This window comes from Anarhichas minor, unplaced genomic scaffold (genome assembly GCF_050575085.1).
Source record: "Anarhichas minor isolate MPS153535 unplaced genomic scaffold, ASM5057508v1 ptg000051l, whole genome shotgun sequence".
NCBI classification, from domain to species: domain Eukaryota; kingdom Metazoa; phylum Chordata; class Actinopteri; order Perciformes; family Anarhichadidae; genus Anarhichas; species Anarhichas minor.
In genome coordinates, this window is record NW_027466497.1 from 2,396,277 (window position 1) to 2,466,544 (window position 70,268).

Below are 70,268 nucleotides of genomic sequence, written 5' to 3' on the forward strand. Positions count from 1 at the left end.
GTTTTCACACGTTTAATCCCAGTTTATCTCCGTGTGCTCACGTCTGAGTGAGTTGAAACGCACAGACACGGCTCTGATTGGGCCAATTTGAGAGCAGATTGACTCTCAATCATGCAGATCACAATCACCTGAGTTCTGAATGTGTTCTATATCGCTTGCTCTGCTCTGTGATGGTGATTTGATAATGCCTGACGAAGGTTTCTGGTAGATTGAAGCGTTGCACAGTTAAATGTGCTGGCCTCTGTTAACACAGTGTGCTGATCTTTTGTTTGATTCTTAGATTAGATTTTTTTAATCCTGCACCTGTTGATACCCTGCACACTGTTTGTCTTCCACATTCCCCATTTTATCTAAATGACCCATCACTACGCTGCATCTTTAGTGTCAGACATGTATTATATCACTTCAGGCTGCTTACACCTCTGAGACTTTTCTTAGTTTTGGTCCTTGGAGCTTCAGTTATTGTGTTGTTTTGTTCAGTAACCCGCTTATGTCATAATTCATAAAAAAGAAAAATGACTGTGTGTGTTTGTACATGTGTGTGTGTGTGTGTGTGTGTGAGTGTTTTTTTCTTCCGAGGGCTGACTCATCCGCCTACTTGTGTTTACTTATTTAGGCCGGCGAAGTCCTCTGGAAAATATGCATCGTTATAACTGTCCCTTTGTGAAGCACCAGACCTCTGCAATATTTCTCACCTAGGTGAGTGTGTGCCGATGCCAGAGCGAGGCCTGCGTCGGTTAACCCTCAGCTCGCCGGGGCGGCAGCGCTGCGCCTCACGGGGAGAAAAGCAGTGGGGAAAACTCAGCTGGTTTATTCAAGTAAACTTCATTTTTCAGAGCAGACATTCGCTCACCGTGCGGGATTGAGATGCTCCTCCTGCACCATCGGCCTGTCAGTCAAACTGCACGGATGTTTTGTGTTGTTTTGCGCTTTAATAATCCTCACCAGGCAACACCTGACAAACACAACGCACAGCTCAGGTTCAGCCGAGAGGGTTTCGTTGCTGCAGATACAGACGACTCATCCCCTGATTTATCAAACAGGCGAATGATGAGTGAATTAAATCTTAACGTGGAGTTATGAGGCGGCTCCCTGCGAGTCTTGACTGTCTGTCGGGGGTCAGCAGAGCCTTCAGGTCTGGTCTGCGGGGGTTTTGTCCTGTATGCAGCCGCTTTTTTAACACTCTCTGTGTCCTTCTCTCAGCCTCCAAAACTAAAACACACACACACACACACAGGGGGAGAAGGAAGAGACTGCTGAATGATACGGGATGGAAAGGTGTGAGAGAACCCCTTTACATTTATGGCCTCTGTAGAACTGGAGGAAGTGGTGTAGTAAAGTGGAGTCGCGCTCCAAAGCCCTCACTCAATTCCAAGTACATCACAGACGGTGGAATCAGAGGCGAGAAAGCAAGAAGGCTCAGATGTGAAACATGGAAACCTTCCTCGGGATCAATGGGGAGCATTATAATGAATACTGTAAGGCAGATGATGGAGGAGGTTTCCCTTAAATAAACGCATCAGTCTATGTAGAAATACTCTATTACAACAATGTACTTACCATCCATGCCCAGTGAAAACTGTGTTAGTCAAAGTTTTGTGATTTTGATCTTTCCAGATAGACAAAAAAATTTTATTTTTTTATTTTGTGTTCAAACAAAACATTTCTGAAACTTATTGGATTTTCTGAAAAACGCATTTTTCTGACAATTTGGAGATACATCATTTCCACAGGATAATTTAATTTAAAGAGTTATAAGCAACTCATATATTTTGATATATAAGCAATATTTTGCTTATACATCAGACCGAGGTGGAGCTCATTTGTCTACTTTATATTAACAATGCACATTTAATCAATTAAATATATAAAAGTAAAAAACAACAACTTTGAAATGCAGTGAAGTTGCATTAAAAAGTAGCCGATCGAGGAGTCAGACCTTTTACTTTGCAAAAAATTGTAACATAATGAAGTAAAAATACTTCATTACACATTTCACATAGTGTAGAAGTATGAGCAACAAAATGTACTTAATGTATTTAAAAATTAAAACATGCTCATGATACAGCAAAAGGCCTTTCAGTGCTATTATTATCATTGTTAGGGATGCATTAATGTGTAGGTAGCATGCTAATGCTGATGCAGGTCGAGGTGAAGCTAATTCTAACTCCTTTGTATACTGTTGGGTAGTAAAATCTGTAAAAATGTATAATAATGTATAAACTCTCCATAAGTGGTTTTCACACTGCTAAATGAAAAAGGTTGGTCTGGTTATTATTTACTGGAATTGTCAATTAAATGTAGTCACATTTTCTTTTTTCAGTTATGTGCATGTTCACTATACGAGCAGGATGCTAACTGTTAAACAGATAAACTCTATTTCATTGTTAAATACAACACTTCCCTCTGACATGTGGTGGAGTAGAAGTAGCATATCATAAAATAAATACTGAAAAAAGGATAACTTTTGTTTGTACTTTTAGGAAAGTACTTGAATAAACAGGACAGGAATCTATTGAAACAAGTCACATTTTATTGCAAAAAGTCTGTGTCAATATTCCGCGACACTACAGTTCCACTTTCTGCCTGAAATGTATCCAGTAAAGAGAAGTTCTGCTGGTGAACGATGTCAGACAGAGAGACTTTTTTCACAGCTTTGGTTTTGGTAGAAATATGTAGAAATAGCTTCGGCCGAGCACTCAGCCTCCAACTGGCTGAAATGTTTAATATCAGAGTCTCAGAGGGAGTCGTGCAGGCCCATTATGCAAATCCAGGCCTCAGTTGTGTGCCGTCCACACTTTGGCACAACAGGAACACAGAGTCTGCCCTAATGGCCCATACTCAGTAAACACATGTGGATTTGAGACAACAAAAGATTAGCACTATTTGCAAATATACAACTGAGTTCAAAGGCATGGCTCTGTGCCCTCGCTTCCCTTCTTTTGTTTGAACGCAAAGCTTTGAATGAGTATGGCATCAGCTGCAAAAGACTGTAATAGATTTGTAGGTATCAGACTATAAATCCCAAAGTTCACGCCAACCGCTACAGGAAATGCATTATTTTAACTTCCATAAAAGCTGTGAAATATAGATTTTTTTAAAATAGAGTTTGGTTTAGGAAAAAAAAAATGCAATATTTGTTTTTATTATAAAGAAAACAGTTATATTGTGGAGAGATGCTCAGCCTGGTGTGGGGGCGGCGTTTGGAGACGTTGAACCCGGTCAAAGACGCGATCTGTGTGCGCACAGACCACGCCCCACATCCCCATGAGGTCCCTGGGGGCCCTTAAATGATGATGCCTCGAGGTTTAGAAAGCAGTATCACTCGGGCCTTCTCTCTGTCAGCGGTGTCTCTGTGAGCCCCTGCACTAAACATCTTGGATTTAGATCTATCTACTCTGCTTGGAAATAATGACTTCTTCCAACACTGACCAGCGCCTGGAGCATCTCCTCAGCGCCGTGGAGAGCGAGTTCCAGAAGGGCAGCGAGAAGGGGGACGCGTCCGAGAGGGATATTAAACTGACGCTGGATGATGCGGATTTGTGGAACAAGTTCAAAGAGTTAACCAACGAGATGATTGTCACCAAAACTGGAAGGTGGGTCCAATGAAGCATGCAGCTGCCTGTGGAGATTTACGCACGGGTCAGGCACATTTACGCGCTTTTTACGCACCGGGCTTTCAGTGTGATAAGTGTAGACGCTTCTTTATAAAATGTTATTGATTTTAAAAGCTGTAAAGTAAATTATATTTTTAATTAAGTCACTTTGGCTCGCGCGTAAGTGCTCTGTCAAAAGTGCTGCCCCCGAGGCCCTGGGACGTTTTAAAAAACTAACGAAACTTGGATCTGCGAGTGAGTTAAAGTAAAATGAGGTGCTTAAAATATTGGCGAAATGCACTCACAAACGCCATGTATCAATACTTACAAATTCCGTCCTTGTTGTTTTCCAGGAGGATGTTTCCGGTGCTGAGGGCGAGCATCAGCGGCCTTGACCCCAACGCCATGTACTCGGTGCTGCTGGATTTCGTGGCCGCGGACAACAACCGGTGGAAATACGTGAACGGGGAGTGGGTCCCCGGTGGCAAACCGGAGCCCCAGAGCCCCAGCTGCGTCTACATCCACCCGGACTCCCCTAACTTCGGAGCGCACTGGATGAAAGCGCCCGTCTCCTTCAGCAAAGTGAAACTCTCCAATAAACTCAACGGGGGCGGGCAGGTGAGGAGGCTGTTAGATATGCAGGATCCATGCGCGAGGAATATCATAAATTATGGTGATATGAAAAGCGTTTCCGACACTTTTTGTAATATTTCAGCTGTGCCATAGGACAAAAAAACAAACACAAGATGCATTCATTTAAAGATGCTGTCTAATATTAAATTATTATTTTAACTTTACCACTGGAATTTAAAATACACACTCCATTTCACGTGTTTAGGAACTATTGGATTTTTTAAATTATTTTGAAACATGACAAAATATTGTGGATCTTTAGTATCAGGTGAAAGTCACTTTAATCAAGGAACCAGTGGATAAATGTAACTGAAGTGCCGTTTCTTCTCTTGATCTGAGAACAGTATCATATTGACTGGGTGTAACATTAGTTCTGCTCTTTATTATAATGATAAATAGTGACAGTGATTGGGATTTCTTTCTGTAGATCATGCTGAATTCTCTGCACAAATATGAGCCGAGGATACACATCGTGAAGGTTGGAGGCATCCAGAAGATGATCAGCAGCCAGTCTTTCCCCGAAACACAGTTCATCGCAGTCACTGCTTACCAGAATGAAGAGGTCAGCTGTGCTACATGAAACCTTATCAACACAGACTTGTTTTAGATATTGATTGAAATTCTCACAGCTGTCATGTCCTCCTCACAGATTACTGCTCTGAAGATAAAGCACAATCCCTTTGCTAAGGCCTTCTTGGATGCTAAAGAAAGGTAAAAGCTTGAACCTCAATATTCCTCAAATAATCAAGTTAATGTATGAAGCATGGTGTCTAATATTGTTGTTACTGATTGCAGGAGCGACCATAAAGACATCCCCGATCACAGTGTAGACAGCCAACAGTCTGGCTACTCTCAGCGTGAGTTTCCTTTATTCAGACTTTACTGAATATGGTAAATATTGCTGACAAATATTGCTGTAAATAATGCTGACATAGTATGCTTTCTGTATTTTCACAAAGAGATCTGTGATGTGTTTTATGACTTAATTCTGTTTAATTCCACAGTTGGAGGCTGGTTCCTCCCAGGCCAGAGTCCCATCTGCCCCAGCAGCAGTCCTCCTCAGTTCAGTGGCACAGGGGGCCACTCCTCGGGCTCCTACTGCGAGCGCTACTCCAGCCTGAGGAGCCACAGAGCGGCCCCATACCCCAGCCACTACCCCCACCGCACCTCCAGCACAAGTAAGACCCCGCTTGGACCATACATACCGGCGACCTCAGTGTCTCTTTCTCACCCTGTATCACGTCCTCCTCATCCTATCCAGTTACACATTTGCCAGATGTACCGCGACCTCGTTCATTTATTAAATTAAGTTGTTGTTTGTACCTGATTTTCAGACAACTACATGGACAACACTTCAGGGACTCTGCCCTCTCATGACAGCTGGTCTGCTCTCCAGATGCCCAACTCCACAGGCATGGGCACTCTGTCCCACACCACCAACTCCACATCTAATTCCAGGTAAGCCTCGCAACCATACGCAGTTTAACCAGTGCCATGCATTTTGCATTTAGAAAGGTGAAGAATGGCTCCAGAATTTCTTGCTCTATTTTTAATAAAATAATGAATATCATCAGCGTAAAAGCACTTTGATTTCTGTAATATTATCTTTGTGTTGATTAGTTAATGTGGTTCAGTTTCTCCTATGCTCCCTGTTCCTGTGCAAACAGTTTTGGGTACATTTTTATGGCCCAATGATCTGCTGTGGCGGCCATCTTTGAACCCTCAGTTTTTGAGTAAACAATATCAAGTGCCATCTCAATAACAGAACCCTCTTGTCCCTCTCGTCCACAGTCAGTACCCCAGCCTATGGTCAGTAGCCGGCACCACCCTCACCCCTTCAGGCTCGGCCTCAGGCTCCATACCTGGAGGTTTGACCTCCCAGTTCCTGAGGGGCTCCTCATACACAGGCCTGACCTCCTCGCTGCCCGTCTCCTCGCCCTCCTCCATGTATGACCCCAGCCTGAGCGAGGTTGGGGTCGGGGAAGCTCAATTCGAGAGCTCCATCGCCAGGCTGACCGCGTCCTGGGCGCCTGTGGCTCAGAGCTACTGAGATAAAAAGTCTGCTGCCTCACGCTCGTCTCTAGAGGCTTTAATAGCAGGACTAAAGACACAAGTAAAAGATCCCGGAGAAGATGAGATGTGACATCTGCAAGGATCTCTTCTGGCTCCTGTTTGTGAAAAAAAAACTTTGATTAGTCATTCCAAAGCCTCTAATTAAAAAAGAAAATGTGTTCAGTTATAGGCTGGAGTCATACTGAGCAGTTGATGTGCAAAGACAGAACTTGAAAGACAATCAACATCTTTCCATGATGGACAATATCATACTAGAATAAAAAGCCTTAGAATAGCTGCGTGATCAGAACTCCCTCTCTGCTCTTAGTAACTCCCAACATGCTTATTACACATTTATAACCTGTTTATTACACCTTTTATGAACTCCCTATAGTGCCACACAACCAAACTCAACTAAGCAATCCTTTGTATTGTTGTTTTTATTCTTGAATATATAAGATGAAAGAATGGTTCTGCTAACATAAATGTGTAAATGTGTGTAAATAGAATAAATTAACGTCCAGTGTTTTCCATATAAATGTGCCTTTTCTGTTTGCAATAAATGTTCCAAGATCGGACCGAGAGACACAAGTGCCTTATGCATCCTGGCAGGGTTTTGTCAAGCCCCCCCCCCCCCCCCCCTGCACAAACACATGTACATAACTATCTATTTGTATTTGAACTCGCTGTGAGTTTTATTTATGTCATTTAATAATAAATTAAAAATGTTTGTTTTCTCAAATGTTGTCTGTTTGTTGCGTACCTTGTAAAATAACTATAACTCAAGGAATGTATTGCTTCTTACCTTTAAGTACTATAATAAGTTGTTATTTTCTTGACACAAAGCATTTAATATAAAACATGTACATTAACACTAAAGTGGTAAAATCTATGAGGTCAAAGGGAAAACAAGGGCCACTGTGGTTTAATCACGAAGAAAACACATCAATAGCATTTCTTATATTCTCATTTGGAGCCCACGGGTTTAGAGTCGAGTTGCAACTCTCACGTTGCCCTCGTGCATCAAACCTAACTCATTAAACTTTTGGCCCTGCAGTACAAACTCACTTTATATAACAGCTTCCGCACAGCTACGCTAAGTGAATATGGCTGCTCTGACATGTAATTGAAATGACGAGGTGATGGGGAAGTGTCCAGTTTAATAAATCTGTCGGGGTACGTTTCCATCACTGGCACCCTTTTGTTACAATCTGCGTTATGGTGCGACATACGGCCAACACATTTAGATCTGCATGTGAGGAAAGTCAAAGGTACTGAAGACAAGTCCGAAATGTCAACACGTGGGATGGAATATAATAAACTGAGATCTCCACATTAACATAGATATTATTCCAAAGTCAGCTTTGCTTTATTAGCAGGAACATCGTGGATTCAAACAAAACTCAACTCAGTGTACCAACCTTTTTATTTGCACAGCACTACTTTAAAACACTTTGTTATTATGTCATAATTTATTCTATTTATTATTATGAGCAGAGTCAAATAATGTGTAAAAGTTAAATGAAGAAAGGTTCTGTCAGGAAACAAATCATACGGTCATGAAATGAGATTTATTTACATTTTGATTCTCACTGACTGAAGGTAGTAGTTTAAACAACTTTGTGTTTAACACTATTCAATTTCCTTAAATGTATACGGACAAATCTTTATAGTATATTGCAAAATTTGAAAAAACATACATGTTATGATAAAAGTACACGCAAGAGGAAGAAAATAAAAATCGAAAAAAGACATCAAATTAATAATATAAATCAGCATTTGCGGTACTGAGCGCAATTGACAAGAGAGAAACACACAGAGGCCTAACACACAGAGGCAAAAACATCCAAAATATACAGTCGAAGTACTTTATGGTCGATTCGGCTTGGCCGTGCACTCATGATGTCAGTGGTGTGATGTGTGTGTCAGGCCCACAGAGGCTCGGCCCCCAAGCAGTGATGGAGTGGTCCTCACCGAGGTGCAAATGAATGCTGGAGGGTCACGGGGCCACGGGCAAACAGTAATGAAGCAGCAATGTGACCTGCAGCTGGCGGGGCCGATCGCAGCGGAGCAAAGGTCCCTTCATGAAACGCCGACATCTCTGAAAACCTCCACTTTACTGCCTTTACAAACGTAGGATTTTATCTCCGTTAGCTTAAACAAAATACCGCAGCTGCCTTGTTTAAATGCTGCACTATGTTCACTAGTTCATCACTGACACAGACTGACCTGAAGCCTGCCGCTTACTCCAGAGGGAGCTACAAGAAGATTGAAAAATCACCTCGAGTAATATTGCTTGAGTCAGCATCGGTTGGGGCTGAAGACTACAAGTTTGACTTTGAAAAAATCTTGGAATGTGCAGTTAGAAAGACGCGAAACTAAGAGACTTCTGTAGCCCGCTTCTCATCTCTGCTTGAGGCTAGCAGCTACATCAGCCGCTACTGTACTAGCATAGCACACCCACATCTCTGGCTTAACCATAGACTGTATATAAGAAATGGACGTAGTGACCGTGACTTCACCCTTTGGTTTGTGGACTAGTTTGTGGACAAACCCAATTTAAGTGAGAAGTAGGGTTGTTTTCTCATAGACTTCTATACAATCGGACTCCATTTTTGCAACCAGAGGAGTCGCCCCCTGCTGGGTTTTAGAAAGAATGCAAGTTTAAGGCACTTTCTGCATTGGAGTTACATTTCAGACCCGTAGATTGCCGCCTATTGACAGTCACGCTGTATTGTGGGTAATGTAGGCCCCCAGGTTTAAAAAAGGAGGACGTGTGTGAAATAAAAAAGAAAACATCTCACCCTCTCCTGAATAAATCTTTAATTTTGACTGACCATCAAGAGTCTGACTACTCACATTGTACTGCTCTTTTCCCACATATGATATAAATAATATTCTCATATTTGATTCACTGGACCAATGAGCAACTGGCATTTTTTTGATATTAGCGAGTATTTGTGATTCATACTGGCCAGTAACACTGGCGTGTCTACAATCTCTACCACATATAGTATAGTGACTAGGCTATTGAGGTACTTTCCATCTTAGCTATTACTCATAGAATTGGAGTTTGAAAGTTGAATGACTTTATTACATTCAGTAAACAATAAAATAAAAGAGAGAGAGTGTGTCTGTGTGTATGTGTGTTGATGCAAACCTGTTTATGAGCAGTTGTCCAGACTTAACGGGGAGGATGTTTGCTGATGGTCTTTGCTCAGTCTGGAGTGATAAACAGGTCCTGCTGGGCCCAAAGCCATCTCTTCCCTCTCACTTACAGAGTGTGTGTGTGTGTGTGTGTGTGTGTGTGTGTGTGTGTGTGTGTGTGTGCGCGCGCATGTTGATCTGAGGACCCTGAGCTCACTGAAGCCTTTGTTGTCCATGATGGCTGATCTGCTCTGTACACCCCAGCCTGCAGCCTGTGTTGGCCTTCACTAATTGACAATTGGAGTTTGACTTTGCACACTGGCCTCCTCTCCACCCCTGGAAGTGTGTTCCAAATACGCTTTACAGAGTGTGCCCAGCACCCAGGTGTGGAGGACAGATGCAGATGTTGGGTTAGTTCACTGTTGCCTTATTGTGACAGTTATTAGTTTTAGTGGAGTTGTAGTGTAGGGTAAAACACACCAAAACTACATTTTCCATCTGTTTTAGTGGCAGAATTGGACTTTATTAATGACATAAATTAAAAGTATATCAATAGAATTGAAGACACCGACAATTAGACCTGCGTTTTCATCCATTGAGGTGAATCTAAATCTAACAGATGAGGAAGATGCCAGTCTCCTGTCTCATCTTTGTCCTGGTGTCCCCTCACGTATCCCTCCTCCACTTCCAGGAATAAGCCACCGAGCAGCCTTATGGAAGAAGACAGAAGGGCGAAGCGGCCTCTGCAAACATCGCGATTATGATGGTGAGTCACATTGTGCAGAGCCTTGCGGCTGATTTACGAGAGGCCGCTGCCAAAAAACAAGTTGTCAAGTCTGGAACAGCGAGTCAGCGCAGCGGCGGGGAGGTGTGTTTGCAGACCGCCCCCTCGTCCGCCCCAAAACCCTAACCCCGTCCCTCTGATGTCTGTGTGTCTTCGTTAATGAAGAAATTCTGGTACCTTGGTGAGACATTGCTCTCAGCTGAGCAGACTCGGCCTCCTCCGTTGCCCTCAACCCCTGCACAGTCACACAGCCGCCCCACCCATCCACTATCCCATCAGGCCTCTGGCTTCACCTCCCTTGCAGTTAAATGGAGTCACTGGAAGTTTGGCTGCTACAATGATCCCCAATTTGTGGCTGATTCTTTGCTTTTCGTATCTTTTTGCCACCAAAATTCCAAAGTTTTCAGTATGCTGATAAAATGTTTGCCAACAATTTGCCAATTTTGAGACTCCATACTGACCTGAATCCGTTAGCTTGCCAGGCTAACGCAACACATCGTTTATCTGTCTCAATCTGTCTCAATCTGTCTCTTTTCCTCTTCCCTCTGGGCTTTGCAAATCTCCTTGAACACACATGGATGCAAACTCTTGGTACAGAGAAACTTCTTCATTAATTACATTTACCGACGACCCAAGCTCGAAAGCTTCAAGTAATAAAATGTCCCTAAGGTAATGTAGTTTGTAGTAAGATGGCTGAAACATGAATAAACAAATGGTGCAGTCCTTTTAAATCACTCCAACCTGGGGTTAAGGACCCTCCAAAATAAATATCAGGGGTCACAAGATGACTGAAGGAATAAGGAAGAAAAAAAAACATACGCGAGATAGACAGAAATATAATTTTTTCTGACTTTTGTTGAAAATTAAAACTGAAAAACTGGATTATTTTACCTTTTCACTCTCAGAAAAATCACAATTTGGTTGAAATGCTCCTTCAGGCCACAACCAGAGATGGTGGGAACACTAACCAGAAAGGTTGGGAGCCACTGACTTAAGTTTAAAGAGCACTTTACATTCACCCTTCATGGCCCTCGAATATATACTGTAAATACAGCTAAAGCCCACAGTGTTTGCTTCTGTCACATCTGCCCCGTGTAATGCCCTGTATGGTAATACACCTCAAATTGTAAGTCGAAAGTGGAGCCCAACACGTCAGCCTTTGCAAAAACACCATTGTCCCGATGACACAGATGTCCGAGGAGTGTTTTTGAACTACACGAGTAATTTCACACATTAGAAAGACTTGCTGGCCATGCATAAGCTAATGTACGTTTTCCTCCGGTCACCACAGTGATGGTGACAGCCTCTCACCATCCTGACAGGCCGGTCCAGTTAGCGGTGGACAGTCGCACAAGCAGAAAGCACTTGTAAGCAAACTGGTCTTCACTGAAGTAACATTTAGCAGAGGTGCATGATATCCAGTGTGGTCTGAGTGAGAAACCGTGTCTTTCAGTCATTGGTGGCGGCATGCTGATTGTCCAGAGGGTTCAGACGACGGGTCAGCCACTGCATCCACACAAAGCACCATTGTGAGAAGAGTTCATTACTTTGTGTAATTGTTAGGACTGTCCTCGACTAAATAAAGTTTTAGTCGATGCATACGATATTATCCACCAACGACCAGGTCTGTAAAACGGAGTTTCTCCACAGAGAATCATGCAAAACCAATTTAAATCTCGTGTTTACGGTTCTTTCTGGTTCGCATGTCAGTTCTGATTAAAGATAACAGTAAAATTCCTGACATTTTACTTCACCTAACACACTTAAAAGGGGGAAAATCCACAAATTGTGTCTACAGGTGTTGGGGAGTACCGCTACATTATGTGGAAAGAGTTGTATAAAGCTTTTTACTGAAAGCTGAGAGACACACTGTAACTCCTTTAATGCCCTCATGAAGTTCATCTACAGTATGAATGTGAAGTACTCACTTTACACAAACACTTGACACACTAATACTTCCACAGCTCTCTTTACACTTTAAGGAAAACACTGCTCCCTTGTGGTTCAAAATGAAAACTCTTTCATGGTGCATTATACCGTATCTGAACATTTCATTGGTAAACAGGAAGCCTAATTTAAGTCAACTGGAAATAGTTTTTATTAGACTTCCAGTACTATGCAATTAATCTGCTCAGTGACGAGCTCTAGGAGAACCTGCTCTCTCTCTCATTGTAGGCCAGCAGCCTTTGGAAGGGATCCAAACAGATCACACGGCTGAGTTCATTGACTCAGAGGGATGGTAACACCACTAGTCCTGGCCTTGACCTCTTTAAGGTTGGGAACGTCCAAATTCATAGCCAGTAAAAAAAGAAATACAAAAGTGAGCCTGGAAAAAGGCAAATCATTTAAATTTTCACTGCTTGCAATCATTTTCTATTACACTCTGCTGCTTTGATGCTAAACGACCAGGTTGTGCTGACAGTGTGGTAAATGATCCTCCTAGTGACCAGAACGAGTTGCAAAAGATGCTCAAACTTCACTCGGTTAACCTCCTTTAGTTCCACATCACAAGCCAGAGTTTCTGATTTCTGCACCTGCTTTTGTAACTTGCCTCTCTGGAACAGTGTACATAGATTTATGTTAGCATATACTGTATGTGTTGTGATGTTTTAAACGTGTATTATGTCTATTGCACTCATATCTATGTTTTAATGTCTTGTAATGACCTGCCTTCTCTCGGCCAGGTCGTCACTGTAAATGAGAACTGGTTCTAAAAAGGTAAAAATATAAACACTCATGCGTGACACTTTGATTTTAAATTCATTTATTTAAAAAAAAAACCAATCCAGATATATCTTTAAATATTGAGAAGACATGCAAAGGGGAGAACAAGTGCATTTCAGTCATCAACCTTATTATGACGACAACAACGCACTTCAGACACGTTAAGTCAACAAAACCACGTCCAGTACGGAGAGATGGACGGAGCCCGACGGCGGCTCTGATACGATGCACATGAATCAGGAAGTGGATTCCACAGCAAGTCTCAGCTGAACTTGGCTTTAGAGAAATCCATCTCTGGGTGCTGGGCCATGAACCTGCAGAGAGACACAAGACAAAACGAGAGGTTTCCAGTCAGTCTATTATTTGAACTTTGTGTCGATAAAACAACTCTGACAGCAGCTACAATCTCAGTATTATTGTTTAACCCTTATGAAACTATAAACGATCTTTAGAGGTAGTTTTAACAGACATGTCTCCTCTGGTCTGAGAGCAGCAGGAGGAGGAAGAGAAGGTCATTTACTGCATTGAAGAGAGCATCACCAGGTCTTATCTGAGTTAACTACTGCTCTGTTTAATATTTGACATGATACGTCATGGTTGGACTACTGACTCAGTGGAGAGAGGACACTGTCACGATCTGAACCGTCATGACATATCGTAGTACGTTCTTTAGGTTAAAGAAAGGCAGAAATCCCCATGCAGACACTAAAGAGAACTGAAAACAATCTAGAAATTTGAAGCATAGCATACAAATGGTAGGCGAGTGTTATACACACAGTTTGTAGTTAACGGACTACAACATGCAAAACCCACAGCAATACTTTTAAAGTGCACCAAAGCCCACTTGGATCATCTTAAACCTGGAGTCTGAGGGGTTTCTGTTTAGTAACCAGGTACCACCGTCATAGAAGGGAATTCTATTGTGAGGAGTCAACACAAAGGGTGTAGAGTGAAAGTTTACAGCTAGTTTCTGGTCCCGTCTGTGCATGCGGTGGGTACAAACGCCACACTATCTTTTATCACCTGCAGTTACGGCAGGTGAGCCTGGCCCTGAGCAACAAAAGGTAACACTAGAAAGGCAGCTTTCAAAGTCACTCTTCTTATAAAACCTTTTGTAGATCATAAAGTCTCTGCAGAACTGACCCTGAATACAACGTCTGCTTGGAAAGTTAGCCAATAAAAATAAAAAAACACCAAAAAGATGTCCGAAACACCCGTTATTATTTCGAGGCAAAACACTGGAAACTCACTTTTTGAGAATGTCTTGTTTCTTCTGCTCTTCAGACGTAGGCAGGCCCATTGACTTCTGCCTCTGGTCGTACATCATCTTCTCCACCATACCACGCGTCTCTCCGTCCAGGTCTGACAGCTGCTCAGCAGGAAGAACACACAGTGAGGACGAGGCAGGAAGTGGTTACTGCAGATGCTTAGGAGGTAGGAAACATCCTTTTTACCTTTGAGTTCTCTGGACACACTTTCTTGGTGTTAATTTCTGGATCCGTGGTAACGATCTTGCTCCACCACTCCATTTTATTAATCTGAAAGGAAATGATAGGATCAGGCTTTCATTCACTTTGTCACTGCTGGAGAGAAGCAGATCAATGGTAATAAACAACAGTAGTGGTTTGAGGTTTCTTTCATAATGTTAGCGTTTAAACCAGCATAAACTCGGTCCTTACCTTTTCCAAGTGGACTGTAACAACCTTGCCGTCGTCGATGAGCCAGGAGCTTTCTTCTACCTTCACCTCGTTGTAGAGCTCGCCTTCGATGACGGGGGGTTGTCCCTTCAGGCCCACCTTGATGGAGCGCCGCTGGATGTCCACCACGACGTCTCGCCCCTTAATGCGGAACTTCACGTCGAAAGGCACGGCCAGCTGAAGGACGTTGTTAAAGTGTATGTTGTTAAGAGACAGACAGGCGACGTGTCGAGGTACAATAGACAGGATGTGGATCTGTCTCGTGAAATCACCGTCATGGTTGTTTTTGGGTAAAAATCGGTCTGCTTGATCACCGAGATGAACACGTACTGTGAGAGGCTTGGGAAACACAAGCTGGGGATGCGGAAATGAGTCAAAGCGGTATTCTGAAAAAGGCACTCACGTCAACTTCAGACAGGGATTGTGTCCACCTGTAGTTCGGCAGGTCAGCTCCGTTTTCTGCGTTGGGCTTCAGTTTGTCTTTGTCCTTCTCGTCCTCTTCTCCTTCAGACTCAGACTGGGGGAAGAGAAATTAAGATGAGCACGCCAGCAGAAACAGAATTAAATGTCAAACTCTTTAATCAACATTTCAGTCTATAAACCGTTAACTCACCCCCTTCTCTTTTTCTACTTTCTCAGGTGGCTTTTCTGCATTTGTTGTCGCAGTCTTCTTTTTCTCCTCTTCTTTCTTTTTCTACAATATATATATATATATATATATACAGTATATATAACACGAATACATTAATAATCTTTGTAAAAGAACGACAGTGATTCTCAAGGCTCCCAGATTTCACCTGGTCCAGTTCGGTCTGAAGTTTCTCCGCTTCTTCGTCGGTCAGTTCCTGAATTCTGGGACCTTCTTCGTTCGTCTTCTTCTTCTTTTCCTCCGCTAGCTTGGCGGCTCTCTCAACTTTCTCTTTCTTTTCCTTCTCCTGTTTCATCTGCTTCTCTTTGTGGGACTTCACCGCCAGCTGACTGTGGTGGGCGAGAGCATCTTTGACCAGCTGTAGAAGAGAGATGATCAGAAATTAGTATATGGAAATATGTCTCGGTCATGACACAGAGCATGCACGTAGTATCAAGTGTCACATTAGCTTCAGATACAGAAACATCGCTCACCATCTCTGCAGCACCTGTTTCACCACCGGTGAAGAAATCTGTTTTGCGTCGGAGGAAGCTGAAAAATGTGTTTACTAACTGTTGAGAGAAAAATAGGCCGTCACAGATATATCAAATATAACTGATTATTATGAATTATGTGCTTGAGGATTGTTGGCATGACTGGATTATATGACAGTCCCTCTATATTTATCAGCTTCATGGCTGTTTTATCAACATTAAATTATTCTTCCCATCCTCCATAACTCCATGTTATTATTTCAAATATTGCATTTATTATTGTGAATTAATTACATTATTATTCATAAATAAATAATAATTAATTAATTAATTTATATTATTATACATTATTAATTACAGGGCCCAGCATCACAGTGCTACATATAAAAAAAAAGTAACTGTGTAGCAAAGGACGCTGGAAAATAAATCCTCTAGAAAAACAGTTATATAAAAACCAAAAAATGTAATTTGACTGAAATCTCGTGCTGCTTTGTTAGTCACGTGCACGCCAAATTCAACATAACACCCCATTGATTAAAGACATATAGTTAGTTACAGTATGTGCTATTAATAATTATGAAAACATTAGATAAACCCTGTATACAGCTGAAAACATCTGCTTTTCTGAACGCCACTGCTTAACGTTACATGCGAGGTGTGCCTACTAGCCTACAGGCTAACTAGCTTTAGCATTAGCACGGTAGCTTTAACATGTGAGCGCTAACACTACGTTACCTCTTGTATCCCTCCTTCGTGTTGTTGCGCCATAACAAGCAACATGCCGTCATACTTTTCTTCATCATCGCCCATGTTTGTAGATTGAGAAACGGTTTGAATACAATAATGTTAGCTGTACGAATGACGAGCGAAAAGTTGAGTTGGGCCCGTAGTCACACACAACTCACTTCCTGGAAACAAACCCCGCCCACGCAGAATTTGACCAATTGGAAGGTTAGATTTTTGAACGACAATCAGAATATCCAATAAAGTGAGAGTATTGGTTCAGGGAGCGATTGAGGCGCCCGGGAGAATATTCTAGAAAAGAAAGAATACGATTTTATTGTAAATATACTTTTAAACCACTTCATTATAATTTAAAAACGCAACTGTATTAATTTACTTTTGCCCTCGTGAGTTCATGGCCCCAATGTAGCAGAAAATAATATTACATTAGCAGAAAAACAATATTCAGAATAACAGTTTAAAAAGAAAAAAGATGCTGCTCTTTTATATCAGAATTACGTTTTGTAAGGTTAAAGGTGGCTTGATTAGTGGAATAAAACTCTGAAATTAAAATTGTATTTTATTAGAATGTATAGCTTCAAATAGGCTTTTGTTTTATTAATTTATTTGTTCAACTTTTGACACCGGACAGTTTATCTTACCATACTAGGAAAATAATTTATATTGTTATTATTAACACCTGTAGGCCTCAGACAATGTTGGGTGTTTTGGCCTGATAGGGCTTCTTCAAAGGCTTCAAGTAGGCTACTTTCCAAATTATATTCATATCTTGTAGCCTAAATTATAATCATGGATGCTATCAACAAAGGCAGCTGGATGGTTTGTACCAATTTAACGGTTATGTCAAAGAATAAGCCAGTTTGCTTTTAAGATGTTACAAGTATTATTAACATCTTATGTTATGAATCCAAAGTATTTTCACTGACAATTAGTGTTACTAGATCACACATAGTATTAGAAAGTGATATCCATACTGGGCGAGAGTTCACAGCTCTGTCTGCGGCTCAGATTACAGGATCTATAGAGGAATTTAACGAAATGATTTCACCTTAATTAAATCATGCTTATGAGGAGTTTCCACATAGTTAGTTGCCTATATCATGTGCAAGATGTTCATAATAGAAAATCGTATGTCATAACAGTCAGGTAAACATCATAAAGGCAGATTTCATGCCAGTTAATTAAATGAACTACAAATCAGCCCATTTCTGAAACTGGCAGCACAGTTGTAATCCTCAAAACCTGTTAAAATAGAAACATTGCGACCTGTCATGCAGTTCCAGGATGTAACTGGGACACATGGCAGATGGCATCCTGTACGTTGACCCCATCAGACCTTGGTAGACTGGTACAGGCTGAGTTAATGACTAAAGTAAACATGATAAATGTCATTCACCCCACCGGCTTCTGTATTTCCCTTCCCTTGTTCAGCTGCAGAGGTTAGCCTTATTGCCGCCACGTGGAGAGAACCTAGATCCGTCATCATGGGAAGTCCAGGGTCACATTTCCCCCCTCAAATGCAGGGTCTTAAAAAGGAGGGTCAAGGCTGATTATGCCACATCCTAGATAAATACAGTCAGGGCCTGAGCTGGAGCTCACTGGAGTCATTCTGCGGATACTTTTTTTCCTTCGTAATGTTTCCTCTGGAAGAGATTACAAACCACTCTTGCTCTGGTTACCGGGATCAGCCTGCTCACACGATCCTTTACAACATCTTGAGCGGGAGCGAGAGTCGCTATCTCAATGACAAACTGAACCGTGACGCCACAGCACACAACTGCCCCTGTGAGCAGAGGCGGGCGGTTTGCCTCAAGGACCCAAAGGCCACCTGCCAAGTGGCCTCCAGCGTGCTGGTCAAAACCGTCTGCTTCGTGAGAAGTTTGCCATCCTTCAGTCAGCTTCCATCAGGAGATCAGTCATCTTTGTTAAGACACTGCTGGGTTCCTCTATTTGTTCTGGGGCTGGCCCAAGAAAAGATAGTCTTTGAGGTGACGGATGCACCAAATACGAGTATCCTTAGAAAGATTCTGCTCGGACCAGGACTCGCGGGAAACGAGGCTGACCGACCAACTCCTGCTGGAGTCCACAACTTGAGAGCTTGCTTGCATAAGCTGTGGAATCTGGATCTCAGTCCAAAGGAGTCTGCTTATCTAAAAGGGGCTTTGCTGTTCAACTCAGGTAAAAACTCATTTTTATCAGTTTTGCCATGCTAATTTAATTGGTTGGATATGTGTTTAAACACAGTGTTCTCTTTATCCGCTACAGCTGTTCAGGGATTGAGCGCCTCGTCGTTCATCGAAGGCCTCCAACAGGAAGCTCAGAGAGCTCTTCGAGAAGTCATCCACCTCCTGCACCCAGAGGACGCCGCTCGCTTCAGTCACGTCCTTCGAGCAGCCTCCACCATTCAGACCGTCAGCCACAGCCTGGTCACAGAGCTCTTCTTCAAGCCAGTAATTGGCAACGCAAATATGTTGCATTTATTAACAGAGATGTTGTTTGTGCAATGAGATCCCAGTGAGAAAGCCTTGTGCGAGTTGAAGTGTTGTATGGAATTTTATAGTGAACCTCGGTCGAGAAGCTCATTAATAAACATTTTAATATTTGCTTCAGTTTTCATAAAGCTTGAGAACTACATGACAGTGTCCTACTGGAGGGGGGATTTAAACGCAGCATGACCTGACCTTAAAAAAAAGATGAGTACTTTGACTCCCTCGTGTGGCCATGTGTGGCAAATGACGAGCAAACAATTTCTTCTTTTTGTTTCACTTCATTTGCTTTATTGTTTTTACAACAAGAAATCAGTTAAAAGACGAGTTAGTGTCAATATAAGAACCTGCCAACACATCAATGGCAGAAAACACAAAGTGCAACACCTTGGTGAGAGGAAACCTTCTGAGAAAATCTAGTGTGCGAATGAAAACAAAATGCCCATGTGTGATAACTGAAGGTATTACAAAAGGAGTCCATAAGCTTAATGCTGATAAGAAGCATTCCACTGAGTCAGCTGGCCAAATTCCCATCAGAACCCAGGAGCAAACACAGCAGGCATGGCTGCGGTAGTAAAAGCAGACAGGCGCTCCTTGAGTCAGAACGATGTCATTATAGGTCAACATTGATATTAGACTAGCTGCAGTTAACACCGAGTTCATGTTATTACACTAATAATAATCTGCGTTGAAGAAAGACAAACAGGCTCCACACTCGATGAACGTCATAAACCTCACAACAGAAAGAAACATTTTCACAATCTATATTCTGGGGAAAAAAACTAATATTATTTGCTTGGCAAGAGGATACCACTTTCATATCTCTACGGTGAATATGAAGCCACCGCCTAGCCGGTTAGCTTAGCTTAGCATTAAGACTGAAACCGTGGAAAACAGCTAGCCCGGCTCAGTCCAAAGATGACAAAATACTCCTATCAGCGCCTTTGAAGGCAATTCATTAACGTGTTGTGTATAATCTCTAATATATACAGAACACAAAACTGTAATAATGTCAAATTGTATCCAAGGAATAGTCTGCTGCATAAGAAAAAAACACATCTTGACGGTTTTATACTTCTATTTCTGTTACCTTCAGGCTAGCTGTTTCCCCTTGTTTCAAGCTAAGCTGTAGCTTGTAACTCTCTCTTAGCAAAGAAGCTAATTTTCCCCCCAAAAAAGTGTTCCTTTTCCATTCTTATTACTACTGTACAACGAGGCGCACTACAAAAACTCCACCCAATATTAGAATGAGAAGATTTAAGCCACAATGTTAAACATTGTCTTCATGCACACTGTTTGCCACACAATACCTTCTTACATCAATATGAAATATGGCAAATTATGAAAACTCCCAGAACATAATTTCTGATCATTCATCTGGAATCACTGTAAATATGAGATACATAACCACTGGATTAAAAGCATTGAATAGTTTAAAAATCACACAAATTAGTTTTAAAATTAAGATAATTACAAGATGATGAAATGTGCAAATAATAATATATATATACAACGTACAGAACTAAATCCTTTGCTTAACAACAGCAGAATAATCTGAACAGCCAAAATGCGTCAGCGTTCCTGATCACAGCTCTCCTTCAAGGACAAACGGGATACAACAAGAGCCACAAAGAGCTGCTGCAGGACACGCTCTCAATCAAGCAATCCTTCAAACATGCACATGATATTCATCCAACATAGATATCGACACACAGACAGCCCTGAGTTCACTGAAGTCCTTCAGACAATGTGAATATTCACATTTTCTCCTCCCCACAGCAAAGCCCCTACAAGAGAGCTTGGCTCAGCCAGAGACTCCCGTGCAGGTATAGCGTCGCCTTTCAACGTCCCACGTGAGACCCTGTGGACACAGCGGGACAGAATAATTCAAGCATAGACGGCTCATTGTTGAGCAGGAATCATGTTCTCACAGAGGTGCGAATGAGTGGCACACCGGAAGAATTAGTCCCTGTGTGAGAAGGCGAGTAGGCTGATGGAGATCTGGAAGTATGACCTATAAAAAATTTAAAAAAGACACGATCATATTTCATTATAACGATTTGGATTTATTTGTCTTAATCGGCAAAGACGGCCAAAAGGTTGGCGTTCGTCCATTGAGGGTGAGGATGCTGAGTTGGGGGTTTAATGTGAATATAATATTAGGAGTGTTTAGCAGCTCACGTAAAGGGAAGATGTAACTTATATTATCTGTTATAGTTACTATGTTCTAATAAGCAGACCCGATCAATATTTTGAAATGAGTTACAGGGTCCATTGCAAATGTTTTATGAGGAAGTGCATGCGTTCGTCACATTGTTAGACTTCAACAATACACGACGTGCAATTAAATGATTAACACAGAAGACAAACAGAAACCTTGTTTGTTTGCAAGAAAACTCCACGAGGCATCTTTAAGAATCTTAATACCAATGAAATGAAGTCCCATCTTTCTGCAGACTGCGGTCCAGGTGATCGTCTTACATTGCACCTAACAGTGTAACAAAAATCACTTTGCTTTGGTATCCAACGTCCCATCAAACTCTTCCCTCTTTATTTTCACAGTACATTGCAACTCTGATAAAATGTCGCACGAGCAAGTTGAAAACAAGCCGTTACCAACAAGCTTGTGCAGTTAAGAGAGTTCAGTGAATTCCCCGAGTAAAATGATTTACGTTTTTAGTTTGCCATTGGTTTGTTGTTTGGGTTGTTTTCTGTACTCGATATGGCGGACGTCCCAAACATTAACAAATCTCAAAACGGTCTACACGGTAGAAGATCAAGACCTAAAATCATTTTTCGGGCATTTTTGTGGAGGTAATTGGTGTTGACTCACTGTCCTCAACAGATTAAAGGAAGAAAATCTCCAAAATCAAAGAGTTGAACTGCACCATACACACTTTTAAATGAATAGTAAACATCACTTTTATAGGCCATATTTCTATTTTCTACAATGGCGCATTAAAACTTGTTGTGTAGTTGGAAATGTGATTGAGTAGTCAGATGTAATCGCACAAAAGCCAACTGTAAAATGACACCAGAAGTCAAACACCTGCAGGGCCGACAATAAGGACACAGAGGTCAAGTCAACCTGAGGAGGGGGGGGGGGGGGGGGGGGGGGTTGTTTGATTATTTAATTTTGATTCATGACGGAAAAAGTTTGAGAACCAATGATTTAAACCGTCATTTTAGGTCAGAAAGTTTACAAAAAACTGAAATGAATGTATTAAAGATGAGAAATCTAAATCTAAATCCAATCTAGAGATCAGGATGCATCCAAATACTTAGCACCCTTTAAATTCAGACTCGTCTCATCTGAAACAGAAAGTGGATGCTAAAAGTCGGAACAGAATTTATCAGGAAGTCAAACAGGTGTCGAGCTACTTCTGATTAAAAAACAAACTCAGGCTCGTGCTGCTGGGTAAGTACTGTGAGAGCAGCCACTGTTGGCATACATGCGTGACTGACTTCCCTTGTTATAACAGCCAAGTTATGCAAAACAAAAACATGCACATTATTCAAAGCCACTAATCAAACGACTGTAAACAAAATAAGTGAATGACACACTATTCATCCAATTTTCATTAAAAACTGTATGTGAATGTAACAGTATACTGTGTGAGTAATAACATAATAATCACCTCCATTGGTCCTCCACATCTCTCTGGCACACTTGTCAGAGGAAGTCAGTTCAGATATTTGGATGTTTGGATTTGATTTGTAATCATCTTGAGCACACAAGAGTAAAAGAGAGGGATGGTTACTTGATGGCAGAAAAGCATATATATGGCGTTTTTAGAAGCTGATATTTGTGGACGTATGACGTGAAAAACTAGAACTCACTGTTGTTGCTGAAGGAGAAGGAATCGCTCTCCCTCATCGTCTCGTTCCCGCTGTCCGACAGCGTCCTCTCCACCCGGGAGACGTGTGGCCTCCTCTTGCTGCTCTTTCGAGTGCTGATGCGAATGATGCCGCGCACCAGCCGACACTCCGCCTCCTGCTCGCCCATTTTGTGCTCCTCGGCCAGCGAGTTGATGAGCTGGTTGATGGCCTTGCTCTTCTTCAGGAACACAGAGTCCGACGTGCACCTGGCCAACTCTTCGATCTGATACTCAGAGTAGAGCTCCAGCAGCTTCTTCGCAATCAGGGAGTCCACGTCCTCCTCGCCATCTTCCCAGCCGTCGAACCTCATGGACTCATGCAGAGACGGGTGGCTGGGCTGTGTTTGACCACCGGGCGGAGGCACATACGATGGAGATTTAGTTACAACATCCAAGTACTCTCTCGTAGTGTCGACTTTGACTCCAGCGATGCGGACGTCGCCTAGCCAGTCTGTGCTGTCCTCCTCTTTGTCGCCTTCCGGGTTCACAGATCGGAGGCTCACCTTCTCCGGTTCGTCTGGGGAGCTCTCGTTCGGCGCCAGGCACGGAGCGAGGACGGAGCGCTGGCAGACCCGGTACAGGCCGCAGGTGAGCACGCTGCACACAAAGCTCCTACAGCTCCTCTGAGGAGAGCAGGGATTGCACGTTTGTGTCGCAGAGGACGGGTCAGCTGAGCCAGGAATGAAGCCAATGGTCTCAGACTCCTTTCTGTTAGCATCCTTCAGGTGAGCTTTGTGGGCTAACTTTGGCTCCGGGTTGGGGAGCCTGTCTTCCACTGGGTCGACACAGCGCTCCTCGTAGGACGACCTCTGGCTGCTGCTCCGGCTGGTTCCATGCCTGTAGCTGCCGGGCCCCGAGCTGTGCCTCAAACTGCCAACGGACATGACTTACTGCCCCCAGAATCTGTACGAGCATGAGAGAAAAGGAGGTCAATATAGGTGTAACTTCATGCTGCGACGGGGGGGGGGGGGGGGGGGGGATTGCATCATCAAACAAGTTAGGGCATCTCTCTTTTAAACAAATGTGAAACTACTATCCCCAGGTGGCAAATAAAGTGACCCAACTGGTTCTCTGGGTGATGTGTGAGCACACGGTCACAGTAAACTACCTAGTCACTGCATGATGTCAGGGGGATTTCTAAAAATTTAACTAAGCTGTTACATTGCAACTGTTAAATGAAGACAAAATATAAAATATTATGTGAAAAAGGTTCAAAATCACTCCATATATCCACTGCTTAGTGCAAACCCATCTCCCGTGTTTACACAGTGACACTGAATCAACACAATTACACCAAATTCAATTTGAAAATGTTGGAAGCTAATGCCACCCTTGCTTGCTTGAAGACAGCCACGATTGCAGCAAACCTATGTTAAAACACTTATTAGAGTAACCATGCATCTGTTGAGCGAATGTTTACAGCAGCGATACCATGTAGTTATTAGCCGAAAGCTAATAAACAAACAACTAAAATGAAAATAATATGTAGCGGCTTTTTCCCACGTTAGTTTTACACTCATTTACCATTAATTACACGTCACAGACTGAACACACGTTTAGCCACTTTCATGTAACATTATACATTGTTTTCACTTTCATGGCGACTTGTCATCTGGACTCTTTCCTCCATTAGAGGACTTACTCACTAAACATGAGCCTGTACTCACAGTTTACACGGTGCGTCAGCACAACTGACTTCCGAATTACTTGTTGTCTTCGCCACCTCACATTAAACATTTCTGTGTTAAATCCGTTTTTGAACGTCCTATATATCGACTCTGCTCAAAATATGTCACTTTCAGGCGAGTTTTCTACCTGCTCCCCGTACCTGAGCGTCAAGGTGGAGGAAAAGCACCAGGTAGCTCGAACAGGAGGTTGGACTTCCGGTTATGACTTCAGAAATAAAACGCAAGTAAAATTGCCACTGTGATTTCATAATGTATTTTACGTATACACAAAGGCAACACGGTGTCAAAGTATTTTAATCACGTAGAAATTAGCAGAGAAGGGCGATATTATATTTTTTATACATTTGCTCACGCACACACACCCTCAAAAACCAAAAGTCAATATTTACAAACCTTTATTTTGACATGGTTTCCGGTGTTACTCAAAATTCTGTCTGCCTGCCAAGAACAACAGGTACACTGACATTGAAAGTAGTCTACTAAACCATGACACTTTTTATGACATACTACTATATTATGAAGGTTTTCATGACTCATTTATAACAATGATCACAACTTATGACAAAACATTTATTTTAACGTATAATTACGAAAATTTGACACAATCATTTACATTTCACGATTTCACTACCCCCCCTCAAAAAAAAAAAAAACTCACTCTAAACACTAAATTGGCTGAAATTATTTGATGATGTCTTGTCACTTTACTTTACTTTACTATAACACCGTTAATGTTGTTTGTTTGTTTTGTTTGGTTCTGAAGTTTCACCGGAACTTTGCTCTTATTTTGAAGTAATTTCTTACACGCTACTACCGTAATGCCTTGTACATATGCGTACCGCAAAACAACGTGCGGGGCTGGCTTGACTGTGTTTTTCGAAGTGGAGGCTGGTTTGACCGCAGTAATCTTGGCATGCAGGCAGAACTCGCCATAACACCCCTGTTATCTTGTTGATAGCTCCATAGCTTTCCGACTACGTCAAGTCACCCACAGTGGCCGTTGATTTACCGGATATTACTTTGGACGGATATTTATGGAGAGAGAAATATCATAATTTAAGTGCAAGAAGTATTTGATGCATTATGTGGCTACTCTATGAATGTCATTAATGTAATGCGTAAATATTAATAAGAAATTGGCTATAAATTGTCTGAAATTATTTAATGATGTCTTGTCACTTTTAAGGAAACAATGAAGACATACAATGACTTATATACGCAGGTTTCATTATATCTGCCTACATCTCAGAAATATGTAGGCAGTTTATTTTGAAAGAATATCAACCGGAAATAAAACCTTTTCTTTGTTGTTAAGTTTGACAACAGCTGGTTTGACCCGGACGACTCGTTTCATGACAGCGTAGCTAAAACCAATACTTTTCACTAATGTTTCGGGACTCTTTTGAAGGACAATATATAATATTAGTGAAGTTCTAGTGCTCCTCTTGATTCATGCATGCAGGACCTCTGGAGATTACCCAAAAGGGTTTTGCTATTATGTTGCAAGACGAGCAAGCTAACGAGCTAGCCACGGTGACTGTATTTTGGGTGTACTGATGTTGCATTCAGCTGCTTCATGCACGGGCGTCGGTGATGTTGTCGACCGTTGGACAAATGCCCCGGTTCTCCGAATTGGGACAGAGCCGCAAAACTTCAGTGTAAACCATGAAAAACTGCGAGTATCAACAAATCGACCCTCGGGCACTTCCGACGCCGACCCCGACCCCGACCCCTCATCTCGGACACGACAGTGACAAGACAGAGGAGCCGAAGAGAAGACCGAGGAGAAAGTGGCAGGTTTTCCCGGGAAAGAATCGTTTCTACTGCGATGGACGGATCATAGTGGCCCGTCAGTGTGGGGTCCTGCCCCTCACCCTGGGCCTTATTCTCATCACAAGTGGATTATTCTTTATATTCGAGTGAGTTCGTGTTTTAATATTGTGTTTCACGATTCTGTCACGTATCACCTGTGAGTCTGGAACTTCAATGCATATTAGCTTCCACAACGATGCAAACTCGCTCTTTACAATTACCATTTTACTGCATTGACTCCCGTCTGATGTGTTGGATCAGCGCCGAACCGTAGATTCATAAAATGTCCTTATTAATGTTTGACGAGAGCAATTTATTTACCAACCAAAAAACCAAAAATACCAAAAAAAAGGTCAGATTTCATTATGTCGTCTGGCAATATTTTACATTCCTGTTTGGCCTTAAAATCCTCTATTTTGGTTATACATAAACATTTTAATTAATATTTTCAGCTGTTAATAAGACCAATATGTACTATGATAGGGAATTATTTCTATCGCAGTGTAGTGAAAAGTGTGTTCCGTCTCCATGGATGTCAGATGGTGATTAAAGACGCTGAATGTTAATTAAAACTAGATCCCCCTGGTGGATGAAAAAAAGCAGGCCAAGTTATACAACGTGGAGCTTCGTCTCCAGCCTTTTGATTTGGTCCCTATGTATTGTAGTTCACCCTCTCTCCACCTGTCTCTGTATCACAGCTGTCCCTTCCTGGTCAAACACCTGACCAGCTGCATACCTGTTATTGGAGGAGGCCTCTTTGTGTTTGTGGTCATCACTTTGCTCCAGACCAGCCTCACCGACCCGGGCATCCTGCCCAGAGCGACACCAGATGAGGCGGCAGACATCGAAAAACAGATCGGTAAGGACCGACTCAAGTCATAAGTGGGGGTCAGCGCTCAACGATTGCCTTAATTGCTTTTGACTAATATCGAAAGAAAACACAAGGCAATGTCTCATTAACAGTCAGCAGTCATTATTTTGCCAGTTCAATTTAATGATGAAGTATCCTTTGACACATTTAAAAGGTCCTCAGTAGAAGTTTCCTTTCGACCTCGAAAGTTTGGACCAGAACATTTGCTTTCCCTCAGTCTGTCCTTTTTTTCCTACCACAGTTCTGTTCAGTTTTGAGTCTTGCCAACAGTATCTTTATTTCCACGTGGTATCTCTCGATATATATTATGACCTCCGTGGCTAAAGTTGCCTCATGTGCACCTTGTTAACTCCTACTCATGGCCAAAGTTGACAGGAAACTGGTGGAGGATGTGAGCATTTACTGCTGGCGAGAGCCTGGCAAGCGAGCCTAACAACAGCTTTCCACAAGTTGTAAATCAGACGGCGTTTGTGATTTCCAATATTCTCTTAGTCGATGTCTTTCCACTCACTGTAGCCAAGCAGCATCTTTCCTTCTTGCTGCTTTTAGTATTTCACCATGCGACTATACAACCAAGGATCAATATTTCTCCTCCTTTCTTCCCTTTCTCATATCGGCTGGACATTGGAGAGCAAATGTCAAAGTTCAGTCAGATCGAACATCTGCCAGATGCTAATTAGAGTCAATTCACACCTGGAAGTGAGTGTGTCTCACCCTGCTCCTCAAAGAGTTGAACTAAACTAACTGTCCACGCCCATGCAGTCCTTAGAAGAGGTCCGATTGGGCAGCATAAGGAGAAACACCTTTTGTGTGTGTGTGTGTTGGCCGTGGTTGGGGAGCAGTTGGTGTTTTAGGTGGTTTATCTTGTTGTTCCTCTCTGCAGACAACACTGGCAACACCAGCTATCGGCCTCCGCCGCGCACCAAGGAAATCATCATCAACCAGCAGGTGGTGAAGCTCAAGTACTGCTTCACCTGCAAGATGTTCCGGCCTCCGCGCACCTCCCACTGTAGCCTGTGTGACAACTGTGTGGGTGAGCTGTGGACACACACACACACACACACACACACACCAGCGCGCTGACATTTACACATGATGAATAATGAATGGAGGCCTCGTAGGGTCTCAGTGAACACGATCCCAATACTCCAGTTCATGCTGGACCGACTTGATTGACATATTGGCGTACTTCTCAAAATGTCAGTGCTGAATTCTTGTTTTGGTGCGTTTCTCATTCAGAGCGATTCGACCACCATTGCCCCTGGGTGGGGAACTGTGTGGGAAAACGCAACTACCGTTTCTTCTACACCTTCATCGTGTCGCTCTCCTTCCTGACGGCGTTCATCTTCGGCTGCGTGACCACACATCTAGCACTGAGTATGTGTTTTTGCTCTGTTTCACGGGTGGTTTTTTTTTTATGGTTGAAAAACAGTCAGGATGTTACTGATAGTGACTGCTAACACACCTGGCTCTCAAACAGCACCTGCCAGTAACTGTAAGTGTTTGTTTTGTCTCACTTGGACTGCCAGGCGGGCGGGGTTTACCACATCAGAGCAGGTTAGGTGCCAGATAAGAAAAATAGACAGAATGCTCTTTATTTTTCAGATTTGTCGTGATCTGTTGGTTTTGGCTACTGCAGACATTTTCCTCTTTAATGGCCTTCGAAACACACGTTGAGCCCGTGTTATTGTTTCCTCTCTTTCAGGGGCTCAAGGTGGAAAAGGTCTGGTGTTTGCTCTGCAAGAGAGTCCAGGCAGATATCCTTTAATCACAAATGTGTTTCCGATTTTTATTTATTTCCAAAATACGGATGCTCTCCTTGACTCGACCTTTCACTGCAGTGGAGCTGGTGATATGTTTCTTCTCAGTCTGGTCCATCTTGGGCCTCTCGGGCTTCCATACTTACCTGGTTGCTTCCAACCTGACCACTAATGAAGATGTGAGTTCTGCCTGGAGTTGAATTTGTTGCACTGCAATTACAGTATAGTAACTTTGGTGTCCTGTGGTACAGTGTTAAGATAATTCGGGAATATTTGTAAATGAGAAGTTGATTTAATTACATTGATATTTCACTAATATCGCATTTATATCCTGTCTGTTCCAGATTAAAGGCTCCTGGTCAGGGAAGAGTGGAGAAGATGTCACCAACCCATACAGTCATAAAAACATCTTCATCAACTGCTGTTCTGTGCTCTGTGGACCCATGCCACCCAGGTTAGTCACACATTTGGTTTTGTTTAATTTATTTTTCTCAATTTGATTTAATAATTTATTTTTCCTTTCACTTTACATTTTACTGTGTAGTACGAGACCCTGTTTTAAAATCTACATGACCTAGAATTATTCCAATTGACGGAGAATTTCCTCAATTGGTAAAGCTTAAAATGAATCAATAGATAATTATTATTATTTAAATGTTTATGCATATCAAACATTCAAATATGCAAATCACTTTAAACATTTAAGCCCAAACCTGGCTCTTTGATAGTGATTAAAAATGCCTCCACTGTGGTTTTCCCAGACCGGTACAGTGAGTATAAGGCTGTAATACATATTGAGACACATTAAGTCACTAGCTGTTGGTACTGTCTTGTCTTGTCTTGACTGTTTGCATCCCTTACCGGCACCATAGTTCATTAGCATGATGGTCAGTGAGCATCCACCAATAAGGGTGCATTAGATACCGAGACTGAAAGAGGAACGTGCACACACCTAATGACTTGTTTCTGTCTTTTTTTTTTTTCCAGCTTGATCGACAGACGAGGTTTCCTGCCCACGGATGAATCTGTCCAGACAGCGGGTGTGGACATTGAGCTGCCGTCTCTGGCCACTAAAAACGTGGTAGGAGGATCTTCCCAGCTGGCTTTTGGCTTGCAGGGATCCCCCTCTCCTGTGCCCGCACCCCCCTACTCCCACCAAAACTCTTCCTCTGCCTGACTTGAAGCCTTGTTGCCGACCGTAGCTCCAACCCAGCATCCGTCTGCTGCCTGTTGTTGACTGTTGTGTATGTTTCATATAAATGTGAGGTATTCTTTTAAGTTGTGATTTTGCGAAATGCGGTTGACTGTTGTCCTCGTTAGTCGGATGAGTTACGACAGCTGCTCCGGGCAGTTCATGCTTCTGAACAGCTCAGTCTTGCTTACGTCATGGAAATGAACAAATCAGGTTAACGGACATTTTTCACTATATGTAGTTTCATGTCATCTACTGTTGTCACTTTTTTTATTTTTTTTATCACGAGCTACACCTCAGTGTTTTGTAATGTGCAGTATTTGTCGACTCAGGGTGTTTTATGAGAGAGGAGAGCAGGAGGTGTAAGAAGTGAAGACTCGGATGCTGTTTCCAGCTCGTCGTCCTCTCTCGTTGCTCTCTCTGAGAGTAAGGGATATTAAAGGATGCCTGGAGAGTTGTACAGCAACCTTTGTTTACAATACGTTAACTGTGGTTCAGGTAGAGTTGCACTCTGAGCCACAGAACTCATATCAAGTGGTAGAGTAGCTGCTGTTTGGCTTTTTGTTTACGCCAGAGTAACGGAATTCATTTTGTTGTCGGGTTTGGCGAGTGTGTAAAATTGGCCTTTTGAATTCAGTTGATACGTCGGTGAAGCTGTGAAGAACGTTCCCCGTTTGTACTCTGTGTTTGTTCACTTTCTACTGTCTCATGTTAAGTCATATTTGTCCAAAGTGCCAAATTATTTGTCACGCATCGAGCCAATCAACATTGTTTCCCTTCATGCTTGTATTACATGTTTGATTTGTCCATCTTGTTTTAATACATATTTCTATATTGTCAGTATCTGAAATGTAAATTAATAAAAACATGCATTTTTGTCCATGCATTTCATCATCTGTGTCACTCATTTTTCATTGTACGGTTTGTCCACCCTCCCAATTTGCACATTTGGAGTACAGAAGGAATTTCCCGAGGGAAGAAAAGCTCCTAACACACGTAGTGTTTGTGTGTCTATTCAATCGGCCCTAACTTGCTGTTCTGTGTCTGTCTCTGTGTCCCGCCACCAACACAAGGACGTGAAATGTCTGGACTTTGCGGTGTTCTTTGCGGCGGGCTGATTAGCCACCGTTAGTGCAGGAAAAGTGATGCTTGAGCTTGGTAAGCCTGTTTAGAGAAAGGGAAAGCGAGTGCAGAGTCTCCTGTGCCCACCACTGTGTCTGCATGTCCCGTTGGCTCGCTGCTGTACTCCTGCATGGCTTCATCCATATGCTGCCATGTTGAATACATTTCAGAGTGCATCATTTAACACTTTCAATTGATTCTGTCAAGGTATAAAGACTTTTTTTTTTTATAGCATTCGAGCCGTGATTGGAGAGGAAAACTAAGCCATGCTGAAGCAAGTTTTTAGTATTGCTTTTTTACTTTAGTTTGGAGATGAAAATGATATATTAGCTGCAGGAGGAAGCTCATTCAGAGGTGCATGAAAGATGTCATGGAAGAAAACCGATTAGTGCGATGAAATGTGGGGGATAAACCGGTACTTATAATATCCGATGGATACATGATTGTTTTAAGTTAAGGGCGAGCAGCTCCATATAGGGAAACAAACGAGAGTTGTTCAAATGTTTCCTCATCTTTGAGGATGGATTGACCTGCAGTTTAAGTGTTTTACACAGGGAATAGTGAACTGGCAGTTTTTAGTTTTGAATAAAAAATGAACCCCAAGGCTTTATGCTCTTGAAGGTTATCCATTATTCACACTTTGCATTAAAGCTTTAAGTCTTTTAGTTACTTTTGGCTCACTGTTTTGGTTTTATGGTCCACAACTTCACTGTTTTACTCGCTGCTCTCATATCGGCGTTGTCTCCAGCAGCAGCAGAAGGCAGATGTTTTCAGTGAAAAAGCTCTGATAAACCCATTCTACACTGTCGCTCCAGCACCAAACAGCAGTAAGACAAAATTAGCCACTTGCTAGTAAACATGAAGGAGCATTTACAAAGCGAAAAGGACAACAAATAGCGGACTTGAATTCATCAAGTGGCCAGAAGCGATACCATTACTCTCAGTTCATTTGAATTAGACCGTAAGACTTTTCTGGTTGCTGCTGTATTTTATTAACTTAAACTTTGGACTATTTATTCATATCTTGCACTGTCGCTGCACTGTTTTATTTCATTTTAGTTCATTATAATCTTCTATTTTACTTTGTTTAGATTCTTTTGAATCCTATTTATGTGTCTTTTGTGGCCTTTTAATTAAGCTCTATGTGTGCAGATCACAGTCGCTCTAATTCCAAATGTAAATGAAAGAATGTAAACAAAGTTGCTGTGAGGAATATAAAGCATGAGGCACCCTGTTCATATACAACACATTATAGCATTGTAAAGGTGACATCAACCCACAGCAGGAATAAATCCAGCTCTCGAGTCTTGTCTTGTGAACAGAGAGCTTTAGTTACATACTGGGTGCATATGAGGCAGGTGGCTCGAACAACATAAACAGTGCAGTTAAAATCAAAGCCCCACACTTCATCAAAGTGCAATACTAACTTGCTGGAGTCATCTTTTCAACAATGTTGTACCACATTCTATCTTGCTGGACAATGTTCCTTGGGCTAAACATCCATCAAATAGGATTCCCCAGGTCCAATGTGCAGCCACGTGCAGATCTATAGCATGAAACATTTGCAAACTCCTGCTTCGGACCACTCGTGTGGCCTGCTTGCACTCCCAACTTGCCTGTGATTCGTCTCGCGCAGCTCTTGATGAGTTCACTGAAGTGTTTTAACGCCCTACTGTTCCCCCTGATTACTTCACTGACTCGTCTCATCAGTTCTTGTCTTTTTGTTCTTCCCTTCCTCTTTCTCGTGCCTCTCCAGTGCACACAGGGAACTAAAGGTCTGCTGGAGTCGGCCACGATCCCTCCGCTCCTGTCCACCTCGTGTCCTCAGGGGAAACCTCCCTCAGCTCATACCTGCCCAGACAGCGGCCCGGCGGTGAACTCTGACCCTTCACCGGAGCTCCCCACGAGCTGTGGGGCCCGCCACACTGCTAGCTCCCAAGGCGATAACTCTCCACCACGCCACGCCAAGACTCGGCCAAAGAAAAGCAAACGAGAGGCTTTGCATACTCCCAACCCTTCTTTTGAAGTCCCCGTTTCCCCTACGTCTCCGGACGCTGGCCCAAGCTCCAAACGCAGGGGCCACGAAGGTGCCAGCTTCGCCTCTTTGCACTGACTGAAACAACGGCTGTCTCCAGTGAAAGCGCACATTGTTTGAAGCTTGCATGCTGTAACACAGTCAGATACAAGTGGTATGAGTTCGTGTATATGTATTATGTGTTGGTTCTCTGAAGGCTCTGGGTCTTGTCATTGTGTATGAGGATGACAATCACTAAGATATGTATTTGTGCGTTCAGTTTGTCGTGGAAGTAGGAACACTAGAGCAGATTGGATGTATTCTGGCTGTAAAGGATCAACTTAGCATTTGGTGTAGAATAAAAAGATGTCATTTGAAAGATGGTGTAACTGGTGTACTGTTAGAGCCATATGCCTTTCTGATGATTCTCATGTAAAACATGAATTTTACCAGCATGTCAGATCCATCAAATATTGTGAAATAGTGGCTTTGATGTATCAGGTGGACAAAAGCTTTGTTTGGTCTTAAAGGGAAAATCCATTCCAAATGTTGAATTGACATAATTATGTCATTTCTATAACTTTGTGCAGCTCAGTTTATAGTGTGAACTTGAACAGTAGAGAGACAGTCTGTGCTGATGATGTCATCTTGAGACATATAGGCAGTGAATAATTGAACAGGTCATGAGACTCTTGACAGCAACCATAGAGCGTTTTTCAAGGCTATGGGGACATTTATGCCACTCATACTGGAAAGACCTGCCTTCAAATCAAACTGTTTTGGATGCACAGATGGGTGATACATTAATGCTCATACAGCTCAGTTTTGCCCTGGGTCCCTTTAGCAGGTTAATCCGGCCCTGAGTGGAGAGCACTCTTTAACACTTTGCTCCAAAATCTCCAATAGGTGATCAGTTGGGTTGAGATCCAATGATTGGAGGGACGATTCAATTCACATTCAAGTCTCTGCTTTTGTTTCTCCAGGCATTTATCCAAATGTTTCTTTGCTGCCCATCTGTAATATCTCAAACAAAGATGAATGAGTTCATTGCAGCCCAGTCACCAGGAACAAACATCTGCATTGTATTTCAAACTGATACAGGACTTTCTCCCAGCAGACTGCTGTTGGTATCCCATGTGTTAACTTCACCATTGTTACGTAATGTCACGAAAGAAAGGCAGTGGCTACATTACGTTGATATGTTACTATTTTAACACAAACCATGATCTTTTTGTCGAATCTTAACCAAGTAGTTTTGTTGCCAAAACATGATCAATCATTTCACAACGTTAACCACGTGGCATTGTGCGTTTCTGCAAGCGTGACACGAGGCTGATATGAAACATATTTTTGAAATGTATTTGTGGTTCAGAATATCGACCTTCAACATGTAACTAAAAACAGACAATGGAGACTGGTATGTCCATTGAGTTCAGTACATTTTACATCCCCAAATATGGTGATGTGATGTCATTATCACAGCTTTCTTGGTTTAAAAGGCGTTTTAAAACTGCACCTTGAATTCTGATTTTGTGTGGATTTTCCCTTTAACTTTGCACATGCAGCAGCACAGTGTGTATTAGTTGTATCGGTTTGTACTGCTGTTCAGATTTTTGTACTGCTGTATCAATGGCAGTGAATGCAACTGCATGATAATGACTAAAGATGTATTTTCCATTTCGTTTATTTACATCCATTCAAACACCTCAGAGAGATCCTCTACCACTTTTTAGTAGGACAACTGTGATTTGGACTCCTGAACATAGTTGTGTACGTGAACTGAAGCCGTACTGTTCATTGCCTGTGTGCTGCACCACCTCCTGCTTGTGCATCAATATCACTCAACGATTTAAAGCTTCCACGCCCTGCTCACACTTTGTATCTGCAACGGCAATACCCATTTCTCCTCAGAATTATTTGCTTCGACTGTTCTAAGAATGTGAACAGTGATTTGTTCTCGGGTGGAAATGTGTTGGGGGGTAGGTATTCAATATGCAAGTTCTACATGTGACATACATCATGTTGATCCTCATTGCAACCTGATTGCAATAGCTGCACATAAATGCAATGATCCGAGCAATCATCCCCATGCACTAAAACGTAGGCACGCATACACACACATTAATAGTGTTAACACTGAGCAGCATCACGTGTGCAGTATCCTCTCTGTCCAAAGTCATCCAAACACATTCATGATGTCACACATACAAGTAATGCATTTCTGAGGAGAAAAACATCGTCTTGTATTTGTAAAAATTGTTAGGTCATTTAAGACAATACTGCCGTCAAAGTGAAGGAAAAGGAAAATAAAGTTCAGTGAAATAAAGAGGCTCAGTTTGTGTGTGTGTGTGTGTGTGTGTGTGTGTGTGTGGGGTAAGCACATCCAAAAAACGTCAACAGGTGCTGATTCAAAAAGATCAAACCGAGGCAAGAATCAAACAAAACATCTGCACGCTGTATTAAAAGGCTCCCAGCAACTCTGATGTCTCCGTTACATCAGACCTAACAGAGATCTTCGTCAGGCATTATCAGATCCTCACAAAGCAGAGCAAGAAATGTACAGACACAAACACAACGAGCACTCAGGTGATTGAGATCTGCATGATTGAGAGTCAATCTACTCTCAAGTTGGCCCAATCAGAGCGGAGCTGAACTGATGCTCCCACATGAGGGACGGAGCATGCCTCGATGAAAAGGAAGCAGAAACATCAAGATCAATATAAACATAACATAAAAAAGTCAAATATATATCATAAGTCACATAAAATGTCTGGAAAAACAATTATCCATAAACTACTATATAATATACATCGAAAAAGTAAGGAACAAATAGTACATAATATTAATATATTATTCAAAACATCATTTTTTTTTGGGAATAAAGGGAATACAGGCAAGTTCAGTTTAGCAAAAGAAAAAATTATCATGAAACTACATTGAAAAATACCAAAAGTAGAAAAAAGTAGTATATTACTCTGAATACAGGCAGGTTCAGCCAAGCAGTTAGCCAGTTCCAGTCTCACTTGCTGTATTTTTCTATATAGTTGTTTTTCACTGTTTCACTCACTCTCTTATGTATGGTATCTAATATGTAGGTATTAATACACATGTTGGCCTATTGCTTGTATTCCTGAAGTTCTCTTTAAATGTTCTTTTGGGGCCAATCATTTATCACCATTACTTACTTTTTCTAAATTGTTCTACTTTTTCTGTGTATATTTCTATTCAGTAGTTTCTAGGATTATTGTTTTTCCAAATGTATTTGATTTTATATATATTTTATATATATAATATATATTTCACTCATTTTTTATGTTGTATTTAATACAGGCTTGTTTAATATTGCTAATTATAATATTGATGACAGCGTCATTCAGCTCGGCTCTGGGCAAATTCGAGAGTAGATTAACTCTCAGTCATGTAGATCTCAATCACCTTATTGCTGAATGTGTGTGTGTATATATTGCTTGCTCTGCTTCATGATGGTGATTTGATCATATCTGACAAAGATCTCTGTTAGATCAAAACATTGCACAGTTAAAACTGCAGAGCTTGTAATATAGTGTGCAGATCTTTTGTTTGATTCTTGCCTCAGTTCGTTTTTATGCCACTGAAGTTCTGCAGTCGACCACTAGATGGCAGTGATGACCTAAAAACACGGAGCTGCTGTCAGATAATCACAATCAACCAGTTTCTTAAATACTGTGCACACATTGAGTTACAGGCATTTTTTTTAGCACTTTCCCCTTCTCACGCAGCCTTTTCTCTCATATCTTTGCTTCACTTTGTCTACCTCTTGCTCATTGTGCTTACTCCGTGTTAAATCAGATAATTCAGTATTTGTGTGGGCCGGTTTCTGTAGTAAAAAAGAAAACAATAATAATAAACGCAAATTAAACGCACAAATAATAATAAAATTATCAATAATATAAGGATCATCGATGTCATCAGATTCTACGTCTAATAGTAGTGTTGCTCAATCCTGATTGGTCCCCGGAAATCCATGAGATCATCTTTGTCCAACAGAACCGTGTTCACTTCAAACCAGTAAGAAGACAAAAACACAAATCCAGAAATCTGTCCTGTGAAAAAAAACTAAAACCATTAACACAATAACAGACCATCACGCAAAGGTACAAGTTGATCATTGAGAAAAGAAAAGTTTCTGATTCAGGGTGTTAAGACAAAATCCCAAACATCACAAACTACTCGCTACAGTGTGTGGTTGATATTGTTTTCACTTTGTGACAGTGTGTGGTGTTATTACAAAAGGTGCTCTTGGAGACACCTAGCGGGAGCTACCTCAGTTTTGGCAGTTTTGAGTACTTTGCCGGGTGTTTATATGTCTGTCTGTCTGCTTGTGGACAGATTTTGCCCACACGATAGCATCACAACCGTGCAAGATGCATTCACAAAACTTAACAGGTGTGTAGTTGAGATCAAACGGCGAGTTCGTAGATGGGTTTGATTCGAGGAAGGCTGCTCAAAGTAGGGGGAAGGAAGTATGCCGCCGGTCTGGTTTGGTGTCATCCTGGTGTGATCTAATCCTAAAATGGTCTCTAGTTTATACCTGCTCATCTTCTGCAGGGTTCAGTCCAGTTAGCACACATTGGATGAAAGGTACTTCATTTCTAAATTGAGCTTTCCTTCGGATTATGGTGTTTGCATGTCTTTTTGTCCTCATGGATGTATTATAGTTATTGGATATCAAAATTGATAACAAGAAGTTTTCCAGCTTCCAGCTTGCTGCCCGCTGAACATGCACATTAGTGTTTCTCCTGCTGGCCGCTGAGCCAATAGACTTTAAATTGGAATTGCAATACAGACTTAAAAATCCCCCGTTTAGGCTCCCGCAAAGTTTTACAAGTATAATACCTTCATGGACTAAAAATGTACAATCCAAAGTGTAATGATTGACCTCGTGGCAGCACCGTATCCTGTCGTATATATAGTTGCCCTCTCTGTGAGGCTATGATGTTTGTTTTGCAAAGAAACCTAACAAGCTTTGCTGCGTGGATAATCGTACAACCTAAACGTCCGAAATGTACATTAATGTGTGGACACGTTTTGGACAACACAGATGAAGTTTGTTGAAAAAGTAATGCCTGTTTTTATTTTTATTCTGTCATTAAGGATGTTTTGTTGTCATTTTTGTTCAGTGTAACCGCAACTGGAAAAAAAAAAAAAGTTACAAATAAAAAGAAAGAATGCCTTACAATTTGCATATTAAGTCTATCAAAAGAAAGAATGAGGAACAGCAAGCTCTAATACCTTTACTTTGTGTCAGGCTGCCTGGCTGTCATGCGTTTTTTCTTGACTGTCTGCTATTCATATTCACACGAACATGTTTTAGCTTCACTCTACAGACTGTGTCCCTATTGAGTCAATGACGGAAAATATGCTGTTAGTTAGCATATACTGTATTTTGTCTCCTTATACAACTTTTGTTCCAAACTTCCCTAAAACTTCCTTTGTTGTATCACCAATGCTTTTCCTGTGGTGCAAACTGCTACTGGAACCTCTCTGCATTGCTTTAAAGCTGCACTTATTAATATCTTTATACAAACCACGGATCAAGGCCTATTTGTAACGTGAAAGGTATCTCTTGTCATGATGATCCCACAGAGAATTACCTCAGCTCTTTGGAGACTTTACTCTCTTTTAGCTTGTTGCTGTTTTGGTTCATCCATACCGCTATCATCAATCTCATTTCCAGCCCCATTAAACTCAGTAAAACAAATACTCAGATAAATCCACTGTGCGCTACTTAAACAGCACTAAATGACAAAACGACACGGTTAGCAGCTAGCTGGTGAAGAGGGAAGATCCAGATATTTTTCTCAGTAGTTGGTGGAGACCAAAAAGGGACTCCAAATAAATGCTAATGTTGTTGCATCTTTGCCAGATATACAAAGGCAACTGTATGCTAACATTATTTAGTAATAACAGACGTTGTGTAAAGCGTGTTATGCTACTCCCATGTTGCCTAAAAAAACTGTTAATGCAGCTTTAAATGGAAAGGTCACTTAATGTTTAATTATATGGTTAAGGGACAACAGTTAAGATTTAGCCATTCTGCTAATACTGGGACATATACAATGTTGATCAATGTGGTTTGTCCTCGACAAACCACGTTGTAATGACCTGTAAAGGACCTCTGGTAATGTCTGCGTCTAAAATCTGGCAAGAACCTGTGACACTAAAATGTGCTTTAATCATTACAGAGGCTCCAGGGTAAACCATACTGTTTATAATCCCTCATTATTAAAACAGACACTAGGCCTACATGATGTATCCCTATGTTTGCAGTTTAAAAAGACATTGACCTCATATGAAGTCATGTATTATGACTTTTGTTTGTCTAATCAGCCTATGACTAAAATGTGACATTAACATACTGTAGAGAAGTTAAGAGTCTGGAAACTGGGTTTCCCAAACTGCACACTGAACATTAGCAGTATGATATCTTTACAGGCGGGGCTCCCCTGTTGCAATACGCTCTTAGGAATGTTAAAACAAATTAGATTGCTCCGGGCCAAAAGAGTCTGCCATCTTTAACGAGTTCCTCGGAAGAACAAGTAAAAGTTTATAGGGGAACTGCCGCTTAACACCGCTGATCTCCCCTTCCTTGTCTGTTGTGTATGACTGTGTCATGAAAACACAGCGCTGTTGCCAAGGAGATCCCCCCCCCCCCCCCTCTCTGCTTAATGATTGGGGTCTTTGTCTGCGCCTTAGGCTTCAGGTTAAACATTTTCTTGGCACCCGATAATATCTCATCAGACGCTATGACTAACTCTCATTTAGAAGTATGGGTCTTCTGCAAAAGGCAGTGTCAAAGTCAAAATGAAAGGCAGGAATGGGAACAGTTCCAGAACTTTATCATGTCGTCATTACTGCCTTCAGCGAGAGCTCAACTGAGTCTTTGCATCTGCGACCGAGTGAGTGTGAACCTCTGTGTTTGTCATCGGCTGATCTTGCACTCCTCTGCAGCAAACTGCATTGGTTTTTGGGTGGCCAGTTAAGATCTTGTAGTTGCGGTAACTCACACCTTCTCAAAACACCTTTTATTACCTGTTTATACTGCCATTGACTGCATGCCATACTCCTCACTCTCCACCGCCCCCCCAGCTGTTAGGTACAGGTGATAACACAATGAGGGCATCGCCAACTTAATCAAACGTTGCCCAACTTGGAAGAAATCCGATCCATCTGGCAACACTGCTCTTATAACCAAAGAAACAATAGAGCGCCGAAGAAGAATGAGATTGTGAATTAAATAAATTTCCATTACAGGGTGCCAAGGTTCACCTTTGGGATGAAGGTGAAGAGCCTGGACATCCGGAGGGAGCTTGGAGCGCTGCTCCTTCGTGTGGAAAGTATCCAATCCAGGTGGTATAAAAATGTGATTATGAGGATGCCAACTGGATGCCTCCTTGTAGAGGCAGTTATTCCGTCACATCCATCTGGAAGGAGTCCCCCAAGCTGAGCCAGAACACACTTTCAGGGTTATAAATCCCATCTGGCCTCAGCAACATCTGGAATAAGTAGCAGGCGGTCGGAGCTTAGCCCGCTGCCACCAAAACGCCAATAAGTAGAAGAAAACGGACAGATATACTGTAAAATTACACAGATTCATCTGGTCTGCCATGTTGTATGCAAATTGTTTGAGAGTCACCTCTCAAGCTGATGGGAAGTATTTAAAACTCAAAATATAGGGTTTTCAGATTCCATTGATCCTTTATAATTCCTTAAAAATCCTTAAAAGTAACACTCACAGCTCACTGGAAAGCAATACATTGCATAGGATGGGAAATGACCACGGCCTCTTGACGGCGCATTACATGGAGGTGGCACGAAATGTGTTAAAATTAGGTTTAGGAAAGAAAATATTTTGGCTCAAAGAAACTGCGTTTGTAATGTAACTACTTACGTAGCCAACATAGTTTAAAGTAACTCAACATTCACCTGTCAAACGGAACACAGAAATCGTTCTCCTGGGTGAAAGTCCCGTGTTTGACCCATCCCCCACCCTGACTTTTTCTATCTCTGCAGACTTTGATCAAAATGTATTTCTGTTGAACCTGGGAATTCCTGTGTCTGCCACGACAAATTAATCCAATTGCATCGTTTCCCTGGTAATTTGGACACAGTCAGCGCATTCAAGTCTGAGGCCATAGTTCTTAATATTGAATATTTCAATCCCGCCCCGAATGGTCTTTAGTCTTGTTTTCATAATGGCTGTCTGACCGCTGGCAGATGGAAATTGTGATGGAGCACCTGGAGGCCACGTGTTGACTGGAGAGGAGCTGGAAAGATTCGGGCTGTTCTTATATACTGTGGGTGGCTATACCTAAGAAAAGTAATGCACTGTAACTTATATATATATCCCACCACATTCATTTGTATGTGATCCACGTAAGTATTAAGAGCGACAAAAGGCGCATAGAGTGGAGGTTAGATGTTGGTGGGTGTATCATAAAACACCAGACATTTACCAAGGAGAAATCAGAAGTAAACGTTGATTTATTTGTCGCATTACTTCCGTACTTAAGTACTCCCTGAACATTCGTAGGAGAATGCACGAAAAGGAATAACTATTTGTAAGACATCATAAGAAACCGTTGTATGCCGATACGTTGAAAGAGTATTGGTTGAAGAACCTGTGACTGCTAATGAATAGATGAGAAAGGAAATAAGGTGCTTTCTCAATTTGAGTTTCAGATACAGGTGCTACTCAATAACCTTGCTTTCCCTTTTATTCCACATTAAGATGGCCGTGTCCTCCCATACACGATGACAGAATCACCGTGTCAGGTTTTTTGTGGTACAATTAGTATAAACTGTGGGTTGTTTTGCAGTGTGGGCTGGCATTGTCTCAGCGTCCTCACCACCAACTGTTCAGCCTCCAACGCTGTGTGGGGTCCGCCAGCGTGAAACCCTGCTGAATGAAGCGGGGGTGAGAAATCACATGCAGCTGCTTGACTTGTTCAGCAAATTAATTGATTTTTCTTTACAGGCGAGATGTGAAAGATTGCTTGCAGTTTTCCTGGAACTACAAAAAAACAAACAGCCTTCAATATTTGAATCTGGAAATAATTCACAGGTAGAATAAAGCATTACTATTACTATTTGTCTGTGCAATCAGTGGTTTTGTGCCTAAACCTCATCGTCGCCGTTTCACAATATTAAGTGTTCCAACTTTAACCACGCGCAACCTTCAGCGTCAAGATACTATGGAAAAGCCTATTTCCTCAGGTTAGTACCTAAAGGTGGTCAAATGATGACATGATGATAAAATGTATTTTTGTTCTCCTTTCTGTCACCTTTTCCGGAGGGTATTTTCACACACTTATAATTATGCACACTTTATAACAGTTCATTCAATCACTGAAGAGTATCACTGTCATTACAACTTAGGAAGAATACATAGGGTAAATAACAAAATGTCATGTCAATGGCTGAGCTTGTTGCATTGCAGCAGGAGAACCAGTAAATAAGACGCCTGAAATAGAGTGAAGGACTGCAGTTACATTACAGTCATTTTTATCCAAAGCGACTTACAATTCAGAGTCTATCACATTTCTACACCGTAGGCACAACCACAGGAGCAATTTTGGGGTTAAGTGTCTTGCTCAAGGACACGTGACTAGCAGAGCCGGAGCCGGGGATTGAACCGCCGACCCTCTGATTGAAAGACAGTCCTGCTATCCACTTAGCCACAGTCGCCCCAGTTCTGTCGATGAGCCGTGTTGTGCGAGTAAAAACAATCCAGTGGGACAATATGATCAAAGGGCTCTCCACTGGTTATCCATTTTTGACTCCATTTAAGTCAAAATAAAGCAACTGCGAGACACAAAGTTCACAGTACTATTAGGAGATAGTGGCTTGAAAAACACAAAGTTGCCATACCGCTGCCAAGCTGAGTGGGAAAGTAAAGTATGAAGAACTTCGAAATTAGAATTTCTGAAAAATTACAAAAAAATCACAATTCATTCTCACACAAAATGAGGAAAGTCCGGTTTCCCTTCATCGAAGGACAATGTTTAGAAGTCGGGTGAAAACACAGGAAGCAGTCCAACACTAAAATAGCAGGACAGAAAGTAGGGTCTTGTGGTTGAGGTAGATACATTGGCCTTTAATTCACGACTTCTGCCTCGAACACATTGTGAGTCAAGTTTTAATTATTACCTGAAGGTTTTGTTGTTTCACCATAACCAAAGCCTCTCCCTAACCTTAGTCAAATTTGTTTTAGTTAAGTCTAAGCATAAACATAGCTTCGGCCGAGCCATAAATATAGTTATTTTCGTTGCCCAAACCTAACCCAAACTTTAGCCAGAGTTACTTGTCTGAACTTTTGATCTGAATGGGAAAAAAATCAGGAATTCGTGATTTCGTGAACTTGTGTTGTTCGCAAATGTTAATTAACTTAAAGTGAATTGAATTTAGTATTAATTACACATTAATAACGTTTTTCCCCACTTGCTTGGATCTTTAGGAAGTACCCCAAGCTACAGCTACAAGGTCTTTATTCTACATTTTTCACAGTTTTTTTTCTATGTGCTGGCTTTGTTACTGTAAAGTGTGGCGCTATTGCCCATATTATCTGCTCACAGGGTTTGTGAGAGTGTACTAAATCCAAGCCCTAATGAGGGAAGACCACCCCTGAAATACCCTGCTATGCCATTAAGTCACTTTCCATATGTTAAACCACACAGAGGTGTATTGTAGTGATTACACAAGGAACTGTATAATCACAAATATGAATACATCCACTCGTCTCAGATTGTGATTGAACACATTTATCACAACTGTATTTTCATGGCTAATGAATTTTCCACAGTTGATTACATTTATTGCACTTAGTGCACACATGGCACACATGGGTGCATTCTAGTTGCATTGAAGGAAGTGTACTACGTGTCATGGCACACAAGTGTTAGTTGCAACATTTCCTAATTGGTAGAATGATTTAAAACAGGCTTAGTTTGTTGAGCAGAGACAACTTTCTTTCTCTGCACAGACTTGTAGAAGATGTAATCTTGGTGTGGTAGCAATGATTTTATCCAATATACTTTCAAAATACTTGGATTATCACTGCAAGACTTCAAAGACCTTTACTTTGTCAATCCTGCGATGTATACTGCTCTCGACTAACATCAAACGAATGGGATCTGATGAATTTATGTGGCTGTAAAAGAGAGTTTTGGGCTGAGCATGAACGGCCTCACATCTGTCCTCAATCTTCAGTATGCCATGTAATGAGATCACAAGGCCTTTGTTCTCTCCTTGAGGAGAGAAGGAGCTGGGGGGGGGGGGGGGTCTAAAGCTCAGGTAAGCTTGTGTATATGCCTGAGCTGCAAGTTGTAGCTAATGAAAAACATTAGTGGACAGCTATGGAGAATACAGTTCTGCTGCTGAACTGGGGGTCTTACTGGTGGCCTTTAAACCATTAAACCATGTGGCTGGATCACCAGGACTGACCAAAGTTTTGGAATCTCTCACAGATAAAAGCAGCGAGTGCAGCTGAGTCTGAAATTCTTTCATATCTGCACTAAACAACAGCACACTTACCATAGACTTATTCATAACATTGACTGTGTGCGTGAGCGTAGTCACTGTGACACTTTGATGTCACCCATTGGTTCGTGGACTTTGTATTTGAAGCCTCGAGTTCGTCATTTTGGCCATCGCCATCTTGTTTTTTTGGAACCAGAAGTGACACAAGGGGGTGGAGCTAAGTACAACCGACGCTGAATAAGACATTGTTCGGCGATCAAAATGTTACAATTACCTTTCATGAACTAAAAACAAACTGTTAAAGGGTTAAATTTGTAAGACGAAATGGTCAACCACCGCACCCGACAACGTCACGGTAATGACCTGACAATCACAAGGTAACCACTTCCTAAAACGTCCTCTGCTCTATGGTCTGCTTGGCTCTAAATGGGACCATTATTTACTAAATGAACATTATGCTCTATTGAAGATGAATTGAAACCAGCGATTGAGACCAAAAACTCATGTTTGCAATGTTTACTGAGTAAGAAAGTGGCCAGCTGGAAACAATTGCTGATACACGTTGATTATTAGTAGTTCAAGAACATCCAAAACCACTCTGGCACTTGATTCATCACCTGCTTCTGGTTTTATATCAGAATGCAAATTTGATGTTGCCCATTTCCTGTTTTAACCAAGATATTAACAGAGCTAGTATATGCTTATCCATTCTGTCTGTTGATCTATGATTTATGGCTGTTACCGTACAAAAAGGTTCAAAGGAATATTCTGTAAAATCGTTATATCATTCGATTTAAATTTGACAATCTTACAATTCATATACTTTACACACTATCTTCACGCACACCAACAACTCATAGACAAACATCTGTGTATTAGATGATGGTAACAATCACAGAGAGCGGGTTTTGAAAACACTAAAATAATGCTTACATTGCTCCACGTACCGCTACAAAACTAATCCCATTTTAATAGGGTTGTAATCTGATAGAAAGTCCACAAAGCCGGTCGCTGGGGAGTTGCAATAATGTAAACCCCACAGGTGGATTCAATATCCAACCCCAGGAGGTATTTATTTTTGGTAACAGGGTGGAAGTCCCGACACAAGCCACATCTTATCCCCTGGAGATGGACCAGAAGCAGTGCTTCTGCTGCTTCAAAGGGCTTAGCAAGGTGAGCAGGCATCAGCCTCCAGCATTAGCTACTCAACACCGGGGTTGAAGTGGAGCTGCGATAGTTCTAACTAGACCTGTTTGTTGTTTCATGCCATAGAGAAAATGGCTTTACCCCTAACGGAGCATTCGTTAGTTTTTACTGCCGTTACACCTCGTAAAGCACGTTTTGATCTCTCCTGATCGTGTGTCGTGTGAATTCCAAGTAAAGGGTACCCCGTCCCGTGTATGTGTCCCTTTTCAATTATCTGATTTTACACAGGATTTTGTTCATGTTTAAATGCAATACTTTTACTTGATATTAAATGTAATCCAACATGTGATGTATTTGTGATAAGTTTCTAGGATGCCCCATTGGTTATTATAAAGTAGAACCACTTACTACTTGTGTTGTTTTCTTTTTTACACCCAAATAAGCTTTATTCTATTGTTGTGTTCTCAGTTCTGAAACAGAAAATGTCCCCATATACTTAGAACATCCCCATGGGTGCTATCTGTCTTTCATAATTCATTGTCAATGGAGCAGCTACACACTTTATTCTTGACGACATCACATTTTTTTGGACTGTCGTAGACCAATAGGAAGAACATGTATGACTTTTAAAAAATGGGTGTGGTAAAATCTACTCATCCACTAAAATAGAAATGTGAAATAAGAAGGAATATCACAACATTTTTTATAGATTGCCACTTTAAACACAAGTGTTTTCGAAGTTTTGGGCAAGATTTAACTTCCATATGGATAAAAACTAGGTGAATGTACACAGTCCTCAACTGTAACTGTGAATCAAGACTGACATATTTGTCAGCGCACCTTAAAAGCTTTTTGTTCACTCCCTGGGGCTATAGAAAACTAAAATTATTTTGAAATCGGCAAGAGCTGAGGAACACACAACATTCTGCACATAACACATGCATAACACGTACAAGTTTCTCTTCTTTTCAGTACCACACCCTCCAGTTCCCTATTAGTAAACACAAATTCTGCTTATTTGAATTTAACAGTGAGACATGATGACAAGGCATCATACCATCAACCTGACACATGATTCAGTCTCACATTTTTTCATTCATTTTCCTCTCCAGATCAACAAGACAGCGTAAAAATGGACTTCCCTAAAAGTAATCAGGCCTTCAAAGACTCTTTCCAACTCTCCTGTGATTTTGTAATCTAATATAGCTTTAGTCGATGAAAGTGATTGTGGACAAACATCTGATTTCTTTTCTCATAATAACCTGGTTGGTTGGATGGAAATATGCAGTACCTTAAAATCCGATGACAGACACATCAGCCACAGTCCTATCATTGCTCCATGGCATTGCAGACATTCATGATCCCAAGTGAATGACTCTTAATGACTTTGGTGAGCATCTGACTTATCGTTTATCACCAACATTAGGCTGACATTTTTGGTTTGCTGGATGGATTTCCATGACAGTTTTGTACGTACATTCAAGTTTCCTTTAAACTGAATCTTTGTGAGTTTTCTTGAACTCCGGACCACCGTCCAATTTGACCAGCAGGTCACATTTTCAGATCGTCACTTCATCCATCAAACAATTTCAAGTCCTCAAACTTACACGGCAAAATACGTAATTTGTCCATGCCACGTAGAACGACATCAGCATGCCAATGGTCAACAAACAGCAGGAGACAACGGTCTCCGTCTACCAAAATCATCATGTTACACTGTTGAAAAAGAAATTCCTTTCATAATGTGACTAAAGGGCTTTATAGGTGTAGGGAAAGACAAGGCTTTGGGTTCAAATAAGTACTTTGTTATGGTTAGAGCACCTCCATCGTCATGATGACAAAACTCGTCGCTATGTTGTTGTTGTATTTTTAACCCAATTATCTGCTTTGACCTCCTCCCTACATGACCTTTGTGACTATATGTCACCTGCCTCCTGACTGCTAGAGGGCCTTGTTGCACGAATGTAAATGGACTTGCTGAACCGACTGAGTTTTGGTTATATAGGTCATAGAGATTTCTGAATTTGTGCTTGTTTTTTTTTTTTGCCTGAGCGCTTATCAGTGCTTTAATGGCAATATTCTCATGCAACAAACATAATTTAGCAAAATTTGAGGCAATCTGATTGAGCCACACTCAAAAAATCCGAAAGAAGCACCTTAACCGAGGTTGTGAGTTAAAATCACATATTTATGTTACAAAAAAATTCCTGGTATTTAATGATGACAGTGGGTATATATAATATATACATATTCCCATAAATTACTAATGCCTTTTCCAGAGGGCTTTTAATTTGTTAACAATTCTTTTCTGCTGATAGTATACGTGGATTAGCCTAAATAAATGTATTTTCAAACATACTTTCTGACAACATACTCAAAACACAGCTAGAACAGGTCATGCAACCTAGACAACTGCGTCACTCAATTAGTAATTACCATATTTCTTACACTCCTTGGACCTCTCATCTGACGCATGGAACACAAGCGTGTGCGTGTGTGAACGCGTGCATGTGCGCGTGGGTGCGTGTGCGCTGATTGTAGTCTTCTGTATGTTGAGGCGTTCATACATCTCTGTGCAGCCAATAGGGAGGCTCCTGTTAATCCCAGCTCGCTAAATAGGCCGGTGTGAGTGCAGCGCTGAGGAGAGAGTCAGTGCAGACAGAGAGGCAGAGAGAGAGAGAGAGAGAGAGAGAGAGAGAGAGAGAGAGACTGCAAGTTTCTGTTTTGGAGATGTCCGGTATTCAGCAAAACTTTCCCATCACTTTACTGCATTTGGGAGGTTTGTGAAACCCCGAAGAGGAGACATAGCGACCCGCTGTCTGCGTTTTCCACAGTTATCCCAACTATCACCGGCTCTTCTGAGGGATTGCGCGGTGCAGCATGTCACATTCTAGCCCTACACACTCCGCGAACATCCCGTTCAGTCCGGTCGTCATGTCCTCCGGTGATGCGTCGGCGCAGAGTCGGCGGACCAGCGTGCTGTCTTGGGATCAGGTGCAGCGTTTGGACTCCATCCTGGGGGAGAGCGTCCCGATCCACGGCCGCGGAAACTTCCCCACGCTGTCCGTGCAGCCCCGGCAGATCGTCCAGGTGAGACCACGGTCCATCCAACTTTTAATATGGTGTTACAACTATAAAAGAGAGCTCAAATTAAGTCTCGTGGTGAAGTAGGGGAATAAAAACCTTAGTTTTTAGTTTTTGCTTTTTTGCTTTTACTGTGGTTTGAGTACCAAATAAATCAGCCCCACAGGGCAGACGTCATGCATAACTTCTTTCATTGGGACTTCTTCCCTGGGAGAGAGCCATTTAGTAAAAGCGGTCTATGGATTCAGTATAATGACACAGTTGTGTCTGCAAATCACTTGTGTCATTTCAATAAAAAAATTGTCAAAGTAAACCGAAGGGGAAAAAATAGTTTTTAACAGTAAGGGAGCTGACCATGTTGAAGAAATTCACACCCCCACCTCCCCAGAATGATAAATACACACTGACATATTTCCATATTGTGAAGTTGGATAAAATAGCATTGAGTGTGTTTCACATCATTATCAACATTAAAATCAGCTGACACCGATTATATGTCCTGTGAGTCTGAAGAGGGTTTTCGCTGGACTTCTAGAAAAAAATGTAACTGTAACACCACAAAATCACCCTTGCTTGACTCGTACTGTACATTGCCACTGCTTTCACACACTTGTGCAGCGGTAAGGATCTGTGGCTGAGCTGATTACACTTAAGCAGACATTTGATCACTCGCACATTTAACGCAGTCATAAAAGTCTAGATGATCTAACACCATGACTGCAGTGTTCCACTAGCTCACTGGATTTTCTCTTGTGAAAATGAGCAACAGATAATGACTGAGCTGCTGTTTATTTAGTAGGAACAAAATGTACTGGATGGGGGAATGCCTAGGTTGCAATTTCCCTGGACATCAATCAAATGTCTTTGCATGTACGTCCAGGTTCATATTTCACTTGAGTGAGTCATATTTTCTGTGGTGATCCTGTGGGGGAAACAAAGAGACCCTCACACATAAACATTTCAGGGGTAATCAAGGAGGCATCGATCATCTACACTGAACATCCCCACTATTGTATCTCCTTCATTACACAAGCCTGGAGCTTGCTAACATTTTTGCATGTTGGATTTGGCATTGCCTTATACAAAAAAAAGATCCTTTGGTGAGTCATAGGTCAACAGAACAAGTTTGTGTTTGAAATGCAAAAACGTCTTATGAAAACAAAAGAGGCCACATTTCAACCATTCAAATTTAGAGGTCCTACGAGAGAGATTGTGCTTTGTCAGTTTTACAATGGAGACATCTGCCGCAGATTAAAACCATCTCTGCGTCTCCAGAATGTGTCTGGTGCCGATGCCGACTGGAACATATGAAGAGCGGTATCTCTTGAAGTTGACTTCATCAAACAGTATGACTTTATTACAAATAATATATGAATTCCGTTGGCACAGTGCACCCTGTAAGTATAAAGTGGTTTGAAAAGCCTGCACACTGCATCACCATGCAATGATTCCATTATTTTTGACAAACATAATAGCGGACGCCATGTTCGCTGTCATGGAATTTGTCAAGCGGGGTTTCAAGTCGCTGCAAGTTGATTTTTCTACCATATGGCCATGAAGGGAAACCAATGGCTGCCTGGAAGGAAGGAAAAACACGCTCAGTGATCTAAACCACTATGATATGTTTTGGAAACTGGTTGACAGTAATGTGAGGCATGCGTGATTCATGGCAAATGGGCTAAAACATGCAAAACCGCCAGTCTGCTCCTTTTTTTTTTTCTTCTTTTTTAATTGTCATTTATTTTTAGCCTACGCACCAGACAGAGCTGTCTACCTGAGACGGCTCGTGTCGTCACACACTGGGTAAGGTGACCGAGCGATCGCACTCCCCGACGAGTCAGAGGAGCCCCTCTCAATGGCGGGTTTGTCTGAAGGCCACATTCAAATAACATCTGTTTGTGGTCTGGTTGTGAGTGAGCCTTGGGAGCAGTGCAGCAAGACTTTCACTGTTACTGACACCTCTGTGCTCTCCATTTCATGTCCACAGTCGTCAAAACCAGAGTCAGAATATTTTGCACTATGTTCCCTCAGCAGGCTAAATCTACAGAGACCGTATGTACCCGGTAGCGTCATACCACATGATGAAAAACACAGATATCTGATGTGTGTGTGTGTGTGTGTGTCATACGTTACATCATTTGTTGAGTGGGTTTATGTGTGGGGGTGGAGCTATGGAGGCCAATGTGTTTCTGTTGGCCACCAAGTGGCTTGTCTCTTATTCCAGCTCCGCGGGTCATCATATTTAAACTGAATGGTTTTAACTACTGGAAGCAGTACATCACTTTCCCGGATGGTAGAGAGAGCGGCCTGGATTTGAAGCCGATTGTGAGTGGTGGATTAGTGCCTGTAATAACACTGGGCTTGCGGGTCAGGCTTGACAATGTATCACTGTGGTAAGTGAAGACCGGTCGCCTGACTCCACTGTGGCCCTCGCCAGAATGTAAACCAACTCCTCACTAGGCTATTGTTGAGAATGAGCAACATGAAGACACCACATGCTCCCTGAGGTAACACTCAGTTTAGACCGTTCTGTAATGGTTTTTATTTGGCAGTTTGCTTTCAATTTCTGGCTTTCAATTAATAATTTTGCATCCGATAGCATAGTTATTTTTTACTTCAAAATGAAGCTTTCCATCACTTACTGTGTGCCGACGGTGGCAGCTACCGTTAAGGACACCGATCACTTTTGTTTTTTCCCCCAGGGGTTTTGCGACTTGAGCAACCTGGAATGAACTTATTAAACCTATACCCAATGGGTATTTATAATGTATGATACAGTCTGAGTTACTTAATTTAGGCAGCCCTTGAGCTGGTTGCAGTTTCACCTATGGAGAATAGCTGGATTTTTCTTTCAAATCCTAAAATGCTATCACAGTTACACGATCTATAAGGACGGCTCTTCTTACCATAGCTTTCAATCCCACCCGTTTTATTTTACATAGCTGTACTAGGTTCTTTGAGCCAGCCAACAACTCAAATACATTAAAAATGTTTGTGAACCCTTGAAGCACATCCTTCAAACATCCATCTCAACGAGGAGTAACAGCATCACGTTTCAGTCAACCTGATCTGAGCATACAGGTGGAATGCATAGGAAATTGAAGGACTCTTTTTAAATCAGAGGAAAAACCATCATCATCCCCAGCTGCCTGCAAAGCTACCGTGCTACTCATTGGCTGGGGTAGTTTTGGAGTGAAGACGGGAGGTCAGGGACTCGTAACTCCTCATTTGCTGTCGCCATATCCTTTGCAGAGGGATCATCTGACTCACTGCCCAGAGCTCTCATTGGTGTCCAGGGGACTATGGGCTGGCAAATGACTGGGTCATTTCAACCTGACATAAAAAAAAACACATTCAGGCCGCAGCTTAAATGAAACACTTAAAGGAAACTATTGAGACCGGTCTGGGGAAGGAGGGTGGAGGGCCTGCTATGTGTCTCCAAGGCGTTGTCAACACCAGCCTGTCTGGTCTGGCTTTTCTGCTCGAAACGTCGGAGGAAGTGTCTCCCCTCGCTCGGCTCACCAGGTGCTGGTGCGTCATTTGGGAAATGCGCTAGCCTGTTTTATGAGTGCTGAAGAGCGGGGATGGCGGGTGTGCTTCCTCGTGCGCCCCCGCGTGATCCCCGGACAGGCAGATCATGTTGTTAACTCGGACCAAGTGTTTTAAGTGTGAGGTCAGAGCAAATACTGCCGTGGGTTTCCCTCGCTGCATAAAGGAATCCACTTATCTGTGCCCTGTGAAACCCTGTGCAATTTAGCTTTACAGAAGCATCTAACCTTTTCTCATCGGATTGCGAAATCATATTGTGTCTTTACTTAGTGTTAGCTTGCTGTTAGCCTGCCTAGATTGATAGCTGGTAGGGCAACAGCAGATCCCTACGGCTCCACAAGAGTCTTCTAAAAGACAGCTGTGCTTTGGATTTCTTCAGATTTGGCCTTGTTTCGGTGTTTTTATCCTCTTAGTGCCATTAAATGATGCAGCCAGGAAGCATAAACATCTCAGGCTGTCTGTAGCTCAGACGTTTTCCCAAGCATCGCAGCAGTGCGTGTGCTCCAATAGCCAGATAAACCTTCGCCAAAGAGTGTTAATGTGACAGCAAAGGGATCCCGTTCTCTCAATGTGGTCACAGGGCCCAAGTTTAAAAGTTCACAGCTTTGTTTATGTCTCTTACAGCAGACAAGCATTGACTTGTGATTTCACACAGCTTATCTCTGTTGTATTGATGTTGCTTCTACTTCAGATATGAAGAGAGGAGTTTTCTAAATCGGGTATGCGGTTGATTAGAGCGTTGTGCAGGGTATTGTGTCCCTTACGCAACAGGATGGTCTTTGGTTAGTGACACTGATCTTTGAGCGGAGGATGACGGCCTCTAATCTGGCAATTTGTTGTCAAAGTGTTCTTTAGCAAGATACTGAAAGCCGGCCTGCTTTAGGAATCTGCCACGGGCTTTCTCCGACTCTGCAAGTAGCTTCTGCATTCACCTGCAATGACATGTTCCAAAAAATGCTGAAATCCTGCAGCGTTTTCACAGCAAACTGATTTTCTATTAACACATTTTGCTTCTAAATTTAAAAAGTCGAGACATGCGTAACTAAGTATCTACATAAACATGCGCACATTTGTAAATATATGAAAAATTATATATTTTATTGTTCTTTATTCATACCAAACTTGTTTTCCTTCCTTTGTTCTGCCATCACATTGAATGAATTAGATATCCAGGAAGATGTCCTTCATGCTTCATTGCATTGAAATTACAGCACTTGAGATTTTTTTTTCATTTTAAGCAGCAAGGAGAAAGCAGCTCACTTTTTGCATGTTCATCCTTGTATTTACTCTGTCACCCTCTTCTGGTTGTTTCCTTTTTGTGGATACCCATCATTCAGTTTTTCCTCCCCGTCTGTGTACCTTTCAGGTGGTCAGGGCTCGACTGGAGGAGCGGGGCGTGGTGGTATCTGATGTCAAGCTGAACGGCTCAGCGGCCAGCCACGTGCTTCACCAGGACAATGGCCTTGGCTACAAAGACCTGGACCTGATCTTTGGCCTGAGTCTGACTGATGACACAACCTTCCGGGTGGTGATGGACGTGGTTCTGGACTGCCTGGTGGACTTCTTGCCTGAAGGGGTGTGCAGGGATCGAATCACCGCCGTTGCCCTGAAGGAAGCGTACGTGCAGAAACTGGTGAAAGTTTGCAAAGAGACGGACCGTTGGAGCCTCATCTCGCTGTCCAACAACACCGGCAAGAACGTGGAACTGAAGTTTGTGGACTCCCTGAGAAGGCAGTTTGAGTTCAGTGTTGACTCCTTCCAGATCACTCTGGACTCGCTGCTGCTCTTCGACCGCTGCTCGGAGACGGCTATGTCCGAGACCTTCCACCCTACGGTGCAGGGGGAGAGCAAGTACGGAGACTTCGAGGAAGCTCTGGGTCACCTTCGCTCCAGGACTATTGCCACCCGCAACCCGGAAGAGATCCGCGGCGGCGGGCTGCTCAAGTACTGCCACCTGCTGGCACGCGGCTTCCGGCCATCCTCCGAGACTCAGATGAAACAGATGCAGCGCTACATGTGCTCGCGCTTCTTCATCGACTTCCCCGACATAAACGTGCAGCAGAGGAAACTGGAGGCGTATCTGCAGAACCACTTCGCGGGCATGGAGCACAAGCGCTACGAGTGCCTGGTGACGCTGAGGAGAGTGGTGGACGAAAGCACCGTGTGCCTGATGGGACACGAGCGCAGACAAACGCTGGCACTTATTTCCGCCCTGGCGCTGCGCGTAATGGCCGAACAGAACGCTATCCCTGCTCTATCCAACATCACCTGCTACTACCAGCCCGCTCCATACGTCAGAGACGTCAACTTCAGCAATTATTACGTGGCACGAGTTCAGTCACACATGGCTGCATGGAACTCTTATCAAACGTGGCTGCCTTGCAGTTGAGCAATGACTTTTAGGGATGTGAGGAGAGCTTTCTGATTTGACTTTACGTTTTTTGTAAGCTGAGCATTCATACGAGCGCTCTGTGCTTCTGTAGCAATGTGGCTTTTTTTGGTTTGGGGCCCATCGTGAACAAAAAGGAATTAATCTGTCTTTTTTTTGCCAAATCTTATATCAAAACCGTTCCACTAAGTTATATTGATTAATACTGCTGTAAAGACAAATCTAATTTGAGCCATTATAATTATGACTTTTTATTCTGTTGTCGTTTCATAACTAATGTGGACATGTATGGGAAAAATATGAAGGGTTGATATGTGACGGAGGACCTTTGCCAGGTCTGTTTCTTGTCTGATGGAGGCTTGCATTGGGTCTTTAATGAATTGTAAATACTTTGTGCGGAACCAGTTTTTTGTTCTGTCTGTGGTTTCAACTGACCTGTTTGGGAGGGGAAAAGGACCAAAGAAAAACTTTCTTGTGTAGCATAACAAACAAAGACTATGTGGTCCCAAGTGCCTGAAACTGACCAACTGTCTTTATAGCATTTGCTCTGTAATAATTGTTTTGGAAACTTTTTTTTGTTTTATCCAGGTTACTTTACATTTTTATATCCAGGGTCAGGGTATTTGTTTTTAAATCATTAAAAGAATATTATTAAAAAAATTTAATCATATGGTACATTGGTCTTTCTTTACATTAAAAAATAAAAATCATGGAGGTAAGATACGGACAAACTAATATGCTCCAGTTGACTCAAATTAGTCTGGGGATTTGCGTCATGAATACTCTCTCTCCATTCTGTGTCTCAGTAACTGTGCCTCTAAAGATCTCCCTCAGTCTATCTGTCTTGATCACACACACACACTCCTCAGTGTGTTGTTTGTGTTCCATCAGCCAGACACTGACTGGCCTGACACAAACACTTACTTGTTCAAACTCTGCCCCCCCCAGAAACTGATTCCTCTGAGCCTCAGCATATACATTAGCCATTTCCTTTCACTTGTGCATCTGACAAGGGGTTTCCTTGGCCTCATTGAGAACGGGGAGATTGCTGTTGCTTGTCTTGGACGGGTTAAGCTCTGAGGGGGCAGCTGAGGACCAGGTGGTGAAATGGGGCCGCTGGCTTTTCAGCAAATGTAATCATGCATTCCAGCACTTCACTTCCTGGATGCTCAAAACCGATCAGTATTTCATCCTTCCTTGGACCAAACATTTCTCCTTCGACATTTCATGCTAATTACTTTTGCATGGTGGACGACTTCTCGTGATTTAATAGAGCATGAAATGGCGCTGGGACACACCTGCTTAATATTGTTTCTTTCAATTTTAGAACATGCTCATTGCTGTAGCGCTCACTTATTTCTTTATAAAAATTCATTTGGAAGGAAAGCGTCCGTCTGAGGGAAATAACCCTCCCTGGGTTAGCTGTCAGACTTGTCTTCAAAAATGCTACAGAAACACTTGAGAAAACACAAGACACCCCCGGAGGGAACACGCATTAAAGTCTCAACTGAGATAGAGCTTGTCGTATCTTTAACAACCCGGTGATTTTTGCACGTGGTGGCCAGACCTCAAGAGTCGAGCAGAGAGCCCGTGAACATCTCTGTGTAACATTAATTAACAAACTACATCAAGTTGTAAATGTGTTGAAGGTTAGGAGGGGATGACTCGGTGATCCGCTGACTTCTCATCTAAAAAAAGTTAACTTGTTCAGTAAAATATCCCAAAATCTACATCATGGATTAGCAGACAATGTTGCACAGATATTCATGACTCCTAGACAATTAATTGTAACTATTTGATACATTTAGGCCCCCCTAAGAATTAATTGTAAGAACTTATGAGTATCATTAATATGTGAATTTTGGTTTAAGACCAAAACGTGCAAAACTGCCAACATTCACACCAGCCCTGGCTGACACTTTGTCAACAACAATTTGTCTTTAGTACTAATAAGCTAATATTAGCATGGAAACATGTCTAAACTAAGACTGTGAAAATGGTAAAGATTAAACCATTTTAACATTGACATTGTCAGCATGCTAGCATTAGCATTAAGCTCTATTGCTTCGGTGCCTGAGTACATCCTTGCTGAGAGACGAGTGTGGCTCCTACTCTTGATTTAACTTTAAATATAACAATTTAATTAATTTTGTGGAAACATTCTATGGTATTGAATTCTTGAGGGTGTGAAGAAAATGCCTTGATGTAGCTTTTATCCCATAGAGATTTATTTTTTTCAGCACCAACACAGTTCCCCCAAGAGTAGCTGGGGGGTTTTCTAAGTCATGCACCTTAGACTAAAGGCAAGGTTGCCCCAGTTTTGTTTTTTCGGGGCAAACAACACAGATAAATCTGACACTGTGGTTCATACAGTTTCACCAGCTCTTAGCAGCTTGGCCTTCTCACCCCCTCCTGCTGCAGTCTACGTGGGTGGGCCCTTCTGGGTTCAACTCCTCCACAGACGTTAGAACTCAAAAGGTCCCGTAATCACTTTTTTCCCTCCTCGCTATGTCAGTCTGCTGTGAAGAGTAATCTCTGTCTGACGATCGCAGAGAGCATGTTGTTCAGGGATACGGTAGGTTTGGACGTCGGCTGATTAGATTTTGAAAATGTCTTCTTTAGCTGTGACAGATACCACCTGGGGGGATTATGGGAAGAGTCAGTATGAGCTTGGAGCCTAGAGTGGTCTCCAGCGTAATATACTTTTCACCTTTGTCAGCTCTCAGCTCCCTATCCGGATATATTGGCTGCCTGGGGAGGTTGTAGAAAAACACAACATTGTCCTCAGATGAGATGCTACATGGGTGGCTGGATCTCCTCAAACAAAGATGAACGCAGTGAACTTCAAAGAGCATGTTTAAAGGAGGATGTTAAAGGAATATTTGTCATGGGAGGTGGAGTTTAGGAGAAGCAAATCAAATCAAAAGACATATATCAAAGAAAGTGGTGAGGACTATGCTTTCCCAGTTTCAGATGCCACCATCCAAATTAAGTTCCATAAAAGTACCACATGTACAAAAATCTGCAAATGAAAACAAATAAAATTATTTTATTCAAGAACGATTGAATCAGATTGATACTTATTTCAGTCTTTACAGCTGAAGAATGAAGGAAGCGGTGCTAAAGTTTTTCTCATAAAGCTGTTTTACTGGACTGGGTGGCATTGCTCCATCCATCATCATGTCGTTAGCGAGCGATTCCCAGGAACTCACGGGATTTCTATTTGTAGAATGTAAGGATATTCAGAGCGACTGCACCATGGTGATGTTATTTGTTGTCCTGAAATGCAATGGGGCTGCCTGTGCCATACAGTGGGCAATAAAAACTATGCATCCACCTTGGACTTTTCTTGCCACAAAATGAGTGAAAAAACACATTTATTGGGGAATTTCAGAGTGAAAATTCACGACATTTACGTGAAAGTATAAAATTGAATTCCTACACAAATATGTTTAGCATATGTAGATTGTAAGTAGTCAAAATCTGAGGTTGACTGTTTATTCTTGACCTTGGAAAAAGCAGCTAAGATTAGTTTCTCGCCACAAGATCCTTTAAGCAGCAGCTACAGAGCTTTCAATCGATCACATGGGCTTCATCAGCGAGTTAAATCTCTTCTCTCTGTGATGTTTAAAACATCAAGAATGTACCTGTTTTTAAGCCAACATGGACAAAATGTCTAGTTATAATCCTACATATTTAATTCTGGTTGATTTGGCGACACCTGTGGTTCCTGTTCCTTTTACGACAAGAACATCTTAATGAAACAAGTCTTTATTTATTTAGTATATAGGTCTATATCATCACGTTAGCTGTCAGAGGTATACATTCTCATTCTTGTTTGTTTTATATTAGTACCTTCTATTCCTCAGGAAATATCAAAATCCCATTTAGGAAAAGCATATTAAGAGTTATTTTTAGGTGTATGGTCCATTCTACCGTATAATACTAGAACAGAATGTGAAATGTCTGTGGTACCTGGAAGAACTTCGATTCCAGTTCCTGGAGTCTCATATAAAAATGTCATGTCATGGTTCTTCTAACACTATAAAACTACAGAGAAAGCCATAAAAGTTAAATTTGTGGTCAATTGGACAGAAATAGAATCTCACCAAACTCTCCATAAAGACCAGCTCAGTGACGAATCAATCAACAAAGTCAAGCAAATCAAAGTTTTCCTGGACTGACACAGACTGCATAATGCCTTCAGTAGCTGAATTTATTTCTCCAAAACAAGCAGAACATAAATGTTCTCATATGCATCCACTGCCCTCACTGCTTTATTTAACCAAATTAGTGAGTAACCTATAATTTACAGACAACATCACAGACGCCGAAGAGAGGCCTCGGCCTGTGTTTTCATGACAAATAAGGGCTGGAACACAGACGGCTGAGCACCGAAATTCTGTTGAGTCACTCCCACGCTGAAAGTAATGAACTGTATTTTTAAGAGAGAGTCCCAGACCACTGAGGGTGTAGACTGTAAACAAAAAGAGACACCGTGTGAGCGCACGACACAATTTTGGGAAAGATTTGCTTAATGGAAATGTCACGTCTTGGAATGGCACAGAGGAGGATTTTGGCTCACAGTCTTCCACACGGCCGATGTCAGAGCTTCGTCCGAAGGCAAAAAAACTCAGAATGGTATCACACCAGCATCTGCTCAGGCCAAACACCAGCCTGTTTCATTTGTTTTTTTTTGAGGAAGATGGGCAGGGGTGTTCTCTTCCCATATCCCACCAGCTTCCTGACAGCCACAGTAAACACGGGCCCTCTGAAAGCTCACACTGTTTGTCACCCTTGGGCCCCTGTGAGAAGCTCTCCTCTCATAAATGTTAATGGCCACTGTACCAAATGGGGCCACTCACTGTTAATAAGGAGTGTTAAGGATGTTCCTTTTAATGCTGTGAGAGGCTCCTCCACTGTGGGGCCATGGGAAAACAGAGAGGGCGAGCCTGGAAAAGTGTGGCCTCTGCTCCATATGGATCTTCTTAGCCCAAAGTGACTGGATCTGATCCCGCATGGCTTTGATTGCCAGGCGCTGACTTTGGCTCTGAGAGTGAAATCAGCGATATTAGGCAGTTTCACTGCCAACCACATGAGCTTTCCACTTGAATAACCAACGACTGTAAATTCTCCTCAAATGATTGATTACCCTCCAGCCACTCCAACCCTTCAAGGCACCCAGCTGGCCTAATACTGTATAGTTGGTCTTGTTTATCAGTTGGCCCCAGACAGCTTATGTAACAGTGTTTATCTGAGCCAAACAGACTAGGTATACCATGCTTCCTCATGGTGTCCATTCCATGAAGCTCACAAACCCTACCCCCTCGTAAAAAACAAAAAAAGTAATAGCCACAGCACATCTGGTTGTCCGCTGATTTCAACAGCAGCCAAATGATACGCATGCAGCAGTCAGGATGAGCAAAAATAAGCTTTGTTTTGGTCCAAGACAACCATGAGTCTAGGAACTGGGGCTACAAGTAAGGAAAACTTTGGAGGTACGTTTGCTTGTGTCGTATCTTGCATGCGACAGTTCTGTTGAAGTGATGAGGAAGGATGCTCCGTGGACACTGTTCTTGCTGGTATAATAAAGTTTATTACAAACAAGCAACACATGCCATTACGGACGTCTAGATCGTCCGGAGGTCTCAAGTCGAATCCGAAAAGTCCCTCCTTTAGGGCTCTTGCTTCATCTTTATATAGGGTACATGTTATGTTTACATCTGGGCGGAACGTAAGAGAATGTATGTGGCCTCCTCATTCTACACATCCCCCCTTCTGCCCCTGGTCTCCTGCACATCTGGTTTTCATCTAAGACAAATACACTTGGGGTCTTCGCTGTACTGTGTAAGACCTGAAAATATACCACACTTGATTTAGAATGATAAAATAAAAAAAAATCCAAGCCTTTCATTACTTGGCATTCCTGAGTATGAAATATTCTCTCTCTCAAACCCAAATAAAAATCATCCAGGCATTCATGTAGGTGAAAGATTTCTCATAACACGTTTTGCTTCAAAAGATCCTGATGGAGTTTGGAAGGTGTAAGACGTGCGAGTCAACTCTCATAAAACATCATCAGGTCTAAAAAGGTATTATTCTAAGCATACTGCATACGCCTCCTGCCTGCTTGCCCCGGGGTCCATTTTCCTCTCAATTGGATTTCCCAGTCACACACTGTATATCAAGTCTCGCAAAGAGAAGCAACATTTCACACACTGAAAACACACTGAAGCATTTCCATATGCACAAAATGTGTTGCGTTGTTCTGTATTGCCGGCTGAAATATAGCAACAGGTCATTAAAGCGTTTCCATTTTCTCTCCTCCATACATGAGCCGTCAATGGCTGAACAGATGAAAAAAGCAGAGGTCTGTGGGAAACAAAGCCTGACAGTGTCCATCCTTGTTCTCTCTGGAAAGTGCAGTGATCACCAAATGTATTTCAATCAGGAGAGACAAGTAAATCAAGAAAAATATATTGGTTTATTGTAAGCAGATGATATGTGATGATAAAGTCTTGACAGAGTCTTTGGTTCTATACGGGGAGATTTGTAATCAAGAAGTGTCTGCCCCGAACACTGGCCAGATATGCAAGATGTGTTTCCAGCCTCCTTGATTATCTACACCTGCCCTCAATGACTCACTGCCCCTGATTTTGCTATTAGTCTACCCCGTTAATATACTCCCTTGTTTTTGCCTGTTCCCATGCCGTCTTTGTTTTACCCTGGGTGCTCCGGTGGAAGTTTTCTATGTATTCTGGATTTCTTGTCTGGATGTGTTTGCTCTTTTTGGACTGACCCTCTGTGTATGACTGCCTGGTTTTTCATTAAAGCCTAAGCCTTCATGTACTTACCCCGTGTCATCTGCGTCTGCAACTGAGTCTCCGTTCAACCCAGAATCGTTTGGCTGACAGACCAAAGAGTCCAACAAAATCTCCTGTACTGTAACTGTTTCTTGGCGAATAACAGTCAGGTGCAGTGATTCCACAGGTTGTTGTCATCACAGGGAGGTTGCCAAGTCTTCAGAGACGTTGCACAGAGGTTCTGGGCAGGTGGATTAATTGCTGTTCACCAATAAATAGTCTGAGCACTTATTTTCATCTAACACCAGAAAATGGCGTTTTTTAATTTATTTTTGAAAAGATTTAATAAAAAAACAATGACTGTCCAGCTTACATAAAATAGAAGTTGCTATTAGTAGGCAATGTATTGCCCTTTATTGCACCTCTTTTTCCACTTTAACATTACCAACACAGAGTTTCTTGACCCAGTTCTCCCTATTTTTCATCATAAATGATTTAATGTTTTGATTAGTGATCTTTAGAGGCGCTGATAAGCATATCTTAAAACTTGGAGAGCCTGGCTAAAGCTTTGAGTGTTTATACTAAACTAAAATAATCTAGCTCCAGCTCCAAATGTAATGCAGTAATTGTTATAATCGTGGGCATGTGGTAAATCCGCATATTGGGCGGGGACATTTCTGATTCATAGTGATTGGGATGTGGGTGGGTGAAATAATGCATCATTATTGAGAAAAAGCAGAAAAACAATGGTTTATTGGATTTCTTACAACAATCACTGGGGCCTCTGGACGGGAATGAGCCTTGTGTGTGCCTAATGTGTAACTAATGGCCAGTCAGTCTAACGAGGAGTGGGTGGGTGCAGCAGTCCGTCGCCTATACCGAGATCTAGTCCCGGATGAGCTGCTACACGCCACCATATGTTCAGCCTGGCAGTGAGGCCTGAGGCCGAGCCAGCAGAGCTGAGATCTCCATCTGCTTCCTGGCAGCATCCTGCCACTACTAGTCAACTAGTTAATTGATGGCTGATGACCTCATTCTGTATCAGTGTGGAAAACACTGATAAATGTGCATTTATTTAAAACCAGCCGACTTCAGTGTAGTATGTCATCACGCTTACATAAATCCCACAGGGACCGGTAGAGGAGGAGTGTCTATAACGTTGCGGGTCTCTAAATTAGAGGTTGAGTGGCAGGTGAAAGCAACGTTAACCAGGAACTTCAGAGCCATCTAGACCAGGAGACAAAAAAAACTGGCATTCTCTCTACTGGCCAGCAGGGGGCGACTCCTCTGGTTGCATAAGAAGTTTGATTATATGGAAGTCTAGGAGGGAACGACCCTACTTCTCAAAGGATTTATTACCTCAGGAAGCATTGTGAACACAAGTTCATGGTCTCAATTGCTAGTTTCAAGTCTTGCTAAATACAGCATGATGTATTTTATGGTAGTAAATTATGGTCCTATTTAGAGCATTATGGTCCTATTTAGAGCAAAATAGACCATAAAGCAGGGCATGGTTTAGGGTGGGGTTACCTTGTGATTGACAGATCGCTATTGCTACCAGAGCCGCATACGGCGTTCTCTGCATCACTCCTCTGCAGTGCAAACATGGTCAGTTCCGTCAAAAGGGCGATTGCCAAAATCCAAGATGGCGACGGCCAAAATGCCAAACTCAAGCTTCAAAACTGACATCCACAAACAAATAGGTGACGTCTCAAAGACTACGTCCACTTCTTATAAACAGTCTACGATACAAACAGGACATTTCACCAATAAAGTAAGTTTAGTTTAGTTTAAGGCCAAATAACAACTACTGGTTCAGGTCTTAAGGGTATAAGGGACAGGTTTTGTTGTGTGCAAGTTTCAAGTCGTGCCTACCTCATGTTCTCCTTTTAATGTGGGATCATTTTGTTTTGCTCAACAAGTGTGTATCCCGCTTTACAGATATGCTTGTTTTACAAAATAAACAGACCAGGCTCATGGTGAAAAGTTACATCACGCAGGTGGATCTGTTTGGCGAACAAAAGAAGAATGTTAGAATGGGTCGGTGTAACATTTCCTACACAATGACTCATTCAGATTCGCAGAGTCATCACCACTGATCTCTGTCCAACATGATTGGCCTACTTACAGCGTGACAAACGCATACAATTATTTCTTACCTCTGTTTTACCATTAATGGTTTATGTAATTAGAACTTAGTTTGACTGTCTGGTGTGTCTCAAACCATTCTGTACACCAGTAGTGTGACCTGGTTTCAGACACTGATGAGGTTACTGGTTCAGTGAACATTGGGACGCCCGACAGTGACCTCCAACATTATTCTGAAGCATTGCATATTATTAACGATACATCATATCACTTTAGAGGGACTAGTGTGCAAAGGATTATGAAAAAATTCACAGATTTCTTTAAAGAACTTGGACAAAAGACAACAGCAACAACTTAGAAGACGTTTTTGAGCTTTCAAACCTTCATAAGTTGAGTGCATCGGTTCATTCTTTATCTTGGAAATAGTAGTGGGAAAGACTTCATTTAAGGTCCACTTACTAGCTTTTTCTGGAGCTTTTCACCACATCACAGAGCCTTTATCCATGGCTCAGGAGTGATGACCTGGATAGGAAAAGACAACAGGTGATAACAGCTGAGTCATCGCCATGACAAATGAGGAAACTCCATCTGTTGATGAAGGTCGTAAATTGCTGTTGAAAGCTCCAGAAAATCGAAACAACAAAAACAAGTTTTTTAAGTGGACCTTTTCTTTTGTTAAGCTGCTATTTCAAAGGTCAAGAATGGACTCCCATGCTATATTTTTGGTATTCTAGTAAAACTGGAATCACAAGTCACCTGTTATTCCAGTTTCCAGCGATGACCTAAATAGGAAAAGACAACAGGTGATAACCGCTGAGTCATCGCCATGTCAAATGCGGAAATTCCATCTGTTGATGAAGGTCGTAAATTGCTGTTGAAAGCTCCAGAAAATCTAAACAACAAAAACAAGTTTTGTAAGTGGACCTTTTCTTTTGTTAAGCTGCTATTTCAAAGGTCAAGAATGGACTCCCATGCTATATTTTTGGTATTCTAGTAAAACTGGAATCACAAGTCACCTGTTATTTCAGTTTTTTAGGGTCGTAAGTTTAAAGTCACTCTTTCTTAGTCTTTTATTCTACTGCCTATATGACACCCAGTCACTTTAGTTTAATTTTTACTTGAAAAGTGTGATTGATACAATGGTGGCTCCTTTCATCCCCAGCCATCCCTGCCTCACTCCTCCTATCCCTCTCCTCCTCCACCACTTCTGCACATTCACCCTCCTTCTGGCCTTTCTCGGATTGATCAAATATTTGCTCTTCTTTGGACCCGGGCTGTTTTTTTTCCCCCTGGAGTGGTTTTTCAGCAGTGGTCGGGCCTGTGCGGTGGCTCAACAGTGCCGCCTCAGACATGCGAGTGTTTGGCTTAGCGGCCAGGGGGACAGAGGCTGGGCCGGGTCTCGGGCTCTGAGTGTGCTGGCAACGTTGGCTGCTCTCTCTCCGATGGGCAAACTGGGCCTGTGAGTTTCACACACTGCGGCCATTCACTCTCCCAGCACACACAGGATAGAGTATGGATTGTTTGAAGGCCAGTGGCAATGCCAGGAATGCTGAGCCCTAGTTCCTCTCTGGGAAAAAATGGTATTTGGTTCTCTGTCTCGCTCTCTCTCTCCCTCCCTGCCTTTGAAAAGTTGCAGCAGTCTGATGAGAGGGATCACTAGGGTCATTAGCCGCCCTACTTCCTCTTGCCTGCAGATTCCAGCTTGGCCAGTCAGACAGGGCCTCCCAGCCAGAGGAATCCTAAGGAGAGCCACTGCCTTCCACATCGGTATTTCCTGACCCAGTCCCACATCCGTAGTGGCTCATTCACATTTATAGCAATGAAAAACAGTAAGCTATACAGGGACGTGTGCATAAAATCCCTGTATATCCGATTCATCCAACCTCCGCCTGAGGTGTGTGTCGCATTAGCCACTGCACACTGCAAATGTAATAAGAGCAGAGGGGTCAGAGAGTGTATATATATATATATATATATATATATACACACACACACACAGTATATATACAGACTCCAAAAGTCACCATAGGAGGGATTGTAAATCTGGGGATGTCGAAAAGCAAAAATAGGTGAGTAGTTATGTATTAAACACTGTGGAGACGTTCTTTGGTACAAGTGATATCAGGTGGAAAAGGGCTTACAGTAAAGTTGAGTGATTCTTTTCGGTCTCAGAAGATTCTGCATTAACTTCCCTTCCAGCTCGGTAAACAACAAGCAGAGCAAGTTACAGAAGTTCAGGATGAACAGAACATTTCCTCAAACTGCAATGAAAGCAGGCATCAAGGGGCCAAGTGGAGAAGTCAGTAAGAAAGCGTTGCAGAATCCAAAACCTATTTTGTCTATCCGATTCATTTTAGTGCAAAAAAGAAAAGAAAAGGTGATAATGTCCTTGACAACGGTTCAAGTAAACAAATATCTAACAGGCAAACCCTTCACCAATTCCTCCTGGGATGTTGTCAACTTCTTGTGAAATTCTGCTTTCTGTGTGTCTACACATGCCAGAAGAGATCCTCAGGGAGAAATCCCATCCCTTCCTCCTCCTATCAAGATCCTGCACTGTCTTACTAAACAGCCGATAACTCCTATATATAAATATCTGTGAACTCACCACCAGCTGTCTTTTCAGCTGAACACAATCACAACAAAATTGTTTAATTTCGACTCATTTTCATTCCTGAGATCTTTCAAGCTGAGCCAGAGGGGGAAACGGTTCCACTGGAAACGAGGCAGAAATAAACTGATCATTTCACAAAAATTCCCTCAAACTTTTTTCACTCATACAAAAAGTTTTAGCTCTTAAATGATTTGTAAGACTTAAAAAAAAAAACTGGCACAAATAATTCACAGTGATTGTCAAACTTAACAAGTGGGTAGAGCAAAAGAGATGTTTCTATTGGCATGGCAAACCTCAAATAAACAACAATTAATTAAACATGCAGAAATAAAACCTTGAAACATCTTGGGAGGTCAAAAAAGCCACCTGGCTGGCTTTCCCGGATTGCTTCAGACACGCTATGTCAGACGAGAAGCAACTTCCTTCAATACCGGTGGATTAGGTTCCACTTGGAAAGGAAACATGAACAGCATCAACACTGTCTGGTTCCTCCTGGTGGAATCCAGAAAATAACTTCCAGCTAGTTGTTTTAGTGTCACGGCCTACTACTTCACTGTTCTGGTGTTCAGTCTCACCGCTCTCATGAAACTTGTTGTTTTCAGCAAAAAGTCTGATTATTTGACTGCACACTACCTATCTACCTAACCCAACTTCAGTGGTGTATTTGGATATATTTCAATTGGTCAATATCAGAAAAATTACACAATCAAATTGTGGACTATTGTTTTTATGTTGAGGCAACATACATTTGAATATTGCTTTAAAGGAATTAGATTGGTTTACCAACTCAGGGAACATAGGGATGAGGCAACATAGGGTTGATGGAATATAGAGCTGAGGGAAAATAGGGATGTTTCCGACAATAAGGAAATATAGGGCTAAGGGAACGAAGCGTTAATGGATTATTGGGCTGATGGAACATAGGGCTGCTTTCAACAATGAGGAAACATAGAGATCTAGGGAATATAGAGCTGAGTGGTAGGGTGGGCCCGGTTAAATCCTCCATTTCAATGCAGCATGGCAGATTTGGTCGATGGGCACAGGTTTTCACTTCCGTTCTCTGAACAGGCAGGTTGGTACCAAAACTGGCAACCTCACTGTGACAAGACTTTGGGATATTGCAAAGAGTCACAGCACGTAGCTGTTGTTTGACAAGAAATTGTTCCAGCAGAGTCTGGAACAGTCCTCTCAACTCACTTTCAGATGAAATACATGCATATTTTCCAACATTTTAAACTGTTGTCTGAGGCCTGTATTTTTGGAGTCCACCGAAAACTGTAAAAACAAGAACCAGTCTTTTTTAAGGTCTGGGCACATCCCCTCATGTCAATGAAAATCTTTCTGACAGTTAAGAGTCTTTTGCACAAATCTCTCTGTAAATGAACTCTCTGAATAAACCTGTCCACACACTAACCAAGAAAAAAAACTAAATGCAGGAACCGTGACCTTATTTTTTCTGCGTATGGTCGCAGAGGAAAGACTAGATCTTGTGTTCTAGCTCTAAATGCTGAATCTCACAGTATGGAGTCTTTCCACTGTGATATAAAATGCACACAGTCGGCTCAGAAACGCTGTCATTACACTCAAAAGTGATACTTAAAGTAAAGCTGGATGAGGCGTTCACATGCCAGCTGAGGGGAAGAGGAGAACATTCCTCCATATGTTTGACTTTAAGAAAGAACAGATTGTCACATCAGCTGCATGAAGTTCCTCGTTTTAACTTTATACCGATCACTCACTGATGGAAGCACATTGTTTATACTAAAGTTAGAAGATATACATATATAAAACGTATGTCTTGTCAGTCAGAGTGAAGAGTTTTTTGCCACACAAACACACACACGAATTATGGCAAACTGTGTATTCTATGTGAATTATCGTATACCTACGCTTTAGTTATGGTCAACCAAATTAAAGGAAAGGGAGGATAAACACTTTCGACTTAGGCCTTTGGTTCACCGCTCCATTACACGACCTCCACGCCGTCCGCCTCCACCACTCTATCCATCTTCCCTTCTGTTCAAAGCTTGACCCTTTCACAGACTGCCCACATCACAGCCCAAATCCTTTTCCCCCACAGTGACATGTGAGCAACATTTATTTTCTTCTAACAAACCTTAATTTGCTGCTGTGTTACGGCGTCTGTCGGCGACCGCCCCTTGTGACTAATCCTTTCCAGTGTTTTGCATGTCTGCGTGAGATTGGTCCAGATTGGTCCGCCTATCTAACTTCCTTGCTTCTGCACTGAGGACCATGATTGGAGAGGCAAAAAGTCCATTTCACATTTGGATAAGCTTATAAAATATGATGCTGCATTATAGATCTACATTGTGTGAAATAACTAAATTAGCTATAATCAATATGTTGGTAATAAGAATGTATCAAAAGAAAATTCGAAACTATGTGACAATGTGAAAAGAGTTGGTGATGAACCTACGGAGAACTATTACCTGAAACTGCATCTCCTCTGGGCTTTATAGGGATTTTCAGTTCAGTGTTTAGATGTCCGGCTACAACTGCGCTGATTCACTCTCACAGGAATCATTGCATAATTTTTTGCGGCCACAGCAGGTGAACATAGTGGAGCTCTTTGCAGCTTAAGAGTTAGACGTTTCCCTCAACAGTTGGTGGAGACCAAAAACAGAGCGAAAAGAGAATGAATATTGGACTTAAATTCATCAGCTGGACTCAAACACAACTCCATAATAATGACATAAATGAGAATGTCGTGCCATAACTGCTGGTGTGTAAATAAGCAACTGTTTGCAAATAAATTCACCATATCAAATTCAAATTTAAAAGGTGATAACATCAGTGTTTTCACAACTTGTTTTCAGTGCACCCAAGTGGATAGAAAAACTGTTATTGCATGGTTTAAAATTCACTTCACCTCAACCAGCTTTGACTTTGTGTTAAAGTAAATAGTTATTTTAGCAAAAAACACTTAAACAGTTTAAAACCTAATCTCGCCATTTATGTGCCAGACTAATTTGTGGCCGCAACCAGTAATGTCTGGCAAATAACTGCACAGACATGATAGGGTCTCAATCTACCAAGAAAGGGAATAAGCACATTTTTTAAAATAAATTTCGTAACATGCATCACCAATAATATTCTAATAACATAATATTTAATAATGCAACATTCGTTCTGCTCATCGAGTACTTTTGATTGCTACTTTTCCCTATAAAACAAATATGAGTACTTCTTCCGCCACTGAAAAAAACCTAACATTTGCCTTTGTGTCTGAGGGAGAGAGAAGTTGACGGACTGTCCACATGCCAAACTACAAAAAGGAAAATGAAAACGAACACAACTTGAAGCTTTGTACATGATGGATTCTTTTAACATTGCTCGATGAAGACTACTGCCTGTTTTCTATGCAAGGAAAAAAAATACTACATAAATTGTTTGCGCAGCTATCTAGAGTACAACCGTGGCTAAAAACAACACTGCATAAAATCATAATAGATGAAAAGTTTTACAACACTCTGTATTCCGTAGAGCTCGCACAGTGGCACAAATGGCAGGTCCTTGGCAGGAAGTAGACTGGAGGGTTAAGTAAGGGTGGCGGCTGGCGTTGCTACTCATTTCCATGGGTTTGGAGGAAAACTGACTGCTGCTTTTTATAGCACAGTAGCCGGGCGGGGTCACAGGGTATGTGTGGCTCACAGCATTCACTGTGTGGGAGTGTGGCAGTCGTTCAGATGGAGCTGAAAGAGAGACAGTAAGAGAGAAAAAGAGACGGAGAGGAGG

The 70,268-nt window shown here is 42.0% G+C and overlaps 6 protein-coding genes across 9 annotated transcripts; 4 read left to right on the forward strand and 2 right to left on the reverse strand.

Annotated features, from left to right (window-relative positions):
• The first annotated feature begins 3,411 nt into the window (after positions 1-3,411).
• Positions 3,412-6,279, forward strand: tbxta (T-box transcription factor Ta). The gene is made up of 8 exons (XM_076075304.1): positions 3,412-3,596; positions 3,950-4,214; positions 4,657-4,791; positions 4,879-4,940; positions 5,025-5,086; positions 5,234-5,407; positions 5,564-5,687; positions 6,021-6,279. Exons 1-8 carry the CDS (start codon positions 3,412-3,414, stop codon positions 6,277-6,279), a joined length of 1,266 nt encoding a protein of 421 aa, XP_075931419.1.
• A 6,680-nt stretch (positions 6,280-12,959) lies between these two features.
• On the reverse strand, positions 12,960-16,662 carry nudc (nudC nuclear distribution protein). Its single transcript, XM_076112946.1, has 9 exons — positions 16,491-16,662; positions 15,756-15,833; positions 15,431-15,640; positions 15,247-15,327; positions 15,037-15,150; positions 14,616-14,810; positions 14,391-14,474; positions 14,187-14,305; positions 12,960-13,250 (listed from the first exon to the last, which is right to left on the reverse strand). The coding sequence occupies exons 1-9, from the start codon at positions 16,563-16,565 to the stop codon at positions 13,199-13,201; spliced, it is 1,008 nt and encodes a 335-aa protein (XP_075969061.1). The 5' UTR covers positions 16,566-16,662; the 3' UTR covers positions 12,960-13,198.
• Positions 16,663-16,751: 89 nt separating this feature from the next.
• On the forward strand, positions 16,752-19,102 carry nr0b2b (nuclear receptor subfamily 0, group B, member 2b). Its single transcript, XM_076112848.1, has 3 exons — positions 16,752-16,817; positions 17,931-18,677; positions 18,765-19,102. The coding sequence occupies exons 2-3, from the start codon at positions 18,134-18,136 to the stop codon at positions 19,004-19,006; spliced, it is 786 nt and encodes a 261-aa protein (XP_075968963.1). The 5' UTR covers positions 16,752-16,817; positions 17,931-18,133; the 3' UTR covers positions 19,007-19,102.
• A 144-nt stretch (positions 19,103-19,246) lies between these two features.
• kdf1b (keratinocyte differentiation factor 1b) lies at positions 19,247-25,628 on the reverse strand. Of its 4 annotated transcripts, none has more exons than XR_012959435.1 (5): positions 24,531-25,628; positions 22,826-23,766; positions 22,624-22,710; positions 21,413-21,473; positions 19,247-20,999 (listed from the first exon to the last, which is right to left on the reverse strand). XR_012959435.1 is itself a non-coding variant. In XM_076112847.1 (5 exons), the coding sequence occupies exons 2-5, from the start codon at positions 23,745-23,747 to the stop codon at positions 20,827-20,829; spliced, it is 1,089 nt and encodes a 362-aa protein (XP_075968962.1). In that variant the 5' UTR covers positions 23,748-23,766; positions 24,531-25,628; the 3' UTR covers positions 19,247-20,826. The 4 variants fall into 4 exon arrangements, 3 of the variants coding, with proteins under 3 accessions (XP_075968962.1, XP_075968961.1, XP_075968960.1); XM_076112847.1 differs by lacking the exon at positions 21,413-21,473 and having other exon boundaries at positions 19,247-20,846; positions 20,940-20,999; XM_076112846.1 differs by lacking the exon at positions 21,413-21,473 and having other exon boundaries at positions 24,679-25,626.
• Positions 25,629-25,848: 220 nt separating this feature from the next.
• Positions 25,849-35,642, forward strand: zdhhc18b (zDHHC palmitoyltransferase 18b). Its single transcript, XM_076112844.1, has 9 exons — positions 25,849-26,470; positions 27,062-27,222; positions 28,118-28,267; positions 28,474-28,611; positions 28,940-28,991; positions 29,071-29,173; positions 29,339-29,448; positions 29,982-30,075; positions 33,065-35,642. The coding sequence occupies exons 1-9, from the start codon at positions 26,217-26,219 to the stop codon at positions 33,419-33,421; spliced, it is 1,419 nt and encodes a 472-aa protein (XP_075968959.1). The 5' UTR covers positions 25,849-26,216; the 3' UTR covers positions 33,422-35,642.
• Positions 35,643-48,919: 13,277 nt separating this feature from the next.
• On the forward strand, positions 48,920-55,007 carry tent5bb (terminal nucleotidyltransferase 5Bb). Its single transcript, XM_076075303.1, has 2 exons — positions 48,920-49,075; positions 53,985-55,007. Exons 1-2 carry the CDS (start codon positions 48,920-48,922, stop codon positions 55,005-55,007), a joined length of 1,179 nt encoding a protein of 392 aa, XP_075931418.1.
• The last annotated feature ends 15,261 nt before the right edge of the window (positions 55,008-70,268 follow it).

What these genes read in the sequence shown, in the direction of transcription:
- tent5bb (XM_076075303.1), top strand. Translation starts at nt 48,920, where the DNA reads ATGTCCTCCGGTGATGCGTCGGCGCAGAGTCGGCGGACCAGCGTGCTG. An exon ending in AGCCCCGGCAGATCGTCCAG is followed by an intron (nt 49,076 to 53,984) that starts GTGAGACCACGG and finishes TGTACCTTTCAG; the next exon opens with GTGGTCAGGGCTCGACTGGA.
- kdf1b (XM_076112846.1), bottom strand. Translation starts at nt 23,747, where the DNA reads ATGTCCGTTGGCAGTTTGAGGCACAGCTCGGGGCCCGGCAGCTACAGG. An exon ending in CTTCTCCTTCAGCAACAACA is followed by an intron (nt 22,711 to 22,825) that starts GTGAGTTCTAGT and finishes TGTGTGCTCAAG; the next exon opens with ATGATTACAAATCAAATCCA. An exon ending in GATGTGGAGGACCAATGGAG is followed by an intron (nt 21,000 to 22,623) that starts GTGATTATTATG and finishes AATTTTTTATAG; the next exon opens with GTCATACTTCCAGATCTCCA.
- nudc (XM_076112946.1), bottom strand. Translation starts at nt 16,565, where the DNA reads ATGGGCGATGATGAAGAAAAGTATGACGGCATGTTGCTTGTTATGGCG. An exon ending in ACGAAGGAGGGATACAAGAG is followed by an intron (nt 15,834 to 16,490) that starts GTAACGTAGTGT and finishes TTCTCTCAACAG; the next exon opens with TTAGTAAACACATTTTTCAG. An exon ending in TGTGTCCAGAGAACTCAAAG is followed by an intron (nt 14,306 to 14,390) that starts GTAAAAAGGATG and finishes CCTGCTGAGCAG; the next exon opens with CTGTCAGACCTGGACGGAGA.
- nr0b2b (XM_076112848.1), top strand. Translation starts at nt 18,134, where the DNA reads ATGTTTCCTCTGGAAGAGATTACAAACCACTCTTGCTCTGGTTACCGG. An exon ending in GGCTTTGCTGTTCAACTCAG is followed by an intron (nt 18,678 to 18,764) that starts GTAAAAACTCAT and finishes TATCCGCTACAG; the next exon opens with CTGTTCAGGGATTGAGCGCC.
- tbxta (XM_076075304.1), top strand. Translation starts at nt 3,412, where the DNA reads ATGACTTCTTCCAACACTGACCAGCGCCTGGAGCATCTCCTCAGCGCC. An exon ending in CTGCTTACCAGAATGAAGAG is followed by an intron (nt 4,792 to 4,878) that starts GTCAGCTGTGCT and finishes TCCTCCTCACAG; the next exon opens with ATTACTGCTCTGAAGATAAA. An exon ending in AACTCCACATCTAATTCCAG is followed by an intron (nt 5,688 to 6,020) that starts GTAAGCCTCGCA and finishes TCTCGTCCACAG; the next exon opens with TCAGTACCCCAGCCTATGGT.
- zdhhc18b (XM_076112844.1), top strand. Translation starts at nt 26,217, where the DNA reads ATGAAAAACTGCGAGTATCAACAAATCGACCCTCGGGCACTTCCGACG. An exon ending in CTGCAAGAGAGTCCAGGCAG is followed by an intron (nt 28,992 to 29,070) that starts ATATCCTTTAAT and finishes TCGACCTTTCAC; the next exon opens with TGCAGTGGAGCTGGTGATAT. An exon ending in TGTGGACCCATGCCACCCAG is followed by an intron (nt 29,449 to 29,981) that starts GTTAGTCACACA and finishes TTTTTTTTCCAG; the next exon opens with CTTGATCGACAGACGAGGTT.